Source organism: Strix aluco, chromosome 1 (assembly GCF_031877795.1).
Source record: "Strix aluco isolate bStrAlu1 chromosome 1, bStrAlu1.hap1, whole genome shotgun sequence".
NCBI lineage: Eukaryota > Metazoa > Chordata > Aves > Strigiformes > Strigidae > Strix > Strix aluco.
In genome coordinates, this window is record NC_133931.1 from 42,076,123 (window position 1) to 42,148,211 (window position 72,089).

General features: G+C 41.5%; 1 protein-coding gene across 1 annotated transcript; it reads left to right on the top strand.

The window, feature by feature from the left end:
- Nucleotides 1–12,748: 12,748 nt before the first annotated feature.
- On the top strand, nt 12,749–38,887 carry BPNT2 (3'(2'), 5'-bisphosphate nucleotidase 2). Its single transcript, XM_074818811.1, has 5 exons — nt 12,749–13,295; nt 28,406–28,565; nt 29,487–29,582; nt 31,426–31,587; nt 33,024–38,887. Exons 1-5 carry the CDS (start codon nt 12,909–12,911, stop codon nt 33,293–33,295), a joined length of 1,077 nt encoding a protein of 358 aa, XP_074674912.1. The 5' UTR covers nt 12,749–12,908; the 3' UTR covers nt 33,296–38,887.
- Nucleotides 38,888–72,089: the final 33,202 nt, after the last annotated feature.

Below are 72,089 nucleotides of genomic sequence, written 5' to 3' on the forward strand. Positions count from 1 at the left end.
TACTGTCACCAGCAGACTTTCTGCTTTTCTTGATTTTTGCAACACTCTTTCTCAGACTGCTATGCACAGCTTCAATGCACTTTGCCTGTGCTGGAGTGCTGGGCATTTCCTAAGCTGAAATGCCAGTGCACTGTGGTTCAGATTCTCCACAGCCTTGGAGTTCAGTTACCAGTGAAATCACATTTAACTCTCAAGCTGTTTATAATCCAAACAAAGGATTTCTCTGTACAGCATCCAAAACCAACAAGCTACAAGTGCTTAAGCTTTTTGCACCAAGATCAAATATAAAAAAAATCTCCCTCTTATTATTTCCTGTGGTTGCAGTCTTCTGCATACCATACAGCTTAGGCTGTATCTACAGAGCCTCTTTTTATGTATCACATAATTTTTACAAATAAAGCTTGATCTTCTAATCCTCTAGGGGTTCCACACAAATTCAGCCTTTTCCCTTCTAAACGTCTTAATTTTTTACTTATTCAGAAGACGTTTCTACACTTGACTTCTTAAGGACTCTTTCACTTCCTTGGAGATACAATTTTTTTGCAGAATAGCTCTCAAGCTCTGTACCTAACTGGCCTATTAACGAATTTGTGACTCAACAAGATAGTAAAGTCTATCCTTTCCCATTATCCTAAACCAGGTCTGACTGTACCTGTAAGATGACATAAGGTCTGAAGGAGCACGTTAAAATTTTGCAGTCAGGTGAGTGTTGATCTGATTTATAAGCACCGTGTCCATTAAAATTTGTTCCAAACATTTTGGCAAACCACTTTTGTATCAGATCAAGCAGCAGGTACCTATATCAGAACTCCCCAGACCACCCACAGGTCTTGTCAGGCGCCTTCTCATTCCCTTCCCCACTCCCTGACTCCTGAGCTCACGGGACCTGGCTGCAGCTGCTCTTCCGCAAATGCAGGCTTGGACTGTGCTCTTTCTGTCTGGAGCCTCACCATAGTCAGCTTTCTCTCTTTGTCACACTTTGCATCTGTCATTCGCCTCGGATGCCCTCTCTTGGACTGAGCTCTTCTGCTTTCCTTTAGGCCTTTTCCCGAATCACAGGTATTGCATTTAATAATCTTGGCATTGCCACTAAGCCAGAACCAAGCCCCATTACAGAGCCAGACTTGACGTAAGCAGCATTCCCAGGATGCAACTCAGTGCACTATGCTCACGAGAGCGAGCAGGCAGGAGGGCAAAGCTACATCTCCTGGCAATCAGACAGTGAGGAGCTTTGCTGCGTCGCTGCTGGCTGAACATCTCAGTATCAGCACGAAGCAGACCTGGAGCAACGCAGGATTCAGGGTCTGAACAGCACATACCCTGGGTCCATGAATGCCCATGACAACTATAGTTCTGGCAGTGTGACCTGCTGCAAGTTCCAGGAGCTGGATCCTATCCTGGTGAGGAACACAGACATAATTCTCACATGCACTGCAGATTATGGCCCCTTCCCAGATTTGGATTTGGATCCATTTCTTCTCCACTAAGGAAAAGGAAGCATCTGTAGCCAAGGAGCACACTGACGTGAGAAGAAAACCTTTGAGAAAAGCTGGGCTACAGGTACCTAGGGACTCTTCAGTTCCTACAGGACATCAAGAGAGATCCAGGATCAAGACCAGATAAGAAATTCACTCTGTGGGACCTTTCCTGACATAGTTATTTTCCCTTCTTCTCTTCTGTAGATGCAGCCAGGCCTTAGGCATTTAACCAACAGAGTGATCTAACACAACCACCATCACACCTCACCTTCAGCAGTGCCCAGGCCTGTTGTCTTCACCATGCACCAGACTGCAGCTGGTCCCATGCTTTTAACAACTGTTCCACTTAACCTGTACCACATACACTTTGGCATGGGTGCTGCTAGTTGACATTTTGTTGCCAACTATGAAAAACTGAGCTCCGGTGCCCAGAGACAGACGTAAAGGTATAGCCTGTCTGTTCCACAGGAGACCATGCTGGATAAAATTGAGCAAGATTTCACAAAGCCTGCCTCTCTCAGTGAGTTCCAAAATTGCCTCAAGAATGCATATTACTCCAGGTGGTGAATCCACAGCAGTGCGAGGGCAGGGAAGACACTGCAGTAGTGTTGAGAAGAAATGGAGAAGTGGATCTTCATGCTCTTATCAGTGGTGGGTTGTTCTATGGCAGCCATGGGAAGTCATGTGGTGAGTACACAATTTTTGTTTCTTACAAATAAACATAAAGTTGGTCTGGGAAGGTGAACAGATACCAGAAGTCATCTATGCCAGCAGTCATAGAGTCCTGTACGTCTCTTATTACTTCACTGTCGTCTTCTACACTACACATGCAGCCTCTACAGTGGGAGCTTTACAACGCAAAACCTCTAAGCACTCACTTCATGCTCTGGTTGAGTGGATAGTAAAAATAGAAACATTCATCCATTTTCTTTGCCCTGTTTAGTCCTCCTTCATGCTTCACACATCTTGTAGTTTTCTTCTTTTATTTTACATACTAATTTAAATAAAGCCCTTAAAAAATATCCTTGAGTTCAATACGTCTCTGCACAACCCTCCCAAGGCCCTGTGGAGCTGGCCAGGATATAGAAAAGAACTAGCTATAACTGGGACTGCTGCTGCAAACAAAATCAGGTGAGGTGGTGCTACAAACAAAATTGCCAGGCAGGAACAGGAAATATAAGGAGAAAAGAAAGGGAAAGAGGGAAGAACCCAATTGCACAAACCCCAAAACGACCATTCATAGTTCTCCATACACACACACACACACTGCACTAATCAAACGCTCTATGCAAGGGAAAGCTACTCCACACTACAAAACACTTTATACTCAATAGTAAGTACGGGCCTCCCTCATGGACTACCTTCCCAGCACTGACAGGCAAGTGAAGTGGCTGCAGCTGGTGCTGGCACTTGCACAGCAGGTTCCCCTCGGGTACTTTGGTCCCATCCGACAGCCATCTGCTCTTTCTTGGCCTCTCAGAAGCACAGACACAGCAGATCTTTTTCATGCACTGCAGATCAAACTCAGCTCTGACCCTGAGGGACTCTCCATCTTTTCCACAGACACACTGCAGCTGCAGACACAAAAACCAAACATTCCTGAAGGTTGCCTGTGAGTGGCTTCATAAACCATCAGGGTTAGGCAGGAGCCACAGAGAAACAACCAGCAACACAGCACTTCTGTTGCTGTCAACGGACCCTGTTAACCTGCTCGCATGGCTAGAGCTATGGAAGATGTGGGCATCGCCTGCTTTTCCACATGAGTCAGCACTGACATTGGCAAAGCAGCTGTGGTGATATACTACACTGTAAAGTACTGTTTACAAAAGTCTGCTAGCCTGGACAAGGATGGGAGCTCACTAGTTTATACATTCTTGCCCCAGACTCTACAAGTCAGAGACACCAAACTCCCTGTGCTCTGGCATGCTCCCCACATAGCCACAGCACAAAGAGGGGACTTGTGTATGGCCACATCTCTCCAGCACTGACTTCCCTGGCAACAGTCAGAGGTTACCAGTACCTACACAGCCTTCCTCAGTGTCTTCCCTGGGGATCCCCACCCGGTGCTCAGGACATCTCTGTTAATGCCTTTTCCCTACTGAACTTCATTTGTCAACCTGACGAACTCAAAGTACAACCCTTCTGCCAAGATCACCACCGCTCGTCTTATGAATGTTGCAGTGAACAGCGCAAACATCGCTCTTGGTAAGTTCAGAGAGGGAATCAGACAGCAATATTGCATGGCCTCTCTGCCATGCACAGCCATGCACAGCCTCTGCTAGATGAACCTAACTGAAACACATGTCACTCCCAGCACACTGCAACCCATTTGAGAAGTTCTGTCAAGCCCTTCCACAGCGACTATTTCTGTGGGAAGCTAAAGGGGAACATTACTTTCAGCACATCAGACTGTTGTTTGGGTCCTCAAGGTGAAGGCTGCCTTCACATAAAGCTGAGGTTGGTGCACCTTTTTTTCACTGTTAAGGATCACTTCACTATTAGAGATGGATGTAAATTTCCTGTCAATGTGGTTTTATTTGGGCAAAACAATTTTTTTCCAAACATATTGTATCGGGTCTGGCTGAGCCAGAATTGGTTTTCCCCTGTAGCAGCCCTCATGGTGCTGTGTTTTATGCTGGGAGCTGGCAGGGTGTTGATAGCACACTGGTGTTGTGGCTACTGCTGAGTAGTGCTTACACAGCACCAAGGCTCTTTCTGACATTTCCCCCCCCACAGTGGGACGGGGTGGGCAAGATCTTGGGAGGGGACACAACCAGGACAGCTGACCCGAACTGACCAAAGGGATATTCCATACCATATGACGTCTGCTCAGTATAAAGCTGGGAGAAAGGAGGAAGGGGGTGGGGTCACCCTTGGTCCTCCGAGGCAACCGCTACGCATATCAGAGCCCTGCTTCCTGAGAAGGCCCGACATCGCCTGTTAATGGGAAGTAGAGAATAAATCTGTTTTCTTTTTTTTGCTTCCGCGCGCGGACCTTTGCTTCGCTTTGCTTATATTAAAACTGCTGTTGTTTTACCCACAAGGGTTGTTTTGTTTTCCTATCTTATTTTCTTTCCCTTCTTTGCCCTATTGAGAAAAAAAGGGGAAGGGGGGGGAAGTGATAGAGCGACTTGGTGGGTACCTGGCATTTAGCCAAGGTCAAACCACCACAGTCTATTTTGGCGCCCAACGTGGGGCCGGGACAACGGCAGTTTTATATTAATTGTGCTATAGCTATAGCAGTTAGTAAGCGACAAGCTCTTGTGCTGGTCACGGGTTTGTTTATTGCTCTGCTTATCTTTATTTTGCTAAGCTCGGGAACATGCTGGAAGAAATTGGGAACATCATGAGTGGTTTTATTCTGCAAGCTCCCGAAGTACTTATTAATCCTTATGTTAGCTCTTTGATACTGTTCATTAATGCTATTCGCCTATTGTGGGCTGTGTGGAGCTCGTTAGGTTTTTGGTGTAAGAGAAAGCAAATTTTGGGTGAGAGAATACCAAAATGTGCCCTGAGGCGGCCTGTCCCTGGGTGGCAGGGGGAGTGGAAGGATTTGGGCAGATTCCTAGGACGGTTATCACCTCCTGTAGCCTGGGATCTTACCCCTGAACAGGCAAGCAACCCCGCAAAACTGACACAACACCTGATAGAAGGGTGCCTTGTCTATCCCGATGAAAATCAGCAACTCCTAGCGCTGTACTGGGGCCTGGCCTATGCTTATCGAGCTGCAGTTCAGTGCTCTCAAAGGACTGTGGTGGAAACGGGAACTCAAACAAAAACAATAACAGCAGAGATTGCCCCAGTAGTAAAAAAGAAACAGTGGACAAGGAGAACAACAGGTCCATACCCTCGATTAATAAGGGACGAAAAAGAGGAGGAAGAAGCGGGTCCTTCAGCAAAGGGGTCAGAAGAGGGAATAACAGAACTCAAACAGGAGGCAGAAACTACCCGGTCCCTGACATCATCAGAACTGCGAGATCTGCGGAAAGACTATAGCCGCCAGCCGGGTGAGCGGATTGCTGCCTGGCTGCTTCGATGCTGGGATAATGGGGCTGATGCTCAGCAGCTGGAAGGTAAGGAAGCCCAACAGCTGGGTTCCCTTGCTAGAGATCGAGGAATTGAAAGGGGAATTGGAAAAGAAACAGGAATTTGCAGTCTGTGGAGACGGCTCCTTTCAAGTGTTAAAGCAAGATATCCTTTCAAGGAAGATCTTACGGATAACTCCCCAGGGAAGTGGGCTACTGCGGATGAAGGTGTCCAGTACCTGAGAGAACTAGCAGTGCTGGAAGTCATCTATAGTGATCCAAATAATGATGAAGCCCCTAAAAATCCAGAGGATGTCCTGTGCACACGGGCCATGTGGAGGAAGGTGATTAAAGGTGCACCATCCTCGTATTCTGCGGGCTTGGCTGCGATGTACTATCCAGAAATGGATATGGGAGAAGGATTAAGATGTACGCCAACTGTGGAGGCAGTCTCTTCCTGGCTTCAGAACTTTGAAGAGAGTCTTGGAACCTCCTCATCTCTACGGGCGAGTGCCTTAGATGTCAGGAGCACCCCAAGAAATCGGTTCTCTTCCACCCCAGTCAGAGGGAAAGGGAAACCTAGGCGCATGACACGTGGCGAACTTTGGTTCTTCCTGCGTGACCAGGGGGAGGACATGAGGAAGTGGGATGGTCAACCCACCTTCAAATTGGAAGCTCGTGTACATGAATTGCGAGGAAAGACCCCTGCCAAGAAGACAACATCCAAGAAGGTTGTTAATGTAGCTGGCGTGAAACCGCAAGAAAGTAATCAGCGATCTCCCAGATACAGGAAGAATGAGATCACCTCCCTTGGCCCTGATGAAGGAGTTTCCGGCCTGGCACAGCAAGGGTCAGACAGTGAATACTCTGACCAAGAACAGGAATAGAGGGCCCCTGCCTCCAGCCAGGAGGAGGAAAGGGATGATCGGGTGTATTGGACAGTGTGGATTCGATGGCCTGGCACATCAAATCCACAGAAGTACCAGGCTTTAATCGATACCGGGGCACAGTGTACATTAATGCCATCAAGTTATAGAGGGGCAGAACCTATCTGGATCTCAGGAGTGACAGGCGGATGTCAAGAACTGTCAGTACTGGAGGCCGAGGTTAGCTTGACCGGGGATAAGTGGGAAAAACATCCCATTGTAACTGGCCCAGAAGCCCCTTGTATCTTGGGCATTGACTACCTCAAGAGGGGGTATTTCAAAGACCCAAAAGGATACCGATGGGCTTTTGGTGTGGCCAGTGTGAACACAGAGAAGGTCAAACAGTTGTCTAATCTGCCTGGCCTCTCAGGAGATCCTTTTGTTGTAGGACTGTTGCGAGTTAAAGAACAACAGGTGCCAATTGCCATGAGGACCGTGCACCGACGGCAGTATCGCACGAACCGAGACTCTCTGGCTCCCATCCAAGAACTGATCCGTCAACTGGAGACCCAAGGTGTCATCAGTAAGACACATTCGCCTTTTAATAGCCCAATATGGCCAGTGCGAAAGTCTGACGGAGGGTGGAGGTTGACAGTAGACTATCGTGGCCTGAACGAAGTGACGCCACCACTGAGTGCTGCTGTACCAGATATGTTAGAGCTCCAGTATGAGCTAGAGTCAAAGGCAGCCAAGTGGTACGCCACAATCGACATCGCCAATGCATTCTTTTCAATTCCTTTGGCAGAAGAGTGCAGGCCACAGTTTGCTTTCACGTGGAGGGGTGTCCAATATACCTGGAATCGACTACCCCAGGGGTGGAAGCACAGCCCCACTATTTGTCATGGACTAATTCAAACTGCACTGGAAAAGGGTGATGCCCCTGAACATCTACAGTACATCGATGACATCATTGTGTGGGGCAACAAGGCAGAAGAAGTGTTCAAGAAAGGACAAAAAGTAATTGAGATTCTTCTGAGAGCTGGGTTTGCCATAAAGAAAAGCAAGGTCAAGGGACCAGCACAGGAGATTCAGTTCTTGGGAATAAAATGGCAAGATGGACGCCGCCATGTGCCTATGGAGGTTGTCAACAAGATAGCAGCTATGTCTCCACCGACCAACAAGAAGGAAACACAAGCTTTCTTAGGACTTGTGGGATTTTGGAGGATGCACATTCCAGGTTACAGTCAGCTGGTGAGCCCTCTCTATCAAGTAACCCGAAAGAAGAACAATTTTGAGTGGGGTCTTGAGCAACAACAAGCCTTTGAGCACATCAAACAGGAGATAGCTCGGGCGGTAGCTCTTGGGCCTGTTCGGACAGGACCAGATGTGCAAAATGTACTTTACACATCAACTGGGGAGCATGGCCTCACATGGAGCCTCTGGCAGAAGGTAGCAGGTGAAACTCGGGGTCGACCATTAGGATTTTGGAGCCGGGGATATCGAGGATCAGAAGCCCACTACACTCCAACTGAAAAGGAGATTCTGGCAGCATATGAGGGGATTCGAGCCGCTTCCGAAGTTGTTGGTACAGAAGCACAGCTCCTCTTGGCACCGCGATTGCCTGTACTACATTGGATGTTCAAAGGAAACATCCCTTCTACACACCATGCAACCAGTGCTACCTGGAGTAAATGGGTAGCGTTAATCACGCAACGAGCTCGACTGGGAAAACCCAACCGTCCAGGAATCCTGGAAGAGATCATGGACTGGCCAGAAGGTAGAGATTTTGGAGCACTGCCTGAGGAGGTGGCTCGTGCCCAAGAAGCACCACCATATAACGAATTACCAGAAGATGAAAGGCGGTATGCTTTGTTTACTGATGGATCCTGTCGTGTGGTAGGAAACCATCGAAAGTGGAAAGCTGCTGTGTGGAGCCCCACAAGACAAGTCGTTGAGGCCACTGAAGGAGAGGGCGAGTCAAGTCAGTTTGCAGAAGTAAAAGCGATCCAACTAGCCCTAAAGATTGCTGAACGAGAAAAGTGGCCAGTACTGTATCTCTACACTGACTCCTGGATGGTGGCTAATGCTCTGTGGGGGTGGCTACAGGAGTGGAAGAAGACCAATTGGCAGCGCAGAGGTAAACCCATCTGGGCTGCTGCACTGTGGCAGGACATCGCTGCCCGAGTGGAAAACGTGGCTCTAAAGGTACGTCATGTAGATGCCCACGTGCCCAAAAGCCGTGCCACCGAAGAACATCAAAACAATGAGCAAGTAGACAAGGCTGCTAAAATTGAAGTAGCTCAGCTGGACCTGGACTGGGAGCGCAAGGGTGAGCTATTTGTAGCTCGATGGGCCCATGAAACATCCGGGCATCTCGGGAGAGATGCAACGTACAGATGGGCTCGTGATCGAGGGGTGGACCTGACCATGGAGGCCATCTCACAGGTCACTCATGAATGCGAAACATGTGCTGCAATCAAGCGAGCCACACGAGTAAAGTCTCCCTGGAACAGAGGGCGATGGCTGAGTTTTCGATATGGTGAGGCCTGGCAAATTGACTATATTGGACCATTGCCACGAACACGCCAAGGCAAGCGCTACATACTCACTATGGTGGAAGCAACTACTGGTTGGCTTGAGACGTACCCTGTAAATCATGCCACTGCCCGAAATACCATCTTAGGTCTTGAAAGGCAAATTTTATGGCGACATGGTACTCCTGAAAGAATCGAATCAGACAATGGAACCCATTTTCGAAATAATCTCATAAACTCCTGGGCAAAGAAACATGGCATTGAGTGGGTGTATCACATCCCTTATTACCCACAAGCGTCTGGAAAGATTGAAAGATACAATGGACTGTTGAAGACTATGTTGAGAGCATTGGACAATGGGGGATGGAAACACTGGGATATAAATTTAGCAGAAGCCACTTGGCTAATTAATACCAGAGGATCTGTTAACCGTCCTGGTCCTGCCCAAACAAAACCCCTTCATACTGTGGGAGGAGATAAGGTCCCTGTAGTACACACAGGGAAATGGCTGGGGAAGGCAGTATGGATTGCTCCTCCCTTGGGAAAAGGCAAGCCCACTCGTGGGATTGTTTTTGCTCAGGGACCTGGATGTACTTGGTGGGTAATGCGGGAGAATGGGGCTACTCAATGTGTGCCTCAAGGAGATTTAACCTTGGGGGGGAAATAATCTGTGAGCTGAGTTGTATGTTGCAGGAAGTGATGGAGGAAGTAGGAACGACGAAGAGTGAACCAGATACATGCGATGATGACCCAAACCTAGCCGGTGCTGGAGTCCAACAGTCAAACATACTGCTCCTGTCCTGAACATCCACCTTGACAGATGGCAGCCAAGTCACTGAACATCTAGAGGAGTGAAGAAAGCTTACGGAATGAATAAATGAGTGTTATGTGGGACCTGGGCATGACGTAAATGGTATGGAATAAGGGGTGGAGACTGTATCGGGTCTGGCTGAGCCAGAATTGGTTTTCCCCTGTAGCAGCCCTCATGGTGCTGTGTTTTATGCTGGGAGCTGGCAGGGTGTTGATAGCACACTGGTGTTGTGGCTACTGCTGAGTAGTGCTTACACAGCACCAAGGCTCTTTCTGACATTTCCCCCCCCACAGTGGGACGGGGTGGGCAAGATCTTGGGAGGGGACACAACCAGGACAGCTGACCCGAACTGACCAAAGGGATATTCCATACCATATGACGTCTGCTCAGTATAAAGCTGGGAGAAAGGAGGAAGGGGGTGGGGTCACCCTTGGTCCTCCGAGGCAACCGCTACGCATATCAGAGCCCTGCTTCCTGAGAAGGCCCGACATCGCCTGTTAATGGGAAGTAGAGAATAAATCTGTTTTCTTTTTTTTGCTTCCGCGCGCGGACCTTTGCTTCGCTTTGCTTATATTAAAACTGCTGTTGTTTTACCCACAAGGGTTGTTTTGTTTTCCTATCTTATTTTCTTTCCCTTCTTTGCCCTATTGAGAAAAAAAGGGGAAGGGGGGGGAAGTGATAGAGCGACTTGGTGGGTACCTGGCATTTAGCCAAGGTCAAACCACCACACATATCAAATTACTTGGCCCACAATTAGTTAAAGTGCCCAAAAGAATAATTTTATATTTTCAAAAGGAACGTTTCCATTAGATTTTTACCTCACCCCTCATGTAAAAGGATAAATCTTCTTTTGCTAAGAATGAACGGAAACAACATTTTTTTCTTCCAAGTTTATTTCATTTTGTGCCTACATTATGATCTCTGGAAACGCATCTTACAGGTTGAAGCCATAAAGAAAGCCTTGCCTAAAATCCCTTTATGCCATCTGCCAGGAGCACTTTGGAAAGATCTCTGTAGTGTTCTGGAGCACAGCTGAGTCAACAGCACCCTGGATAAACACAAGGAACCCGATCTAGAGATCTTGGGAAAACAGTATGGGAGGTGCCAGGCCGAGATCTTTAAAAATTATGTTGGTCATTAAAGAATGTTACAGATGCCAGCATATTGTCTATTGGTTATGTGATCGCATTCAGCAACAAACACTGTTTATTCTGAAACCTGGCACAGATGGTACATAGAGTATCACTGAAATAAAGAGCCCTCTGTGCACTATCCTCTTCACAGTTTACATTACTGTTAAATATTTACTGTCTATATTTACTGCAGGCATAGAAATGTTAGCAGCAAGTAATAAATCCATCATTTTTCCTATGCCTCTGTAAGGTTTTTGCAAACTTCAGTGGGACAAAAAGCCTAGTATTCTACTTTCTTTCCATTAAGTGAAAAAACAGTTCAGAAAGTTGCAGGTGTTCTTCCTTCTCCTGAGTTTACTCCACCAGTAGTTTAAAATTCCTGTTGACTGAACACACATAAACTGTTACTGATAGCATCAGGCATCACAACTGTTGACTACTTTGTCCAGCACTTTTCAAAAGGGGACACATTAGAAGCACTCCAGCACCAACCCTGTGTTGCTGCATAGCTTCTTACCATTAACTATTATTATATGAAATGCTGAATCATGAAATCGATATTAAGTGATCAGTGTATCCTTTCAAGCCCCTTTTCTGCCAGAGAAGCAACTGCATAGAAAAAAAAAATAAATTGTACCTTAAAAAGAATGGGAAGCTAGAAAACATGGACATTCCAATTGTTGCCTAATAGCATATAAAGTTAAATCCCAGCATAGCTATGAGTAAAATCCAACTCTTCTGAAGCCCATTTCAAATGGAATGCTTTCTCTTCCTACAGTCCTTTCATTTTCAGTCCCTGCACAGACACATACACTTCAGAGAGGGTGTGATCCTGCAGGACACTTGGTATGTAAACATGTAATTGAAGATGCCATTAAAATGGAAATGCAAAGGAGATGATATGACAGCTTCAGCTTGCAAGGCCAAACTTAATTTTGTGAAAACAAGGAAAGACCATTCTCGATTACACAAGTTTAACACTTTAAAAAAAAAAAAAAACAAACAAAACAAACAAAAAAAAAAACAAAAAACAAAAAAAACAACCCACAAGATCCCAGGAAAATAGTTATATATTGCATGAACCCTAGTAATTACTTCTTCCCAGAGTCACTACCAAGGTCTGTTTTTAAACCCTGTATAACAACAGATGAGAATATTGTTTGAGTAAAAGAACATGTAATTAATTCAAACAATGCTGAATTAATATAATTATTTTGGTTTTGGTATAACTTACTCAGAACTACTAGAGAAAATTAGAAAAGAGAACAGAAAAAAAAAATCGGTCTCTTCCTATTTCCACCCCAGATGTCCACCCTGCAGTTTCACACTCCCCCAAACCAACTGAGGTGCAAAGAAAAAGTATAAATTAAGACAGGTAGGCCTTTAGCACATCCTTGGCTGAGAAAACGGTTGGATTTGCTTCATTTTACTGAATAAACTGAATAACCTCGAGCCCCTTTCCTCAGCACAAGGTCCCAAAGCTCCCTAACCAGCATGGGAAAGAGATGATGCTCAGCACTGGTGCTCAGCACTGGTGCTCAGCACCGCTAACGGCACATCTTCAGAAATTAAGCGGCGAATTACGCAAACAGCCATTTCCAACAGAGCGCTCCTTCCCGGGCCGGCCTGCCCAGCGGTCTCCGGCTCCCCCCCACACCCTGCAGGCAGCGGGCGCTGACAGGCGCGGGCAGCTCCATCGGCCCCGGGGCGTGGAAGGAAAGGAATCAAAAAAACCACCACAAAGCACGCACTTCAGGAGAGCGTGGGCTAGCAGAGATGCCCACGGTAGGAGCCGCAGGAAGCCCCCCGCCACAGGAGGGGCCGCGCTGCCCCCCGCGCCGGACCCGCCGGGGGGGCGGCGGGACATGCTCAGTGCGAGCGGCGGGCCCCGCCTCCGCCTGACCCGGATACAGACGACGCTGCTGCCCCCGGGGAGCGTGGAGCCGGCCCGGCCCCGCCGCTGCCGCCACAGCCGAGGAAGCGGAGCGCCCCAGCGGCGCCATGGGGCTGTGGTGAGCGCCCGGCACCGCCGCCCGCCCCGCTCCGCCCTGCCCCACGGCCATGGCCCCCATGGGGATCCGCCTCTCGCCGCTCGGCATGGCCGTGTTCTGCCTGCTGGGGCTGGGCGTCCTCTACCACCTCTACTCCGGCTTCCTGGCCGGCCGCTTCGCCTTCTTCATGCTGAGCGAGCCGGCGGCCGGCGGGCCTGAGACCCCCCGCGGCTCCGCGCCCGCCGGCGCCGTGGACCTGCGGGAGCTGCTGGCCGTGTCCGTCCTGGCCGCCGTCAGGGGCGGGGAGGAGGTGAAGCGGGTCCGCGAGGGCAACGTCCTCAACGCCAAGGCGAAGGGGAAGACGCGGGAGGGAGCCGAGGAGCAGCTGACGAGCGGCGACCTCCTCTCCAACCGCAGGATGTTCTACCTGCTGAAGGGCGCCTTCCCCGCCGTGCAGGTGGGTGCCGGGTCCCCTCCCCTCAGGCGGGGGACCGGGGCCGGGACACCCCCACACCCCCCACCCCGGCGGGAAGCTCTAGGCCTCGGGTGCCGGTTACCGGCCGTGTGAGGAGGCCCCGAGGGCTCGGCCCTTCGCGGGGAGACACGTGTCGCCCCGCCGTTTTATAACCGCCGAGGGGAAGTGCTGCCCTCGTTTTGCATTTTTCCTTCCCCTCTTGCTGATCCTGTGGCAGTGCCGCCGCATACTTGTTGCCGTGGGTGCTGGGTTGCAGGGGAAAGGGTTGGGTCGCGGACCGGCGGAGCCATGCGAGGTGAAACAAGGCGTTTGAAATAATACGGGCGCGAGGGGGGAAAAACACCGAGTCTAACCATTGTGGATTATGTGCTCTCTGGTTAAGGATAAAGGTGATTTGATGGCACTAATTCTGCGTGTGTTTACGGCGCTGAGGTTAGCAATGCTGTTATTTTCTTAACTATCCTTCCTGTCAGTTGTCCTGCCCTAAGTTATAGGGAGAGCCGGGAACGGAGAGAAGGGATTGAGAATTTGAGGTTTAGGAACATAGTGTTACAATATCTGAGGTTTTAGCCCTCGTGGCTTTGGGACAGCAGATAAGCTAACAGCTGTATCACGCCCTGCATGGGAAAAATGAATTTACTTTTTTTTGAGGCATACACCCCTCTCTACTCTCATTTGCTTCCAAAATCTAGGTCTAACACTTCAGGTTGCACCTTTTTGCATTTTGTTGGCTTTTTTTCAACTTTCACTTTAGTAAATGGGAACTTCTCTTCAGTCTCCTGATGTTAAATGCCTTAGCTTTTTACAGTCATTTGAAACAGACAGAAAACCCTAAGTTTGATTTTGGAGATGGTGATTGCATGCTTTTCCAGGACAGGGTGAGAGAAAAAGTAGTGTGGTTTAGTTACTACTCAGTAAGTTTTCAGTGGCTGTTTTGGAAGTTCCTCAGGGTGATGTGTGGTTTTATGTTGTGGTTTGGTTTTTTTTTTTTTTAAAAAAAAAGTGTTGTAGAGAACCCATCGAATATTAAATCTAAAGGAAACACGAAATTCTTCAATATTTGAAATAAATTGGATACTTGATTAATCTTCCTCTACAGAAGGATTATAAAGGCTGTGTTCTGAAGATTGCTGGATTGTCTGTCAACGGCAAGCCACCTTCACAGGCCTTACATCAAAGGAAGAAAAAGTATTGTCCCCTATTCTCTTCTGCTATTCAGTGTCCTCACAGAGCTTGGCATTACAGCATACCTGTATCGCTGCCTGAAACCAGTACGCTTTCTCCCCTTCTACAGATGGAGTGACTTCATTAGTTTAGATATAATGGTTCTCCGTGCTTTCAGAGAAGGCTGGGGGTTTGGTTTGGACTTGCAGAGCTCAGTGAACTGTATTGCCTGTTCCGTGTCTGTGGTCACGTGTGTAAACTCTGCTCTGGTGCCTGGGATGCATAGCAGTGACAGTCTGGCTTGTGTGTCTTTCTCTCAGAGGGTGTTAACTTTGAACGTTTTTTAAAAACTTTGGTACTCCTTTTTATTTCCCTTACAGTTGACTTGTGCCACTAGTCTTTAAAAATAGATGTTACTTTCTAAAGCGCAGATGTGTTCTCAAACACAGTATGAAGACAAAAAAGTGCATGTACATCTGTGGAACTGTAAAACGTCAGGCATATGTGTCTTGTTCTCTTTTGATCTCTCTTTTCCTCTTAGATTGACTGAGCTTGAGCATTGACCATGTCTAGGAAGAGTCTGACAAATCTTTCAGCTGATCTAGAGTAAATCAATCTGACAGATCAGCTCTGGGATACTTAGTATTCTGAGTACATGAGCTGGATAATAACAGCTTATCTCATGCGGCCTTTAAAAAATATCCACTAAGCTGTATATACTGGTAAGACACACTGTCTCTTAAAGTCTATACAGTGATGAAGATGTATTCATAAACAGTTGTCCAAACCAAAATAAAAACTTTGTTTTACTGTATACGTGTGGCACTATACACTCCTCAGAAATCTGCAAGTCCTTCATGTGTACCTTCAGCACAAAACATCTAAAACTGCTACTGTTTCATAGAACAGACCTGCTGCAGTTTTGGTGTGACTATGAGAATTACAGAGGATTTCCTGAGACACCTTTCATGTGAGGCAGTATAAAACTGCATCTTGTAAGAAGCATTGTACTTTATACCTGTAGCCTTATCCCTGTGTATAGAGTGATGCTCCAGCATAAAAATCATTGCTGAAGTTGAGTAAAACTCCTCTTCTTGCTAAAGATGCTGCTAACAAAAGCTGTCAAAGAAAAACGGAAAGAATTCCAAGAGTAAAATTAGGCAAAATGCTGATTTACTTGTATTGTGGAGTCCTTGAGCCTAACAGGGGTACCTCAACATTTAAATTGGTGCCAAATGCTGCAGCCAAGAAAAAAATAAACCAGCACAAAACCTGGGTGCCAAAATATGCTTATAATGCAAAGGAAATGATCCATTAATTATCCTCTAAGAATAGCTATGGCTTTCCAGCGTTTAAAAATAACCAGGGGGAGAAGTCATTTGACTGAAATAAGCTTAAGTCAGTGAGCAGCCTTGAATTCCCTGTATTGTACTGCTGGACATAATAAGGGAAAGCATGCTAACAGTCCGTCTGAAGCAGATCTTCTCTTAAGGTGTGATTATTAAGAGAAGATGGAAGAGTTAGGCTTCTCATTTGCAGAAGCTGAAATAAATCTGGAAGGAGTCTTACAAGCCTGACAGTTGCGATTTATAAAAAAACTTCCAAAATCTAAAGAGAGTAAGAGGAAAAAAAAAACAACATAGTGTTTTCCTTTGTCCCTTAAATAAAGCTATCGTCTCTACAGAGGAACTGCTCTGCTTACATCACCTGCCCTTTTTGATATAAATAGATGCATTTGCATCAGTTCAAGACTTCTCACAGCTAGGTTAGGTAAGAGTGAAGAGGAGCAGATCAAAATCTGTAGTAGATTGCGTGGTGTTGAGTATTGTTGTTATATCCCTCAGAAATAGGTGTGAGAAAGATGAGGGAGGAAGGGGCAAGTCAGTTATTTCTAACTCCGATATTACCCAGTGTTGTTTGATTGCACTCAACATCCAGCAATCAATATTTGCACACATCTTCTATGAAGTATGTTTGTGCAGTTGATTATTTTAAAATACATTTAATGCTAAAATATATGCAGTGGTTTCTCTTGATAAAGTTGTCAACTGTGGTTACAGGCTTGAAGTGTTTACTGCTCCTATACTACCAGTGTGTTGTTGTCCTTCTCTGTCATGTTGAGACCGAGTTACAGCTCTGATCCAGATATAATCATCCTCTCTGCTCTTTTTCGGTTTTTTTAAATTTATCTTATTTGTCTTTTCTGGGTTACTTCACCGCTCTTCTGGTTGATTCTCCATGCAGCCCCATTTATTCCTTGTGCTAGCACAGTGATGCAATAAGAAGGACTGGGATGGGAATCAGGTGAGGGGGTTAAGGACATGCTTGAGCCAGCCCACCTGCTGGGAGGAGAGGGGACTGGGGAAACAGTGTTTCCAAATCCAGTTAGAGACTGGCCAGAAACACTCCCTTTGGTCGGTTGGGGTCAGCTGTCCCAGCGGGTCCCCTCACAACTTCTTGTGCACTCCCAGTCTACTCGCTGGTGGGGTGGTGTGAGAAGCAGAAAAGGACTCTGTGTAAGCACTGCTCAGCAGTGACTAAAACATCCCTGTGCTATCAACACTGTTTCCAGCACTAGTCCAAAACGTATCCCCATACTAGCTACTGTGAAGAAAATTAACTCTACCCCAGCCAAAACCAGGGCACGGTCTTGCAACTGCCCTGAATCTGAACATTCTTTTTCCGAGTTAAGACAGATGATAAATACCTCATTTCAAGTTTGTACATGATAATGCTGGAGTCGGGCGTCAGTATTTGAAATGGAAATTTAAGGACATGGCAGTTTTACTTTTAATGAGATTTGCTTCTAAGTTAATCCCACTGTTTGAAGATTAGTCTCCAAGCTCTCCTTTTTTTATCAAGATACCTGAAGTACTTCCTAGGTTTAAACCTGCTGTTTACAGGCTTCTGACCACAGTGCCGACTATCATACTTAGAAAAGTGGAATTTCATCTGAGATGGCAAGCTCTGCATCTGATACCAATTCTGTGTGAAAGATAGGTATGTTAAAGAAGTAGGTTTAAAAAACAAAGTGCTACTTAAACTTCAGAAGGATTTCAGTGCTTTGTTGAATAAGTTCAGTAATTTGTTTGTCTCTTCATATTGCGAGAATGGCATTCTCAGGTTTTAGGGTTTTTAGCAAAATGAACGTTCTTCTGACCTGGATGATCTTAGCAACTGCCAGTAGGTTTCTAAGTAAAGCTGGAAGTATAGATGGTAATCAGAAATCTCAGTAATAGATGTTGGCTGGAGATGCATCTCTTGACATGTGTTTTAATTGATACTAGATGACTTTGCTGGATTTGTGTGTGTGGCGGGGGTTTTTGGTAGTAGGGGAGGGGGGGCTACAGCAGGGGGAAGTGAGAAGCTTCTTCAAGTTTCCCTGGCTCCAAGTTAGACCCACCTCTGGCCAAGGCCGAGCCAATTAATGACAGTGTGATAATGTATTCAAGAAGGGGAACCTGTGAGGAGGACACCTATGAGAACACTGAGGTCAGTGGAAGAGAAGGAAGAGGGGGAGGTGCACTGGAGCAGAGGCTCCCCTGCAGCCTGGGGTGAGAGGGCAGGTTGTATCCCTGCAGCCCATGGAGGTCCACGGTGGTGCAGATGCCCACCTGCAGCTAGGGGAGGACTCCATGCCCGAGCACATGACTGCACCTGAAGGAGGCCAGGACTCTGAGGGAAGGAGCCCCTGCTGTTGTAGTTCGGTGCTGGGAGGACTGCAGCGTGTGTGAGGGATCCACACTGGAGCATCTCAAGAAGGATATATCCCATGGGAAGGACACGTCAGAGAAAGTTTGTGAAGGACTGTCTCCTGTGAGAGGGATACTATGCTGGAGCAGGGGAAGAGTGGAAGGAGTCCTCCCACTGAGGAGGAAGAAGCAGCAGGACTGACTGTAACCCCAACTCCCTGCCCTCTGTGCTAAGCCCAGGAAGAAGACGGGGGTGGGGGGAGGTGTTTTTAAGATGTGGCAATACTTCTCACTGTCCTACTCTGTTTGCTAAATGTTGTTGTTAGTGTTTGAATTAAATTGATGTTCTGAGTCTGTATTTTGCCTGTGACCAGAGTGGAAGAGTCATCTCTCCCTGTCCTTATCTTGATTTTTTTTGTATTTTTTCTCCTTCCCATTCCTGAGGGGGAAGGGGGGGGCAAGCTGCTGTGAGGTGTTCGGTTGCCTACTGGGCTCAAACCATGACAACGGATTGTGTTGGTTCTCTCTACATGACATGAAATTAAAGCCGTAACTTTATGGTAATGAGTTCTGTGATTATCTTTGCAGATGTAATTACAAGTAGTTCATTTGGCTTGTGTGTATATGGGGGATGTTTAATCTGTCATCTGATCATCTGGAGATTTGAGTTTCTTGGTAGTATAGCTGCTCACAAACAGAAAAAGTTTTCTTGGTGTTCTTTATTGTATTGATAGACTTCTAATCTGGCTTTATTTGGATGTTTTCTTAAAATGAGAAGGAGTGTTACAAATCTCATGACAAGCTAGTCATCCCTTTATCTTTGCTAGACTTGCATTTCTGTAGAACTGTAATGGAGAATTTTGCGATCTACTGAAACGACTTGTGTGAGCTAATGATCGAGTGGCTTTTACTGGTTTTAAATTCTAGTTGTTTGTACAGATCACTGGTGGAAACTGAATTCTGTGATCCATGAAGATTCCTTCTGTTGTGTTTTTGTTGTTTTCACCAACTTCTGTTCATCATAAGCCAGTAGAAGCAGAGTTGTCATCTGATACATCTTTACCATTTATGAAAACCCCTTTGTTTCAGTCTGCTTCCTGCTGGCTTAATGACCAAAGCCAGGTAACAAGTTTTACTAAGCACTAACCAAGCTTTTTGACGTTTAGGCTTGTCCATATTCTCCTTGGCACATCCTGTCGTCTTGCTCCTGCAAGTGTGTACCTTTTGTCGTTAAAATAAATGGAGATATGGTTGATGGTAGAGGAGATCTTCTGTCTGGACTGCTGTGCCTTGAAAAATGCATGCCTCCTTTATCTCTATCTATTATAGAGGTATTTGCTGTTTTCATTTCAAATGAATGATAACATGAGACCAGCGGTTTTTATCCCTTTTATTATTTTATATATTAGAATATTTTTGTAGCTTACCCGTTTATATGCAAATATACTTTATAATTTTATTAAACTTTATTGCCTTTTAACAAGCTATTTTTTTAGAGAATGGTGTGATTCATCAAGGTCCTCTCCTTTCATAATAAAACCTATCCTGCTAAAACTCTTTGTAAAGTGGACCCTAGCAAAAGGAACCTTCTTGAAAGGCATGAAGATCACCTGTAAAAGCTCCTTTTCCCTTTCTAATATGTGTGGTAATCTAAGGAGGAAAAGAATCCTTTCAAAAGGAAGCAGCTGGTTTTAAAAATGTCAGTGTATTGAATAAAACTAGAATTTTTCACTATGTTGGCAAGGCTGCTATTCAAATTGTTTGCATTCTTTTCAGTGTCAAGTAACATAAGCTTTCAGGAAGCAGCTTTTGTTCATAGTGAAAACTGCTGCTTGCTGCCCCCAGATTCAAAAATTGAAAGGGAGGGATCATGAGTCGTCCTGACTGCAGGTGAGCTAAGTCTTCGTGTGAATGCAAGTCCTTCCTTCTGTAGCAGATTCTGGAGCCCTGTTTCCTAAGCAGGATAAGTTAGATACTTTTCTTGGTTATTGGAAATACTGCTTTGACCGCATCTTGCTCTCCTGGAGAGTGCTCTCTTGTGCATATTTATACGTCCTAACTTGTTGAGTGGGTGTTTATGTTCAGAGGTTTTGGCATCTGATTCTTTCACACAGTTTGTGTGTGTACAGATACTGTGAGAAGATGAGACAGCTTTTGCCTCTGATACATTTGAGGGAAAAAACAGAGAGAAGCTGAGCAAATAGAGGTAAAACAGTCTGACTTGTAGTGTAGTGGGCGTAAGGGCACGTCACTCTTCAGAGCAGTGCAACAGCAGTGGTTGGAGGGGCGCGGTGTGAGGCTTGGCCCAAAAATGGGGGAAAACCCAAAGGCTGCTGGTTAAACTGTTCTCCCAAGTTGTGACATCTCTCAAGCATAGTCAAATGTTATCAAATAACAACAAATCAAATACAGTCCCATGCAGCCACCTAGAAGGACAATATGCCTTTCAAGGTGTGTAGTTGTAGGCATCCTCTTACTGGCTGCTCTGGACATTAGTCCAGAGGGTACCTATAGTTATAAAATATCTTCCACTGTTCGCAGGGGACATCTCTCAGCCAGTAAGAAGGTATCAGAATCATTGCTGGTTTATTGTTTGTAAATGTTTGCATTTACTTACTTCTGTCCCTCCACTCCTTTCCTCAGTCTCCTGTCACATGAATACAAGTAACGAAGTTAAGTTTGAATCTTGGCTATGGATAGCGCTTACATTGCATAATCACTGGTGAAGTGGCTGTGTGTGTCATTCAGAGTTAGTGCCCTAACAAAACAGAACAAAATCAGACATCTATTAATGTTTTACTAACATTCCCCTGTATATGCCATTTTGTCTGGGCCTCCAGGCTTTTAATTTTCATGTTCCCATTCAAATCAATAGACTTATCCATTGAATCATAGAATCATGGAATAATTTCTGTTGGAAGGGACCTCTAAAGGTCATCTAGTGCAGCCCCCCTGCCATGGGCAGGGACATCTTCAACTAGATCAGGTTGCTCAGAGCCCCATCCAACCTGACCTTGAACTTTTCCAGGGATGGGGCATCTACCATCTCTCTGGGCAACCTGTTCCAGTCTCTGTTCTTGAAATGTAATACATGGAATACTCTTATATTCTGACTAACAAATATTATCTTTTGTTGTTACCTAAACTTGGGGGGGGTTGTTTTGTTTTGGTTTGGTTTTTTTTCCCTTGAATAGCTTAATTAATATTCTTTATAATACGTATGGGATAGTATTTGTGTTGTTCTTGTTTTGTTTTCTATTCTAATAAAATGGCACTGAGCTTTGGATTTTAGAGGACTTAATTGTCAGATGGGGATATTGATGCTCTCAGGAATAAAGAGCTGTGCTACCTCATCTTTTTTCAAGATATTGGGTTATTTCTGAATAAGGATATGGAGGAGAGGGAGTAATACATTTAAATAAAATTAACATACCTCAAAACACTTTCTAAGAAAAGCATTGCATTTTCATGTACTGACGTTTACTTAAAAAAATCATGTATTTGAACAGAAACTTCTATTTAATTTTTTTAACATATATTTTTTCAGTTTAATTTATCTTTAATGGGTGAATTCAGAGGCAAAACTACAGCTGTGTCCTACTCTTTCAAACCGGGAAAAAGCCTGAGTTTGTTCACCTTGCCACAGACAGCTAGCTGGTATTCAAGTAGGTTTGTTGGGTGATGAGCTGCCACACAGACATCATGAAGTGCTGGTAGGGAGTAGCCCAGCACAGGACAGAGAGCCACTGTGAGGTTCCCTGAAGTCTTTATGTGGTTGGGACTGTTGGCTCTTTGTTCAGAGCACTGCATTTATCCACATGGGTTTGTAGTACCCTCCTGAGTTGCTTGCCATGTCCCTGAGCAGATCTGTTCCAATCACCAACATGCCAGAGGAGAATGTTTTCTGTGCAAGGGGTTTCTGAAGGCTGGGAGCACTTGGGTGTTTAGGAAGGCACACCGTGGTCTGATCCTGGTGTTGCCATTGGATCTCTGCTGCTGGCTCCCATGAGCAGCATCCCTCGTCCATTACAGAATTCCTGCACATCACAAACTCATTTTGAGGAAGCTCTGTGCTGGTGAGATGCAGCTGGACTGCCTCATTTATGAAATAATTTTTTTGTTGACCTTCCAGCAGTAGTGCGTTCACCACTTCACATATATTTTATTAAATCTCTCTGATGCAGTTGTTCTTTGTGAGAAGGTCTTTACCTTCAAGCATAACTGGGGAAGATTGCTGAAATGTAGTTAAGCTCCATGTCAGTGGGCAGCTTACAGAACTTCTTGAGATGGGCTTTTACAGTTTATGGCTCTCAGGTGGCTAACCCCAAATAGCTGTTCATTTCTGTCTTCTGCTTGCTGTCTCAAGTTCTTGCATGATGGCTTGCTATCTAAATCTGACTCTTAAGAGTAGGTAAAGTTATCTACATGATAGCAAGTATGCAAACTTTATAATTATTTACACTAACTTAGCAGTTTAATTGACTCGGAGTGTCTTGCTGGAACAAGCGCCGTTTGAAACATTTGGCATTGTGATTGTCTTTCTACCATAGCTACTCCTAATTTCTGAGTGAAGACTTGGGAATGCAGTCAAATACATATCCATATTGCTTCAGAAAAGCTCTGCAGGCTTCAGCAAATGAGAATGACAAGTAGGAAGGCAGCATCATGTTAACACAAAGGCATGTTTTCTGGGTATATTCTGATGCATTTTAAAAAAAAAAAAAGGGGGGGTGGGCCGCAGGGAAGGTTCCCATTGTTAAGGGTTGGTGATCCTCTCTCAGGCAACTATGTCTTGTAAAACCTATAATGTAGCTTCCTAACAATAAATAAATTTAATAACTGCATGCAGTGGAATGGCTATGAATATCTACATGGACTATAACTTGTGGAATATTCAGCAAAGGCTACAGAGTAAATGGTCATGTGAATGGAAGAACTAGTGATTTTATTTTTTAATTTTCTCCAGATGGCTCTGCAACCTCATTGCTTTTTTTTTTTTCCTTTTTTCATTTACCTTCCTTCGTTTACCCTTTTTTCTCCTTTTTGCTTTTTTTTTTTTTTTTTTTTTTCCTGGCAGACTAATCATGGCTGTTGAGAGAGACTCCTCACAAGCATTATAAATGCTGCAGTGTCATGGCCACCGCTACAAAATTTGAACTAGTAGGAGGTCTTTCTCTGAAAACAATACGTTTCAGATAGTTTTAGTCTTATTACTGTAACAACAGGTTTAACAAGATGTTCATCCTTTTGAAGATTGGTTCCAACCCTTCAACTTTTTAGAGGCCTCCTCCTTCTGTTGAGGAAATGTTTTTTTATGGTGGTGCATAATATGCTGTAGTGAAACTTAAACTGCCCAGGGGCTGTGTTGAGGCTGCCAAGTCTGTGGGACTAGTCATCTTGACTTTGCAGGGCTGTTTTCCCTAGGGGAAAAGAGAATCGTCAGGTTTATTATGCAGTGACAGATGTTTAATTTGTAAATGTCACGGCAACTTCAAGGACTTTGTGTTTGGCATACAATGCTTCAAATACATACTGGTTTTACGTGAGAAGACAGCTATGATGTATGGCTGGAGTTGCTGCAGTTCTGCTTGCTTTCTGGTTTTGAGTTCTCTTGGAGAAGATGGCCCTTAACCTTTTGCTAATAATCTGTTACAGCTGAGGTGTGTGATGTCTTTTCTTGTCATGATGTGAATTATGTAAATATTCTGCTGATACAAAGTCTGTAACATTCAAACATAGTCTGATCATTTCTTTATTTTCACTGTCTTTCAATGTCACTTCCCTACAACATCTGTAATAACAAGTTCTTTTAGTCAGAGGGGATTTATCCACTTTAGCGGTCAGAAATCTGAATCTGAGCTCGCAGTCTCTACATCATCTGTAGCAAGTAAAGTTAAATCAGTAGTTCTAGGTTGTAGACGCATTGCATCCCATGTGCGCCTACTATTTTGCCTTGACTGGACATCAGAGCTAGTCAGTTTGGCATGCCTTTAGAATTATATTAGAGGAAGCCACCTTTAAAGTTACTAAGAAAAAAAATGCTTTTGTTCCTTATATTCTGAAATGTCCTAAAAGTCCAGATTGGTATAACACTCAACTTCAGACATATAACCTACACATCTAAGCCATAGCATCATCATCCTACTGAGTCATTAGTGGAGTGATGCGTTTCTGAAGGATTTACACAGGCTGAAGCTTGAAAGGCACAGTAGCAATGATTTTCTTTTTATTGGCAGTAGGAACGTAGAAATACTGTCATAGAATCATAGAATGGTTTGGGTTGGAAGAGACCTTAAAGATCAGTTCGCTTCAACTCCCCTGCCATGTGCAGGGACATCTTCCACTAGGTCAGATTGATGAAAGCCCCATACAAGCTGGTCTTGAACACTTCCAGGGAGGGGGCAGCCACAGCCTCTCTGAGCAACCTGTTCCAGTGCCTCACCACCCTCACAGAAAAGAATTTCTTCCTTCTAGCTAATCTAAATCTGCTCTCTTTCAGTGTAAAACCATTACTCCTTGTCCTATCATTACACTCCCTGATAGAGTCCCTCCCTGTCTTTCCTGTAGGCCCCCTAACGCCAGCTCTCTTAGCCTGTCCTCACAGGAGAGGTGCTCCAGCCCCCTGATCATCTTTGTGGCCTCCTCTGGACCCACTGGAGCAGGTCCATGTCCGTCTTATGTTGAGAGCCCCAGAGCTGGACACAGTACTCCAGGTGGGGTCTCATGAGAGTGGAGTAGAGGGGGAGAATCACCTCCCTTGACCTGCTGGCCACACTTCTCTTGATGCAGCCCAGGATACAGTTGGCTTTCTGGGCTGCGAGTGTATATTGCTGGCTCATAGTCAGTTTTCCATCCACTACTATTCCCAAATCATCCTCTGCAGGGCTTCTCTCAATCCACTCTTCACTCAGCCTGTATTTGTGCTTGGGATTGCCTCGACCCATGTGCTGGATCTTTAACTTGACCATGTTGAATTTCATGAGGCTTGCATGGGCCCACTTCTCATGCCTGTTATGGTCCCTCTGATGGCATCCCTTCCCTTCAGCCTGTCAACCACACCACACAGCTTGGTGCCATCTGCGAATTTGCTGAGGGTGCACTCAATCCCACTGTCCAAGTCACCAACAAAGATGTTAAACACCGCTGGTCCCAACACTGATCCCTGAGGAACATCACTTGTCACTGGTCTACAGGTGGATGTCGAGCCATTGACCACAACTCTCTGACTGCGACCATCCAGCCTGTTCCTTATCCACTGAGCGGTCCATCCATCAAATCCATGTCTCTCCAATTTAGAGACAAGGATGTTGTGCAGGATAACGTCAAATGCTTTGCACAAGTCCAGGTAGGTGACGTCAGTTACTTTTCCCTTATCCACCAGGGCTGTAACCCTGTCGTAGAAGGCCACCAAATTTGTCAGGCACGATTTGCCCCTAGTGAAGCCATGTTGGCTGTCACCAGTCTCCTCCTTATTTTCCATGTGCATTTGGATAGTTTGCAGGAGGATCCACTCCATGATCTTGCTGGGCACAGAGGTGAGACTGACTGCCTGTAGTTCCCTGGGTCTTCTTTATTTCCCTTTTTAAAAATGGGGGTTATGTTTCCCTTTTTCCAGTCAGTGGGAACTTCACCAGACTGCCACAACTTTTCAAATATGATGGATAATGCCTTAGTCACTTCATCCGCTAGTTCCCTCAGAACCCATGGATGCATCTCATCAGGTCCCAGGGACTTGTGCACCTTCAGGTTCCTTAGATGGTCTCAAACCTGATCTTTTCCTACAGCGGGCAGTTTATTCTCCCAGTCCCTGCCTCTGCCTTCTGCGACTTGGGTGGTGTAGCTGGTGAAGACTGAGGCAAAGGAGTCATTGAGTACCTCAGCCTTCTCCATATCCCAGGTGACCAAGTCTCCCTTTTCCTTCCAGAGAGAACCCTCATTTTCCCTAGTCTTCCCTAGTCCTAGTCACCAACGTACCTGTAAAAGCTTTTTTTGTTGCTCTTGATGTCCCTGGTCAGATTTAATTCTATCTGGGCTTTAGCTTTCCTAATGTGATCCCTGGCTGCTTGAACAGCTTCTCTGTACTCCTCCCAGGCTACCTGTCCCTGCTTCCACTCTCTGTAGGCTTCCTTTTTACATTTGAGCTTGTCCAGGAGCTCCTTGTTCATCCATGGAGGCCTCCTGGTGGTCTTACCTGACTTCCTCCATTGGGATGCATCATTCCTGAGCTTGGAGAAAGTGATCCTTGAATATTAACTAGCTTTCTTGGGCCTCTCTTGCCTCCAGGGCTTTATCCCATGTTACTCTACCAAGCAGATCCCTGAAGAGGCCAAAGTCTGCTCTCCTAAAGTCCAGGGTAGCGAGCTTGCTGTGTGCCCTTGCCACCTTAAGGTTCTTGAACTCTACCATATCATGTTCACTGCAGCCAAGACTGCCCTTGAGCTTCACACTCCCCACCAGCCCCTTCTTGTTGGTGAGAACAAGGGCCAGCACAGCACCTCTCCTCACTGGCTCCTCTGTCACTTGGAGAAGGAGGTTATCATCAGTGTATTCCAGGAATCTCCTGGGTTGCTTGTGCCCTGCAGTGTTGTCTCTCCAACAGATATCAGGGTGGTTGAAGTTCCCTGTAAGGACCAGGACTTGTGAATGTGAGGCTGCTCTTACCTGTCTATAGAGGGCCTCATCCTCTCAGTCTTCCTATAGGAAGGTTGGGTGGCCTGTAGCAGATCCCCCACTGTAATGTGTCTTATCCCTGCCCTCCCTTTAATCCTGACCCATAAGCTCTCAGTCAGCTCCTCATTCATCACCAGGCAGAGCTCCACGCACTCCAGCTGGTCACTGACATAGACGGCAACACTCCCTCCTCGTCTCCCTTGTCTGTCCTTCCTAAAGAGCCTATATCCTTCCATTCCAACACTCCAGTCATAGGAGCCATCCCAGCACATCTCTGTGATGTCAGTAAGATCATAACCCTGAAGGTGTGCCCATGGGTCTAGCTCCTCTTGTTTATTCCCCATGCTACATGTATTTGCATAGAGGCATTTAAGTTGGGCCCCTGATGAAGTTGACTTACTGGCTGGAATTCCTTTGTGCTGCTCTTCAGGTGCTCTCCTGCTGACCTGTGACCCCTCTAGTCTCCTATTATAACTGCAGTGCTAAAAGTAAACGGGATGAATTTGTCTAAATTCCTGTTAGCACTACTTATGTCCAGTTGCATTACAGCTCTCCTATAAACCATGTTTGCACTGGTAGTAAGCTGGTATGGATAGGTTAAGATGGATTGGTCCATATTTCCCCAGTAGTTCTTCCTGACAGGTTATGTGATGTTATGTGACACGAGAGATCATTAAGTATGGTGTTTTGTGATAACTGCATCTCTTGTGATCCAAAAATATCTTGCTACTGCAGTCACAATGACATTGTATTGGGTTTTGAAGAATGTTCTTCCATTCAGCAGACTGGGACTGTGTGCTCTGCTACTGGACCAAACCCTGTTCGGCACACTAAAATGAACCCTGGTCCAGAATAAAATTCATTGTTAGCCAGCAAGTGACAATAAGCTTAAATGTGACCTTTGCTGTTTATAAATGTTCTTCATGGGCCTTCTTAGGTCCTTACCTCAACCTACCCTAAAGACAGATATGGAATGTTATTGTTTATAAAATAACATTCATCTGACAGTTGTGTAATGGTTACATCCAGTTGAGCTTCTTAAATTGCTAGTTGTAACTCAGTGCCAGAAGCAGGAATGTATACTAGGATTCCTACTCCCCAAGTCATACCACAATCTGCACAGTATTTGTTGATAAAATATCTGTACGTTATCTGCATCTACTGATCTGTATAAATAGAATGTTAGACCCCTACTGTATCTGTATACCGTGTGATTCTCCAAAGTCGAATGTTCTGCTTGTAGTCTTCAAAGCAACTGCACTTAACTTTTGATTTTTTTAAAGAAATGCAATTCATACTGTGAGAATGTTCAGTAGAAAGAACTGCAGCCAACGAAACAGTGTCCAGCTGTGGTGAGGTTCACAGTGAAATTCTGGGTTGTGGTTTTCCATTGTTTGTTGCATGATGGTAATAGCTTGTGAGTTGCTGAAGAATGACTAATTCATGCACTTTTAGCTGGAGGTGAAGGGAGAAAGAGAAGATGTGAGCAAACCTGTAATTTCCCCTGAGTGCTACAGTTACTGTATCTGATAAGTTAATACAACTACTTTTGTTGTCTTATCATAGATAAACTCTGAAGAACGTGTTGATACAGCTGATCAGGAGACAGTCTCTTGGGATCGCAGTATTCCTGAAGACATAAAACAAAAAATACAGCCTAAAGAGGTTCCAGCAGAAAGTGTTACTGTCTGGATCGATCCATTAGATGCTACACAAGAATACACAGGTAGCTGATTCTTGTTGACAAATCATGTGTGTAATTCTGATGTCTGCCTTTTATACTGGAGACAAAATAGTAAGTATTTAAAATGGCATCTCTTATTAAAGTGTGTTATGTCAAAGCTAGTGTAATTGAACAAATTGCATAATGAAATCTGTAGTTATCAAGCTGCAGCATTTACTTCTATATATTTCAACTCTGAAATTACTTTGATATTCCTTGCTACTAAGTATTTGCTAAAATAAATGGTAACTGTCATTTATGGATTCTGCTGGAATTACACATTTCTGTATTTCAGTTATTATCTGGCAACACTAAATATCTCAGAATATTTTTTGTTTATATAAATGGAATAATAGTAAATATTCTATTCAACTTGATATAAAAAAATTAAGAGTTTTTCAAAAAAGCATGCATAATTCAGAAATGTTTTAAGATGTCACATAAGCAGTTCAACACAATCCAACTAAAATTCTTGCTGATAAGTACTGCAGAACAAACAGAAAAATGGGGATTATTTGCGAATGTTCCATTGACACAATTGCCTTTTCCAGTGAATGTTCTTTGGTATTTCATTTATCAGCTTTGAACCAATAGAGGACAGGAAGTGGGACAGAGAAGGGAGAATATAGGGACACAGATTTCCATGAAAATACATGCTGCGTGAGACACAGCTGTTAGCATTAGATCTGGTAGGAGTATAGGTTACATCTGCTGAACAGGAAAACTTGCTGGAAAACTGAAAGGTCTTTAAAGTTTTTTGAAAACTGCTAGGTTATTTGAAGGTACGACAAAATTACATAAATGTAGGAGGCAGAATGTAGACTAGTGTTCAAAGAACAACATTTATGTTACGTCAGGTCTGCTTTCTTCTTGTGTTCTTGGCATCTGGCTGTAAACTTGCTCACTTTCTCATTTTGCCCACAGAGGATCTTCGACAGTATGTCACAACAATGGTTTGTGTGGCTGTAAATGGTAAACCAGTAATAGGAGTGATACACAAGCCGTTCTCAGCATATACAGGTACCTTCATATATTTCTTCACATGTTTCCAGCCTCTTCAGTCATAGTGTTAATTAAAATTTGATGTTTGAGAGAACACCTGTAGGTATAAATGAGAAAATAGTACCTGGGGCAAGAGAGCGCTGCTGCAGACCTCAGAATTAGAGCTGCAGATGTGTTTTGTGCTATAAAACTGTGAAGGAAAATGCTGCCCTTGTTTAACATAAAAATGATGCATTTAAAACAAGCTAACTGAAAATATGTTTAAGAATTAAGATGCCTTCAATTGGAGTGCTTATAGCAAACCAAAGAAAGTGAAACCTGCACATACCGACCAGTCATATGCAGGCTGTTAGTCTTCAACCTTTGCTCATTCAGCAGAAGAACTTGGGCCTGTGATATTATACCCAGGAGCTGGTGTTTATTCAGTGTGAATAACAAAGATTGATTAAAGATTTTAATGGTAACTGTTTTGTATGTAACAGGCAAGACTGTCTAGCATAGCCTTAGTGATTATTTGACATGCTTTTAATGCCACAACCCTGCACTAATTAATGCTTTACATATCAGTGAGGACGGCTGCAGGTTTGGCAACATGTATGCACTTCTGAAAGCTTCAAAGTAGTTTTAGTATTCATGTTTTACATTCTATATGTTTGAAACAAGAATTTCTGTTCTCATTTTCCCTTAGGCAATACTGACCTCTAGAGTTGTGAAGTTATGCAGTAGCTCTGGCACAAACTAAGACTGAATACATGTGGTTTTTTGTTCTCTTTTTTTGCCTACTGAATGCTCAGTATTTTGTGTTAAATATTTTACTGTCTTTAAATATGAACTTAATTTCCAGTCATTTAAGTATGTGCTATATTCCCACATGCTTTAAGAATCTTGGGGGTTTTTGGAACATCTTTTTCTAAGTATCAACATCTATCTGAAGAAATTTTTTTTTTTGGCACTGTAATTTAGATAATTTATCTTCTTTAATAATAGCAAAGTGTGAAATGTTCAGACATGGCATCAGATGAGATGCAATGAATTCTGTCATTCTATGTGAAGAGTATTCATTTCACAATCTGGAAATACCAATATGTTGTGAGTAGGATTGTTCCTAATACTACCACACAAATACAAAGCAATAAGGGGCAGTTGGCATTGTTATTACACATAACTCGGTCTGTTGCCATACAGTCTGGCCCTCTACTGAGATGAAATTGCTGGTTAGTCTGCTAAGCAAATGTCAAATTAATGGTTAGGGGATGCCACCTACTAAGCTGGGCTTTGAACCTCATGATGAAAAAAGTGAGAGGTTGTGTGTCCTAAATCCAGTCCACCGAAACGCACATCGAATGTTTTTCCTTAGCATTAGTATCCTCCTAAGCTGTTTCCTTTCTTAACATTAATATCCTTCTGAACAAAACAATTTGCTATCTGCTTTGAAGGGTAGTGGGGCTTTTTGTTCTTATAAAAAGGTTGTTTGAGGAAACACTGAATCTATTTCTGACTCGGAGCCATCGTTTTGACTTCAGTGGCTTTCCAGTTGCAAGATCTAAATATTACTGCTTGGGATTTTTCCCTCTTACTCTGTTTTTGGGAAGTATCACACAAGAATAGTCAGGCATGGAATAACGCTATATGCACAAAAGTCTGTGTGAGTGTGGAGGTGGTTTCTCTTTGTCTTCCGCTTGTGTGCATATGTGGGCATGCACCCTTTCCTTCTGTCAGCCCTAACTTTCTCTTTTACAGTAGGGAGGGACATTAAGTCAGAGGCATCAATTCCATTTTCTTGGATAAGTATCCTTTTATCTTTACACTTAACAGAGATTGTTTTTTGTAAATCTTAGCAGAATTTGTGTTTCTTTTGTAGCCTGGGCAATGGTGGATGGCGGGTCAAACGTAAAAGCTCGTTCCTCCTACAATGAGAAGACTCCGAGGATTATTGTATCCCGCTCCCATGCAGGAAAAGTTGAGCAGGTTGCACGGCAGACATTTGGAAATAAGACTGTGATAATCCCCGCTGGTGGAGCAGGTCTGGTTCCTTAAGCATCCTATCTATTTTATTGCTTCCAAATTATTTAATGGGATAGCTGTTATTAGACAAAAGGATATAACTGTGGCATCTCCTCTTTTTCATCTTAACTTTTGTTCTTCACATCCCTAAAAGCAAACACTTCACTATAGGGACACAGTTCTTCCTGTGTATAGAAACCTACCTGCAAACTTAGTTCAGGCTTCAGGCTATTCACAAGTTAATGAATCTAAGCCTGGACCAGCAAAGTCATTGAGATCCTTTCACTGAAGACTCTGATGCGTATTTACTGAGGCTTCTGCCTCTATGGAGGAAAACGGATTGTGTGACCACATAGAGAATCTGTTGCTTGTTAGTTAACTAGTAGTACGTTTAATAAAACAATTTTTAAAGAAAAAGCCATTAAAGTTTGGTAATATTCTTTGCATTTATGTCAAAAGAGAAAACTAGTGTCACTAAAGGCCATTTTCATCTGCTTCATATTCAGTCCAGAGAGGTTTTAGCTTACTTTTTGTAACCGTACACAATATCCTTGTGCATGTTACTGACAGAATGCAAATATGTGAGGCACTAGTGTAAAGCAATAGCTGTTTTAAAGGCTTAGAAGTGCCATGCAAAATTTGAATTTTATGGAAATGTATCTGTCTGTGTCTTTAATATGGAAAGCCAGAGTTTCCTTACAGATTGTGTAGTCAAGAAGATCTTGCATAGGTTCTTGACAATGAATCTAAACGAGTTTTCTTATGATAAAGGAAGTGAAAGCGTAACTGGTTATAGCAGATCTTCTCCAGGGCTTATAAGAAGATAAAGAAAGGAACAGTTTAATGAAACGGGGATATTGGTGGAACAGTTGAAAAATTGAAAAAAATTCCATAAAAGAAAGAATACTATTTTGAGCAATGACTGTATACTGCATAATGTATGATAAAAGGAGTATGCCCTGGGCTGAGTTGCTTTATTAAAGAGTGGTATATGCATCTTCCTTCTATTGTAATAAAAAGCCAGGAAGAAAAGGGTAGATGTCAGCATAATACAGAGATAGAGAAATAAGTGAGTGAATGTAAGAGCAAAACTATATTCAAGTTTCTGGTCTTGTTCTTTTAATGTATCTCTAGATAAGTCTATGTGGCATATTGGTAAAGGCTGTCTAAAATTAACGAGTCTCAAATACCTAAGACTTTCATTGGAGTGCAGTGGAAAAATCTTGTCTGTGTGTGATGGGGGGTGTTCCTTTTTCAAATTCTCTCTACAGGACAGAGGGCAGACAAGGTTTATTACTGTGTTCTCCATTGTACTGAGAGGCATGATACAATGAATGACATCACTTTCCAAAGTATTACATGTACATATTATTAACTCTTACTAGTAGATTCATCCTTTGTGATGAACAGGAAAACTTGCTTTAACTTTTTTTTATTACTTCTACCCATTTCTAGGATATAAAGTGTTGGCCCTCCTTGACGTAGCTGAAAAGAATCAAGAAGAAGCTGACGTGTATATCCATGTCACCTACATTAAGAAGTGGGACATATGTGCTGGAAATGCAGTGTTGAGAGCATTGGGTGGCCATATGACTACTCTGACTGGTGAAGAAATTAGTTACACTGGCTCAGATGGCAATGAGGGAGGACTTATAGCCAGTATCAACATGAACCATAAAGCACTAATTGAAAAACTTCCAGATCTGGAAAAAACATCACACAAATAAACTTTACTGATGGAGAAGTACAGGTCGTGCTTTTGTAGCCTCCAGATGCTCTGTCTGAAGAAGCAGGTGTGAAAACCTGCTGGGAAAGATGCATGGCAAAGCAAAGCAGTTTGGTGTGGGTTTGGGGACTATATTGTGCATTGGGTTTCTTCAGTGGTGGTATTTAAAAAAGAATAAAATAATAATAATCAGAAGTAGGAAGGGGACTGATTGCCTCACACCTGTTCCCATGTTTTATTTTTTTCAGACTGTTTTCATGCAGTTCTTATACTCAAGGTGCATATACAGTATATATTGGTGAACATAAACATAGGTGAACTAAAGAAAAATCCAAATTTATTCATAAAATAACCTAAGTAGTTCTCACAGGAATTTCTTGGAACCTTGTACATCTAGTTACTGTAGTTGTAGCAACTTCATAATGAATTAGGTAGGAAAAAAGGTTGATTTGTATAGACATCTGATAACTCTGTGAACAATTTAGCAGGAAACATGACCCTGTGTTCTGTATCCCCTGAACTGAAAGCACAAGAATGTTGACACAAATCTATATGCAGCAACAGTTTATCTTTGACCGTGTGGCACTCCTGCTTTTTAAGAGAAAAGAAGAAATGTTCTGTACTATTTTGACTTTTTTCCTGAAGGTGTAAACCAGTTTAGTTCAGATGGGTTGTGAATATTGGTGTTTTATTAATCAGTGTAATTATTCCCATATATGTTTTTAAAAGAAGGCAACATTTACTTGTATAGTTTTTAACAGTTACTACCTGTCCTTGATTTCTGCGTACAGTGTTGAAGATGCATGCTAGATTTTTCTCTGATGTAGGACTTGTTCATCATTTGGTGTTTGTGCCTATAGAAGCAGCCTCTTCCTTCAGTACTTGTTTTTTTGTTTTTTCCATTACACAGAGTCATTTGGAATGAGTTTTAACAGAAATAGTAAGTTGATTGGTTGTTTCCATTTACAACATGAGATATAAACCAGCAATTTTTCTACAACCCCAGAAATAACTTTCTGTCTTTTTAGGTTAAGGCACACTCTTTCCTGCAGAAAACTCTTGAGCCATCCCAAACAGCTTGTGGTTACTTGGTTTATGGAAATTTGCATAGAGAGAGACCATTTGAACTTGAATCTGTTTAAGCAAGTTTGGAGAACATGTGGCACGTGAAATACAGCAGGGTCTGCAAAACTTTACTGACAAATGTTGTCAATCCTGTATACACAGAACAGAACATGGGCCCTTTGATACCAAACGACAATTTGTTGTGCCTCTAAAATATGTGGACTTCTATCTGCAAAAATGTAACCATCTCTAGTGTTGTTCTCTGCATCCCTCTGAAGGGTTTCAGAAGGTTAAAATATACCTGTTATTTGAATTAGCAGTAGATAAACTTCCCATCTCTCCTCAAGAAAGCTAAAATTCTTAGTTTATACAGATGTTTTCTCAGTATAAGCTTAGGCTGTTTAAACCAAATTCTTAATTACTTTCATTTTAACTTCTTTTATCATACTGTTCTGATTAAAAAGAGGTTTTTCTCCTTATGTCAGTCGTGGAGTATGTCTAGATACCTCTTAACTTCTAGCTAAAGTTCACACTTCCAAAAGACCTCCTCAGATGTTGCATAACTATAGATACAATAATTTATTTTGTAAACTTACTGGTGAAGTAGACTGAAGCTTAGTCCTACTAGCCTCTTGGTACGGGTAGTTTTTTTAGAGAAATGTTTTTCCAAAATTGACACTATTGCTGCTGTTTGAAAATAGCTTTTACACATGTAGATAATACACAAAGCAACTTCAAATTTTTAAATTTAATAAACTACTATATGTTACAAGTGAATATGCCCCTTTTAAAAAGGGTCTGATCTATTTTGAAAAACTTGAGCTTCCAAACCTCCGCGAAGAATAAAAATCCAGATATTTATCAAGGCTTTAGTAATATTTTACAAGACAACTGCAGGTTTTTTTCGTTCAGGCTGATTTAAATGACTTAAAGCCTAATAAAAAAGCAGTTCTTCGTTTATTAGTTAGAGAACATGGATTAAAATTTAAATATGAGAAATAGCCATAGTTAGCCTAGTATAAAAACTTGATTGTGTCACAAAGGTTGAATGCACAATATTTACATAGGCAATCAAGATAGTCTATGGCAGGTCATGGTTTTAGATTCAGGTTGAAATCGTGTAAACTTACCTTGTGAAAATGTGAGTGCTTTTATTTTGGGTACGATTCTATCACTTGCATAAACTGTGATCAGACTTAGCTTCTGTATGAGAAATTAAAAGTAAAATAATATTGCATATCATACAAGGGCTTACTTGCATCTTAGTTGCAGGTATAGAGCAGTAAACAGAAGTATTTGCCTAAATTATGTTTCCTTAGGAAGTTAGGATACAAAGAACAGCTTCAGCTCTCCTTTTCTTCCTCCCATATGCTAGCTAAAATATCTAGTCTTCCATTAGGAGGACATATGCTTGTTTAGACCTGTTTATATCCTAAATTGCTTTGTTGCAATGGATCACAGTGTTCAGTACCTTTCACAGTGGGCCCTGTTGGCCCGATCTTACTTCTTGTGAAAATGAAGAAAAGGTGAGAGTAAGGTGCCCAGTTAATTACTTCTGTGCAGCTGGAGCTCATACGGCTTTCCCGCAGCTAAGGCCTAAAGTTATGCTTGGAGTCTCCCAGTCTAGTTCAAACAGGAGCTGCTTTGATATAAGAATAGGTAGGAACCTGGTGAATTATCAGTTTCTGATGTCATTTTACAATAAAAGCAGGCCAGCAAGTATTCAGAGTATTCAAAACTGCTTGCTTAGTGCACATGTGTCAGTGCACTTTAATATTTGTTTATATAGTGTTAACACTCAGTATATCCCCTTTCTTTGACTATGTTTACACTCTGTTCTAAAACATTTTGCTGTTCTGACTTAAATATTTGTTTGTCTCAGCTGTGTGGATGTGATTTAAGCTTATGCCCAGAGTGGTATGAAATCATACCATTCCCATGTCTCACTGCTGGGCTAGAACATTGTTCTTTACAGTCTAGCCTTTTCCACATAAAACTGTCATACCATTTTTAGGGATGCTACTTAAAACAATTGCATGGTATAGGTGGGTCCTACAAAAGTGTGTCTTTTCTAAAAATTTTAATTAAAAAAAACATGGTATCATTTTAGCTCCAAACAAGGGGATTAAGAGAATGTGTTGTTTTAGCATTGGTTTTCCAATGGTGGATTTTTTGAGTGGCTATTATGATTAAGGTAATCGCAAGTGAAATTATTCTAAAGCCATTTGTATTTTCTCTTTTTCATTCTGCTAAAACAAGTGGATGGTATCATAGATGATACCTTGTGCTGTACCAGGAGTCTTAACTTTCATTCCTTGAATGAATGTTTTCTAAATAAACAGACACAGAAATAAAAGGGTTGAATATTGTACTTAACTGGTTTTGAGTTTAACCTATTTGATAGACTTTTACAGATGGACTTATAGAAGAGCTGATTGTTCTGATCTATGGGGCACATAATAATAAAAAAAAAAAAATTAGCAGAGATGGCTTACTGGGATGGTGAATTAACCATGTAGGTGAAGCTGCGAAGTCATCTAGTGATGTTTCATATATTTGCTTTTACTTCGTGGTCATTAGAGTGGACAGAATTTTCTAATTGGCTTCAGGTGTGAAGAGATTTTTTTTTTTAAATGGCCAGTGGTTGGAGATCAGGGGCATGGAGGGGAGTGGGCACTGGAGTTCATCTCTGCTTTTTTATTTATAAACAACTGTACTCCAACATCTTTGTAGCATCCTTTTACTTGTTGGAGATGTACAACAGCAGTGCAATACTGTATACTTCTGGTTTAATAGTGTAAAGAAGGAGTCTTGTGTCCCCCAAGAACAGTGCAATGAGAAGTGACAGTGTTGTGCTGGGCCTTGTCTGTGTTAATCCAGCTGAGGCTGGCTGCATGTTGTTCCAGTTGCAGTTTCTCTGATGGCAAAACTGCTTTTGTAGGCTACTGCCTTCCTAGTTACACCCAACCCCTTTGTGGATCTGTTTTCTAAAACTAGAGGAGAGGAAAGAAGCAGGTGGCTGTGCTGGAGAAATTGTAAGAGAAAGCACTTATTTCCATTTCTTCATTTAAATTACATTGATAGTTTCATTTCTCTTGTCCTTCAGGGTTAGATAACCATACAGTTAAGATTTAATGGACCACAGATAAAGGCCTGTGTGATTTTAAGCAGGATGAGGGTGGGGGAGACTGCCTCTAACCAAGGAGAGTCTGTATGGATGGCTTCCCATCAGGCCGTTCATGCTGAGCCTTTTTTCAGTGCTTTGTTGTAAAGATTTTGGCCCTTTTACACAAACAATTACAGATTTGACTTTGCCAAAATGTCATTCATAGTCTATATTCTGACCTGCTATCCTCAACGATAAAACTGCGGTATATCCACTTCATTGTAACGTAACTCACTGAGACGAGACTGCGGTAACTGAGGACTCAAAGATTGCTTGACTCTTGAACCAAACCTTCTGTATGGCAGCTCTTATAATGCAGTGCTAGCATCTGCTGCGAGTGTCTTCCCACCCCACAAGCAGGTAGTGCCTCTCAAGGGTCCTATCGAGAAGCTGTTGAAGCCTTATACTTCCTGATTTTCAGATGCCACAGCCTTTCAGCCTTTCTGAGAGGGGTTTGGATGTGCTCATCCAATTTCCTTCTGAGGCTCCCTCTGGAGCCAGCAATTAGCAGCCACTTTTCCCTCTTTGTTCCTCAATTTTTTGTTTCTTCCTGATCTTTGCTCCTTAGTCCATGTGGACAAGAAAAATGAGAGATCAGAGGTGGAAACAGTCCCAGAAAAAGAGAACCACAACAACAGACTATCCAGTTTATCCTCAGGCTTAATATTTGGGACCAAGGTCTAAGGTGTTGATCCTACCAGAAGTGTGATAGATGCCAACAAAATAAAGTCATCTGGGAGAGATTCATGTGATTGGTGGTACTGGACATGCAGAAAAGATGCAAATGGACTAAGGAGAAGTTAAATTGTCCTAAAAAGGAGAAGAAAACAGCTTTTCAGTGTAATGTTATAAGTATTCAGCATTTCTGTTCCTCTGGGTGCAGAGCTGCACTGCTTATGAAAGAGGCTCCACTGGCCCTCTGTGAAAGGCCTGATTTTGCTGGTCAGTAGCAGCGTTCCCACTGAATTCAGTGTGAGCAGAAGCAAGCCAGATAAAACAGAAACAGTAAATTAAGCTAAGTTCTGAAGAGTTCAGCTTCTGCCAGTAGAGCAAACAACCTGGGTTGCATTTAAACTCACTTCTGGCAGCTTCACCATGTTACTAGAGCATTTGGAAACATCACCCCAGTGTCTCAAGGTTCTAAGTCTTTCAGATTTTTTTTACAGTCTACAACTGATAGAGCCCATGTTCAGATAATAATGTTTTCAACCCCAATTGTTCCTTATTTGTAATTCATATTTCTCCTCCCCAAAAGACCAGCAACACTGGCATTTTTGCTGTTGTCCCACCAAATTGTATTAGCATTTTCCAGTTGTGTGCCAAATTGAAATAACAATTATATAAATAAACTCTCTGAAAATAGTGGTGAGGGTGTTTTCCTATGTCTTGTCTTTCTGTTGGGTATTTATTGTTTCTTTGTGCACCAGATATTTTTTTTTTCTTTTTCTGGTAATGCATGTCAGGCTGCTTCAGCCATGCTATGTCCATCATGCGTGCATGACTTTCTGCCTGAGGGATTATCATTGTAGACAGGTCCAGCCAAGTTTATGATAAATATAATTCAAGATCTCCACTGGTTTTGCTTTCATATGTGTGTTTTATTGTGAAAGTTGGTGGATTTGTGTGATGGAAAATGAGTGCTTAGAAATCCCCCATATAGTATTGTTCCTTGGATCTGAAGAAGTTTTTCTTCCAACATAATCTCCAGGACTCTTCCTAATTATGTTACTTCATTCTGCTTGAGTCTGTTGTTTCCATGAGAATAGTATTAGTAGAGCAGTAACTGTACTAGCCCTGTCATGGAGTAAGTTGAAAGATACTTTAATGTTCCATGTCATTATGGCATTTTGGACTCTTCTTGGGTGCAGCTTCAAATATGGTTGTCACCCCTACCAATATATGCAAGACTGGATGTACAGTGAAGCCATGAATCATCCTGGCAGTGGTGGCCTTGGTGTGCTTTGCTGATTCTCATCTTTCCTCAGGTACGAACCAAAATTGCCAGGCAGCCTCTGTGCCAGCACAGGCCAGTCAGTATTCACAAAAGCTACATTTTAGCGTGCCTAAACTGGTGCTCTGGCACTAACACTGATTTATACATACTACTAAACACTTTCAGACTCCAAAATGGGTGACTGCATGTGGACTGCTCATTGAGAAGTGTCCCAGGATCATGTGGACTACTGAACCGTGCCTGGGAAATTGTTTGGGATGGAGCTGGTTTACTTAGGCCAAAAACATGCTGAGGATCATGCTGTAGTACTGACTGGTGAGGTGTGGAGTCCAGGATCATTCTGGACTGTATAGCTGACTTGTATGGACATAGGCAATATATGCCACAGGAGCTGTATGTGGATGTTTTGAAAATCTTTGTTGATCATATGTGATCTAACCAGATAATCAGTGTGGAGTATTTGGCAGTAATTTGGAGAGAGAAGTATCTGTTATGTTGCTCTGAAGAGCATTCTGGGGAAGGAACAACCCAGAGGAGCAGGGATTCTGCATACTTGTGCATGCGTGAGAAAATGGATATTTGCATTTATCAGTGACATTGACATTTTCCCAACTGCCTCCAATGACACTGTGCAGCAACCTGGACAGCCCAAGTGACAGGCTTGTCTGAGGAAAGCTTAGAATGTGTCTAGTTGCTGTTTCATGTGACTAATTGCTGGACTAGCTGATTCCTATGGCCAGTTTGGGAACTTTGCTGCACTGAAAATACTGTCTTTTCAAGTACACTGGTTAAGAAAACAGCAAAATTGCACTTTACTGTGCGTTGTGTTAAGCCATGCAAAGGGCAAAAGCACAAGTATGGTGACACTTGGACAACAAAGGAAACTGCAGAAGTTGAGTAAGTATGTTAACGGTTGGTAGCTGGCTTGTTAAAAACAATTATATCCTTTGGGAGGCCTGAGGGATTGAGTTGTAGGCTAACATCTACTCTGTGCTGTCAGCCATTTACGTGAGGCTCTCAAGCTTGCATTTCTCCCACTTGAGCTGTCACTGCAGTATGACATAAGAGTTGGGTTGCTAGTGGTGCTTCTTCCAGACTCTGAGTGCTGCTATGCTATTCTGGTATCACACCAAAGACTCGATCCGTGCTTGGACCTGGAAAAGACACCCACTGGCCAACACTGGTCCCAGTGGCAGCCTCCAGTCTCATCTCTGACCAGGGCTCAGCTTTGTCTGAGCCACAGAACCTGCCCTGGGGGCAGTGTTTTTGCAGATTTCCTTATTCAGAACAGTGTGATAGGTAACAGGTGTAACACTGTGTAGAAAAGCTAAAGAGCCTGCAGTGGCATCCTGCTCCCCAAAAACATAAACCAGATTTATGGCTCCCTTTCATCTGTTGCATCAGCTCCTCACATATACTGTGTTCTACACCTTCTGGTTTTCATTTTCTTCTTTCAGGAGGTCATGTTGTCCTTATGCTACTCATAAATGCAAGCTAAAATCAATAAAAATGCTGTAAGTTCAGTTCAAGTTGTGCATACCTAAGAGCCATTTGCACATTTCTTTCTCTGTACAATAGTAAGACTGTCCTGAGTAGACTTCTCATCTATTGACACACAGACATCCCACACAATAGTCTAATGTCTGAGGGTTTTTCAGTCATGGTCTCTAACTCCAAATGTCAGTTCAGTTGTAGTGCTACAATAATTAACTCTGGTTTTCAGGGTTACACTGCATGGCACTGTTTTAACTTGGTCTGGACCCTCACTCAGTTGCTTAACGGCATTCTAGGAGTCTCTGTCAGCCAAAGAGAATTTCTCATCCCCAGGGAAAGGGTTGGACTGCAGAGGATGGAAGTTTGACCTGGTGCCACAGGTGGATGCAGAATCGGGTCAGATGAACTGGAGCAGGTGCCCATCACCTCTGCTGTGGGCCTGGACTTGGTGACCCTTTACTGGTCGCACATCTTAAGTAAAATGACTCCAAATTACAGGAATTCTTCCAAATTAAGTGGTATGACCTAAATGAAAAGCACAACAAACATTGTGCTAATCTATAGTAATTCTGTTAGGACAATGGACTGATGTGAAACTACACAGATTTGGCTTTTACATTTTAAAACTATGCATTTTTCTTCCAAATGATATGCTTACTGTAGAGCTAAGAATGCATCAAATTTGCACTCCTCTCATCTGAACTCCATCCAGGCTGGGTGGGTCTGGTGTCTTTGTGTTTGCAGAGAGCAAATAACTGCACACTCTATTTCTGCAAGGGGATAGTGTTCAACCAAAATAAATAAAGGGGATCAAATACATATGAATTCTGTACTAGGGAAAAGTCACGTGTTTTAACCTGCTTCCCATAATTTTCTGAAATCTTAGTACCTGAATCTGTTGGAAATATTTGCATCAACAGCAAAGATTTTCAATTATTTTAGCAAAAGAAAAGTATCTCTTGCATGTAATGTTTTCTACAGGGCTGAACTGACACAGATCTGCTGGCCATTCTGATAAGATCTTAATCTTCTCTTACAGGAATAGTTTTTTGCAGATGTAACAATGGCTTTTGGAACCTAAATTGCACTCCATCCTAATAGATTTAGAGTAAGAAAACTATGTATGCCAGAATAACTCAGCACTGACAGTTGGAGCTCCTAATAATAAAGGATTTGGGGGGGGCGGGGGGGCTGAGCAGAGGCCAGTAGAGGGCTCTGTCTTTTCATGAATGCCATGAAGAGCCAGGAAGATTTTGGGGACTGTGAATTTACATGCCTGTTTCATTCTTTACCGAGGACAGTCTTTTACCCATTTTACTCAGTTGTAGAGCATGTTTTTAGTGAAGAGGGCACCCACAGAGTTCTAGGGTCTGATCCAGAGATCTGCACTGAATTGTTACTGTGCAGCTTGACAGCCTGTTAATTCTAATGAACACTTTCTCTTGTGCTTTTAATTTGACTTAATATTTCAGTAAAAGTACACGTTTTTGTACAGTGGATTTAAGCTACCAGCAATATACTTTCTGTTAAGTAGCACTTTTCAGTGTCCTTAAAATTTATCCTATGAATTCACAGACATCCATAACTAGAGCTTGAAAGTCATCGTGTGAATTTCCCATGAAGATGTCTGTGTGCATGCTCATTTCCTAGAAGTTTTGCTTTTGTAAGTTATGAGAGTAAGGTCAGTTGTGACAACTGTACATCCAAGCTTTGTGTGCTTTTAAGTACAGAACAACTCGACCTGCCACTTCAAGTTAATTGCTCATGTCTGATATTGTTAGAGGAACGACTCCTCCATTCAACAACTTCTACGTTTCAGTCTCAAGGAAATAATACCTTTATTCTCACCCACAATAAGCATGACTTGATGACCCTCTGTAAACAACAACTGCCTCTCTTTTTTGTTTTTGGCCTTCTTTCTTAAAATCTCGGTGTTCCACCACCAGACAAATTTTTGTCAGTTTAGTTTAACAAATAAAAAAACCTATTCTGTTGCTTAAGCAATTGAAACACCCAATCTTACTACCATTAAAATACCAAGACATGGTTTTCTAGCTAAGATAAATTGCAGTATATTTTGATATCATTTGAACTTCCTTCCAGCTAGCAAAAAAAAAGGCTTCTGTTTTGGCCTTTCTTGCACATGAGAACTATCGTACCCATCTTTATCTGAAAAGTTTTGTCTTGCAGAAGTGTGCTGATGCCTTTTGAAGCACCTCCATCATACCTTTGTAGGCTCTTTCTGGCCACAGTGCCAGCAAGAACAGAGAGTGGACTGATATTTTATCAGCTACAACTGAAATTGTTTGGAGTTTTTTCTTAGTCCTGTCACCAGCATTTGTTGTCCTTTGTGTTTATTTCTCACATGGAAAAAAAAGTTATTTTCTCTTTCAGCCTTTTGCAGGAAGCTTGCAGTGCTTTTCTCCACAACTGCCTTCCAGCACAGTATTAACAACATAAAATTGTAATATTATTGCTTTCTTTGCATTGCCTTTTATTCACACCGCATAGACTTCTAGTGACTCTCACCTTCCTGCCTGTGGAACAGAGGAAAAGAGCCATGTCCCCCATGCTCCAGCTGCACAAAGCAAGTGTGTGCTGCTCTCTGCCTCTGCAGACCCTCACTTACTCAAACCTGAGGTAAGACAGAAGAGCTTTGAAGAACATCCTTTTGCTCCAACCTAAACTTCAGTCTTCAGCTGCAGGGATCATTTCTTTCATGGTGAAAGCTAACATAAATGGGTCCCTGCCTGCCAGAGGTTCGGTACGGATACCAGAAATTCTAACAACAACAAACAGCTGGAGAAAAATAGGCATCCTAATTTTAAAGAGAGCACTGACAGTGAGGGAAATAGATTAGGACTTTTATGGGTTTACATAAAATTTGAGAGTTGTCATTTTTGTGTGCAAGTAATTCCTTCTGTTAATTATATATGTGGTTGCATATTTAAGTACAATACTTAAAAAAAAAAAAAAAAAAAAAAAAGAAAACTTAAGTTCCTTAGCTACTTTAGGAGATGAAAGAGAATTTAAAAAAAAAAAAAAAAGCTAGTGTTATGTTTAAAAAAATTTTTTAAAATAAAGCATTTTCTGTTTGTTTGGACAGCCGTCCTCAATATAAATTGAAATGCTTTGAATGAATGAATCTTCCTTTGTGTTCATCACAGGCACTTTCTGCAATGTTGACTGTCTGAATCAGGACTAGGCTGAGTGTTGCTGTGTGTCTGTCTTCTGACTGCGGGGGTGGGCTGGGGGTGGTGGTGGTTCATTGTTCTGTGCACTAATTGGGATCATCAGAGGAAAATCCTTACTGAGTAACACCCTCTGGATTTTTCTTTCCATGTGTAACACTTTCACCTGTGGAAATTGCATTACGGCAAATAAAGCCCTACAGAAATAATCTCCCCAGTGAGGAGCCTGTAAGGATGATGCCTGTTGCTGCCTCCAGTATGACACCATTTCTGTTGGCAAGAGAGGAGCAGTTTTCCTCAGGCCACATCTGCTGAGTCACTTGAAAAAGGAAAATAACAGTTACCACCCATTTTTGAAACTCTGCATCTGAGATTCAGCCTTCTTATTAAAATTGCAGTCAAGGGGGAAAAAGTACATGAATAATTCCTAAATTCTATCACCCTGATCACTTGTGGGAATGCCATTTTCATTTCTGTGGCTTGAGTCACACGTCCAGGAGCCTAGGAGGAGAAGGAGAGGGACACAGGAGGATCTAACTGGAAATGAAATTGAGATTACTTTATATCATAGAATCATAGAATAGTTTGTGCTGGAAGGAATCTTTAAAGATCACCTGTTCCAATCCCCCTGCAAGGAGCAGGGACATCTTCAATGAGATCAGGTTGCTCAGAGCCCCATCCAACCTGACCTTGAATGTTTCAAGGGATGGGGCATCTGCCATCTCTCTGGGCAACCTTTTCCAGTGTCTCACCACCCTCGTGGTAAAAAATGTCTTCCTTATATCTAGTCTGAATCTACCCTTTTCTAGTTTAAAACTATTACCCCTGTCCTATCACTACGGGCCCTACTAAAAAGTCTGTCCCCATCTTTCTTATAAGCCCTATTTAAGTATTGAAAGGATGCAGTAAGGTTTCCCCAGAGCCTTCTCTTCTCCAGGTTGAACAACCCCAACTCTCTCAGCCCTTCCTCAGAGGAGAGGTGTTCCATCCCTCTGATCATTTTGTGGCCCTCCTCTAGACCTGCTTCAACAGGTCTATGTCTTTCCTGGGCTGAGGACTCCAGAGCTGGATGCAGTACTCCAGGTGGGGTCTCACCAGAGCATAGTAGAAAGACAGAATCACCTCTCTTGACCTGCTGGCCATGCTTCTCTTGATGCAGCCCAGGGTACAGTTGGCTTTCTGAGCTGCAAGCATACTTTGTTGGCTCATGTCCCATTCTTCACCCATCATTAATCCAGAGTCCTTCTCTGCAGGGCTGCTCTCAATCCCTTCGTCCTCCAGCCTGTCTTGGTACCAGGGGTTGCCCCGACCCAGCTGCAGGACCTTTCACTTGGTCTTGTTGAACCTCAGGTTCACATGGGCCCCCTTCTTCAACTTGTCAAGGTCCCTCTGGATGGCATCCCATACCTCTGACATGTCAACCACACCACTCAGCTTGGTGTCATCTGCAAACTTGCTGAAGGTGCACTCAATCCCATTGATGAAGACATTAAACAATACTGGTCCCAGTATGGACTCCTGAGGGACACCACTTGTCACTGATGTCCATCTGGACCTTGAGTCACTGATCACTACTCTCTGTATGTGACCACCCAACCAATTCCTCATCCATCAAATGGTCCACCCATCAAATCCATTTCTCTCCAATTTAGAGAGAAGGATCTTGTGGGAGGTTGTGTCAAAGGCCTTACAGAAGTCCAGATACATGACATTTGTAGCTCTTCCCCGTCCACTGATGTAGTTACTCCATCATAGATCACTCAGATCAAATATTTAGACCGCAAATTTCTTATCAAAATGACATGAAAAATTATGGTGATGACATATTGACAGCCAATAAGAAAATTTCTATCACTGGTATTTCATAAAACTTATTTTTAATTCAAACCAGAAAAATGACATAGCTGAGCTACTTAGGTTTTGGTTTGGTTTGTTTTTTTTTTCTTTAACTAACATCCATTAACACAGAAATCAATTAAAAATACAAAGTTCATTCTTGTATGCTTCAATATTTCAGTATCATATTGTGTATATAATAGACAAAGCACAGGGAGTTTACTTGAAATTAGAATGAACAATTAATGTTTCAAAGATGTTTGCAGCCTTGGAGGACCCACTCATCTGTATTTGTCTGCCCTGCCCTAGGTTTTGAGTGATCCTATTGAAAAATAGGACAAATAATATAAAATAAAGATTTTTCAGGTTCATCAGTGCAGTCTTTGCAGCATCTCTAGAAATGTTTTTCTCTTCCTGGAAAAATCTTATATTTCTCTATATTAAATATTAAAATTCTTGACAATAACAGACTATTCCCTTTTTCAGCCATCAAGAGGTTTGGGGTCTTTTTACTTTTTCAAAGGCAAAGATCTGAGCAATATTACAAATTCTGTGCCTTTTGCGAATGCTCCTGCCTTCAACAAGTATGGAACAAAAATGGACAAGGGACTACCTGAGATCAATGTGATCATGTGCTTCTTGTTTTAAGCAGTACATTGCACTAATCCTTTAAAATGGCTGCCCAGCTAATAAATAAAATATAGAGACTCAGCACTTGGTGCTGGCAATCTTCTGCCCAACAGTAAAGACAGAGAGACTTGAGCTTCTCCTCTGTCACTGTTACGGTGCCCTTAGTTATGGAGTGGATGGAACATCTCAGGTCTGAGGCACTTGAGATGATGTATTACATCAATTTCCCACTGCCTCAATATAGCCTTTTTTCCCCAAAAATAATTGAGCACTAGCCAAAGGGCATAACTATATTGAATTAGGTAGAAATTCAGGTCATCCTCTGTGTAAGGACATGAGGTGGGCTCAGACTCTGTTTCCTACTTGTGCCCCTAAGTGGAAACCCTCACTGTTTATGCAGATGACTGTAGTTTTGTCTCATAAGTTTTTCATGTATTGAAGACTCTCCAAAGTATTTTTTGATGGGGACTGAGTTAAATCTAGACTGTGATATTCAGCTGATTGCTACAGTGGAAGGGTTTGTGAGTCTTCAGTGAGAACTGCAAATACTTGAACCCTTTGAAAATCCTTCAAATGTGGGAATGGGTTCCCACAGAAGTCCTTCAAAAGAAAATTCAGGATGGGAATTTAAAGAAAAACTAAATCATGAAGTTCCAGGTTTTGTCCCAGAGGTATGTCTGGTTTTGGCAAGAGTAATTTCTGAGTTTCCCTTCTTTGTGTGTGTGGTGTTTTACTCCCTGCCGGGGTCCGAGACCACACGGCCGCTGCCCCTCCCCCACAAAGGGAGTGAAATACAAAGCCCCGAGGCTGAGATAAGGAGAGGTTTAATACAACAGTGCAACAGCAACACAACAAACAACAGCAATAATAATAACAGTAACAGTAATAACAATGAACAGAGCAAGATATGTACCGATACAGCAGTGAGAGCAGAGAGATCACATAACACACACATTCACCGATTCTCCCATGCTCCCGCGCTTGGGCGCCAGGAGGTGACGTCAGCATGGTGTGGAATAACCCGGCTAGAGCTTCCCCCCACTGCTGGGGAAACTTAACCCTATCCTAGCTAAACCAGGACAGTGTGGATGGTAGAATAGGTATATTTCTGAGCATTTTTATCAATAAAGCTGTTAGACATCTGAAACTTCAGAGACAATGTTGCTTTTCTATTTTGTCTGAGAGCCCTTGGGGACTCCAAATACTTTGCACATAAAAAGGAAAGGGAACAAGTCTGTGGAACAATTGCTATGATGGTGAAAGTAGGTTTGAAGACAAAATCAGTTTTCAATTTCTCTCTCGTGAGGCATTAAACGATTTATATCTGATCTAAAAATCAAAAACTTTCCAAACTGCCACTTGCTCTCTTTTCTTCTAAGTTCATGATATGTGCGTGCATCCTAGTAAGCAGAAAGTTGTGCTGGGAGAGGATTAACTGGAAAAGGATTGGGCTGATATTAGGTGAACTTGAACAGTCTCAGCTCCTTCTTCCTGTGCTATAGACAGTAGAAGTGGAGGCAGGAGTGCATTTATCTAAAAGTACAGCATGTCCTCCACTTTGCACCAAAAGGACTAAATTGCAGGGAATTAGCAGCTCTTCCTGTTCACAGATATGTACCTGGAGTCTGGGACTGACTTGACTTGTGTGCTCAGAGAGCAATTGGTTCTCCCCCACCTACATGTTGATTTAGAAAATTTTGAATTACATTTAGAAAATTCCCTTTAGAGCACAGTGTAATGGCAACTTTAAAAATGAGCATGAATTTATACCTGTGTCAATCTTACTAAGCCCACTGTCTCATTGCCAAAAAGGCAAAACACATGTCAGGTGTATCATGGCCAGTAGATCAAGGGAAATTATTACTGTCCTTGGTGACAGTGAGACCATACCCAAACACTTTGCCCAGGATTGCCCCCCCACCTTCCTGTAAGAAAGCTGCAGTGAAACTGGAGAGTCTCCAGTAGGAGACTGCTAAGAAGGTCAAGGTCCTGGAGCACACAATGTACCAGGGAAGTCTGAGGGGGAGGGTGGGCTCATTTAGTATGGAGAAGAGAAGGCTAAGGGGCAATTTAATAGCAGCTTGAAGTGTAGCTACAAAGATACTAGGGTTACACTTTTCTTGGCAGTGACAGATGATGTTTGCAAAGACTTCTTCACTATGAGGGTAGTATGTGTTGGGAGAGGTTGTGGAGTCTCCACACTTGAATTTTTCAAGATCTGGCTAGACAAAGCCACAGGCAACCAGATATAGAGCTGGTGACAATCATGCTCAATGCAAATCGTGGGTCAGATTAGCAGAGGATGGCTGTGCCAGTAGACACCTGCAGCTTAATGCAAAGCAAAAGGAGGTCTGAATTAAAACTTCACAGGAGACCTGAATTGCAGGATTTTTTAGTGACTTTTCATTGGGTTACTATTTCCCTTGTTTGCTGGGGTTTTTTTTAATGTAAATTTCTCATCAGTTATTTAAACAGTGCCTATACATGTGCAGTATACATGAACTTCAGCCTTTTACAGAAATAAGCCCTTTACCAGCAGTCTCTGTATAACTGAGTTACTTCCATAAACTGTAGCTAAGCCAAGACAAGAAGGGCAAACAAATTATTAAAAAGGAGAACAGGCAAAACTGGGACTACTTCCAAATTCAGCTGTTTCTTAGCGGAAAAGAATGGAATTTAATAGACCTTTCTGTGCTATGCAGAGTATATGTCCCCAGCAGAATAGCTCCAGTTGTGCAGGCACAGGCTTAAGAAGGAAAATGTGGTTTTGTACCTCCAGTTGAGTGGCTGGAGGGCTAACTTTCATTGGGGTATTTGCTTTGTTTATTCTTTCTCCATTTCTATGAGACAGATGTAACAGATAAAACCTTCAGGAAAATGCTTTCAGAAATAACCCCAAAGGCTTCAAGTCAACTCCTAGTCACTTAGAGAAAAGGATGGCTTCAGACTTCTCCTTTTCCTTTCACTTATTACATCTCCTTCCCTCCATCCCTTACCCTAACCTTGGCTCCAGGTGCTGCTCTGCTGTGGATTCAGCTGTCACTGCCACAGCAGACCAAACCCACCTGACAACATCTACTGCTGCTGCTGCCCTTCTCTGCCTTCTTGCTGCCTCGAGCACTTGCCTGACCCTGTGCAGAGCTGTTTAAGCTCTCTAAGGCAACACAATAACTCATATGACAAAAAATAGGGGAAAGTTTCAGGTCAGGGCCAAGCAGGCACTTGGAAGGAGGATGCAGGAGGCAGCAACTGAATTGCTCTTGCTTGCCACGAAACTGCCTGTGCAACTCTGACCCGCTGTTGCTTTGTGCTCGTAGCTCCTGAAATGCAATTGTATGGTCATATTATTTTTCTGTTTCTACTGAAGTGAAGAAACAATGTATAGCTCTTCTGGCACCTATGTTATGTCAGTCTTGGAAAATGTTTTGCTTTCATATTGCTTGACACAAGAGTTCAATATACTAACAATTAGAAAATGACCATAGATCATCTTTATAGCTTCATAACTAGTCTCATAAAAAGACTTATGCTTGTGTGAGGAGGGTTCTGCAACCCTCACACAGTGCTGCTCTTTAAAAATCCCAGGCTGGCTGGCTGGCTGCTCCTCGAAGATGTTGTTCTGTTGTTTCTAGTTTTGGATTGTGATCTGGCAGCATCGGCATCCAAAGGATCAGAGAAAGGTGCTTGGACTGCTCCTCTCTCAGCTTAAGTTGTAACATTGACATGATCCTGGGTACTGAGGAAAGGTTAAATTCTGATTTTCATAGAGAAGTCAGAATATGAATGCAATGGGTTACAATTCTAGAGATTAAAATTCCTGCCTCTACTTTGCCTGTGACTTTGGGCAGGTTTTCTACCCAGTACAACCAGTAGTAGTTTCCCATACACATCTCCCAACTCTACCAGAATCAGGGTGCCCACATTGTGTCAGAATACTTTCTACATTTTACTATTGTTGATGTGTTCAAATCCTTCAAATCCTGTGACAGTCAATTTTAAGTACTAGTTTTAAATCCATCCATGTACTCTCAGTGTGCAGAGTATCCCCCCGACCAACTACTTGTAGATCAGTCCAAAAAGGATCTTTACCATAGAACGACTATCCAGCAATCTCCCAAAATAACCACCTTTCAGTTAAGAGATCATTAAAACAGAGTATTTCTGGTGCCCCAGGTTTGTTCATTTCTCATTAGGGTGTACAAAGGTGTGCACTGTATTTTCTCAATCTCGTTTCCTACCATGCAGTGTTAAAAATCAAGCCTCTTCTCCTCTCCTTTCACACCAGTTAATGATTTCTTTAGCCAGGAATGGCAGCTGCCTCCCCTGTTGCAATGGCAATGCAAATCTCTAACCAGTCCATTCCGGGTTCTCAGGATATTGTTCCACCTGTTCAGGATTGGTAACTGCACCATGTTCTTCTCCATCTGCCTCAGATCTGTGCCCACGTGGGCTTAAACAAGAAAGGAAAATTGTGAGCAACAGCAGCTGGAACAGCACATCTCGTTTTGTAAATACTATGTCTAGTTCAGATAAGACAAAAAAACCCCAACACAAAATGGAAGATGTAGAAGAGTAAGACACTAAGAAATGGTCTATAGAGCAACAAAATCATTCTGTATGTCACTGTAATAAAGGCAATAAAATTTCAGAGATTCACTGGTCAATAGTTTCAAAACTGATGCAGCTCCATTTTTGATTATGTACTTACTTGTATCATTAAAAATACCAATATATTATGTTTCCTGAGATACAGTAATAATTAACTTTTAGGATATGGTCATATGCATTGTCTGGAGACATAAAATACTTTCAGATTAATAAGAGAAATTTGATTTAATAAATTACAGAGAATCTGCCTCCCAAAAAGAATTGCAGTCAGAGTCAGAAAATAACAATGAAATTAAAATACTATTTTTAATATTTAAAATAAATAAATAGAGGTTATGCAAATGCATCGTTGAATTACCTGAAATTTAACAAAGTCTTCTAGCAGCAACATAAAATAAGCAGACAGTGGTTGCCAATGTGTATGTTTGGAGTCATGTTTAATTAAAATATTTTTAGTCATCAAGTTTTATTCTGCCATCTGTCTGTGGGTTACTGGAGAAGAGTTAGTTGTTTGAATGATTGAACTGTGACTCTCTGACCCTGGAAAACATGTAATCCTGGGATCTGGTTTCCTTATAGGAAGTTGCACACCTGGATGGACCTCCTATTAAACACTTTGGTGTAGACCCTGGAAAACGCTCTCTGGGGCTGCCTCCCTTTTTTTTTTTACCTATAGCTTTGACACAGAGCTGAGCCAAGGAGTGTATCTGCCGCACAAAGCAGAGAGCCCTGAGCAGCTGTCCCACCACGCCAGTCCAGATGTCCCACCACGTCATCACAGCAACATGCCACAGTGGGAGGTTGCACGGATGTACTCGATTGGGCGCCGCAGCAGTGGCATACAGGTATGGCAGTGCCCAAATCGACAAGCCCCACAATGGCAATAATGCCCCTTTCAGACCCACATGTGCCTGGATGCAAGGCTGGGGGTGCTGAAGACACCCACCTGCAGTGCAAACCCTCCTACCCACCATTCTTCCTCCTCCACACAGCTGTGAGCCAGAAGTCTGGAAGTACAGGAATAGGAAGATTTTTAAAAAACTGCCTTGAAGTGCAATATATAGTGACAGAAATAATTTTGAAACAGGAGGAAGATGGGAATAAAAACAAATGACTGTAATGAAATTATGAATACCATTGAAACTGTTCATGATAATCATTCCTAATTTCTTTTTTTTCCTCATTAAAATAAAAACTAAGCAGAAGTACAAACCTCCTCCATTCCTTGTTATATTGCTGCATGACTGGTGAGCTATCAAACTCTGCCACAGAGGGGAAGTAGAGTATCGTCATAAATCCGTGGTAATGTACTGCTTGGCTTCAGAAGAACTTCCCTAGCCTTCTACTGGGATGTCAGGATTATAATTTAAAATGAAGAATGTTATTTTAGAAGGTACTGATTAACTGTTAGGCAGGTGCCTTTTCACTGAAAGGGCTGATGAGGAGCATAAAAGTTTAATGTCAGTGGAACAGAAGAATCATTAATATCTAAGGAGCATTTATTTGTATCAGTCATTCACAAGAACAAACTTACAAATGTGACTGCATTATTGCATGATGTTTTTTATAGTCAGACCTTTGATCAAGTATTTTCTAGAACAGTCATCTATGGAGATGAACGTGACCCAGATGAAGCTCCTTCCATACAGATCTTCTTTTAAAGAAATCTCTGAGGTATTGGGGGAACCCGAAAGTTCCTGTGGCTTGGACCTTGCATAAAGGGGATGTATCAGTATTGGGTACTAAGTTCGTGCAAGCTTGTTGCTTTTGCTTTCTAATGTTTGTGCATGCATGCTTCAGAGAGATTGAAAAACATCTGGGATGTTAACAGTCTGGAAGGCTGCAAAGTGCTTGCATGGAGCTGTTTTGCCTTTTGCAAAGAAGAGACTACAAATGCATATATGGCAAGAGGAGTGAATAATAGAGATAAAATTGCATAAATTATTTCAAGCAGTCCCTGCTACAAGGAAGCTTAATTTGGAACCTAGGTCCTACTAACGCCATCAGATTTACTGACGCCATCAGATTAATATTCTTATTCTTTTAGAATTGCAAGTGTATCGACACGGAAAGCTAATAATAACCCAGCTGCCTCTGTAGGGACCATAGTGTTCTCTCAGATAAACATAACAAAATCAGTGCTGCAGCCCAAAGAAAATCTCACGTGGAAAACTGTCGTCGGTGAAGTAAGTGGGAGGAACTGGTTTTTGCACAGATGTTAACATGGCAGGACACTGTCCTCTGATTCAGGCATGCTGCTTAGGGGTTTGCTAATAGGCAGCAAAAGCTTTCCTTGAAACTTCTGTTTTATAATTTGCTGTCTGGTGAAGGCTAATACGAAAAGCCCAAATGTTGATCTGGGTAAGGCATTAATTACTTTGGTGCTTCTTCCTGGCTCACAACAAATTGTGGTGAGCTCTGAGAGCCCGGGGAGCAAGAAATTCATCTTAAAAGAAAGAAAGAAGTTAGAACACAGCATCTGCAATAGTGAGCCAGCAGATGGACTGTACTCCAGCCCTCGAGCCTCTCGGGGCTGTAGCACCCCTGTTCCTGGTTTGATCTGGATTCTCCTCCCAGCCAGGAAACATGACAGGGTCTGGTGGTAGATCTGAGCACCTGGTCAGAATTGAGGTCTTCCATCTCAGATGCAAGAAGCATGATCTGTTCCTATAATCCCCATAGTAGTTTAAGAGTGATTCGTCACTGTAGCATTCAGTGAAAACCTATGGGCATCTTAGCTGCTGACCCATAAGCCTCAGGGATATTAAATTAACCTTTTTTTGCTGTCATTACCTGGCTCTCTTTCCACTGCTGTAATGAGTACATTTACCCCATGTTCACATCTCTCTCAAGGAAGGGTGTTTCCCAGGATGATGTGTATTACTTCAGTAGGCTGCACCATAGCACTGATGTTGCGGCTCCCTTTTTGAGTGTGGAAATTGGTCCTCCATGACAACATGAAGATCAGCAAAAAAGTTTTGCTGCCAAGATAGGGTGCTCGTCACTGGGGCCTGTGCCACTTGCATCACCGGTGCGCATACCCACACCTGCACCATGCAAGCCCAGCCTGCCTCTGCCAGCCCTCCAGTTACTTCCAGGAGTTTCTGGGAGTATATTTCATTCCCCATGTAACCTTGTAAGTGAACCAGACTAAACTGTCCTTACAGCTTCCCTGCTGCTGACAGCTGCATGTTGCCCATCTGCCCATATTTCAGAAAAATTCTGTAGAATAATGACTGCCTGCTAGAAGAGAAAGGGAAAAACCTTTGTCATCCATACTCTTCAGAGAAGATTCATGGGAACCTTTGTGCCAGGAAATATGCCCTATTCAGCCAGAGAAATTTATGTTCAGCTTATTTACTGTCCTGGAGGAGATGGATTAAGACAAGGTATCTCCATCCCAAAGCTTCTTTTCTTTTGCTAGGGTACAGAAGAAAACTCATGAAAATACAAGTATTTACTGTTGGAAAGGCTTCCAGAGGCACACCTAGAATTTTTATATCAGAAATGCTAAATACTTTCATAACGACTGTTTGTAACTGAAAGGCAACCACAGGCTTCTGTAGTGATCAACAGCCACTTTCTTCATTATTTAGAAGCCTATCTGTAGTAGTATACCAGATACATGGTCCACCTAGAAGCCCACCTGTGACTATTAGTTCCTGCTTTGGCATCAGGCTCAAATGACAGTGGAGATATTATAAGGTTCCTCTCATTCTCCATGACTTTTTTTTATTGTCTGATATATATCCTGCAGAAAACCTGGAACTTACTTTATAATCACAAGGCCAAAGGCCAGTCTTCTGTGAAAAGAAAGTCCTGTCTCATTGACACCCTTCAACCTGTCCTTGCTCTAACCTCTTTCATTATGGTTTCATTCAACAGGTGCCCACTTTGTATGTGTGAGCGTGGATGGCTTCATGGTACAGGCAGGAATAGTAGCCCCCTTTTTACGTTCATTCCTTTCTGTTATAATTTTCAAGATGCCATGAGTGCTCCCCTTGGATGACTTTCCCCTCTCCTCACTTTCTGTGGAGTCAGAGATATATCAGTGGGCTTGGAATTAACATTTTGGGTTTGTGATATCTTCCTCCTTCCTGCTGCTTGACCAACCTCTCATCTTTTTCTTCAATTAGGAAAGATTGCTCTGACAAAGCAATTGTCCACTCAGCTGGAGTGAGGCCAATCTCTCATCACTTCATCAATCCTTGATTGCTTCCTGCCCAAACTCTAACACAGAAGTTTGTACAAGAATTCGAAAACTGATTACAAAATCTCACAAACCTTCAGAAAGAGAAACTCAGTTTTGATTTTTCACCAGAAAACAGTTACAGTGAAAATTATTTTTAAAAGAGAATTAAGTCATAGTGTGGTAAAGTTTTTGTTTGTTTTGTAGGGTTTTTTTTTGGAGTGGTGGTGGTGGTGTTTGTTTTAAAAGGAGAGCTTTTATTCAAGAGTCCCAAACACTTTAACTTTACTACTTTAGTCAGATTGGTTTAATTTTTCTTAATGGCTCTGTCTCGGCAAGCTGCTAGCAGAACATTTGTATAAAAATAAAATGTAAAATCAACTCTTTGTACAGTACTGGAAATCCCGTGCACTTCCTAAAGTAAAATTGCTACAGAGACAGAAGTTTTAAATCACTATGATTCCAAAAAATAGCATATATCAGTATTTATTAATACTGAAAATGTTGAAATACAGATGATAATGTTTTTTCTTACTCTTCTTAGCTTCTTTATGATTCTAATTCAAAGCAGGAAAAGCTTTGTATTCCTGTGTGTCACAGTAATTGAGTTTCTGGTTCTCTTCCTCATCACCCATTTATAGCAGAAAAGGTGACCGAGCATCCGGGTCTCAGGTGGATCTGTTCCTAGCCAAGGGTGACAAGTGTGCCTTACAACGGAGCAATGCAGAAATGCCATACCATGTGAGACTGTGGCATCCCAGTTGGAAATCAAAATCCTTGACATCTAATCTACCTTCCATAAATAATATTATTACTCCTCTTCAGGTTAGACACATCAGAAAGGTGACTTCACTTTGTTACAAGGCAAAAGAATGGCTCTGGGGCTGGAAAAAATAAGATTTTATATGTATTTTTTACTTCATAAAAGTATTACTAATTCATATAGCTGTTTATTTCAGTATTACCTGTCACCTTTGCCCAGAGGCTGGATTAATGCAGTGATTTTAAACAGACAAATTTGTGTGTATGTTTGGTAAAGATGTCAAAATATTATGAAGCTTGCTGTAGGCTCCAACAGTGATACAATGGTGTACCTGCTCATATTACATCTCATAGTACTTCAGCCCTCGAGCACTTCAGCACTTCCTTTTCATTTGTGAAACAGTTTTAGAAGGCTGAGCAATAATTAGTAGTTTCTGCTCCTTTGGTAGCACAGGTTTTGGTTCAGTGTTAAGCAAAACCTGTCTAGTAATCGCACTATTTCCTGTAAGGGTCAACATGCTGTCTATCTGTAAGAATACCCCTTCTCTCTTTTCCACATTTACAGAGGAAAACCCTTGGACTCAGAAAGGGAAAACAGTGCAGTGAATTGTTCAGTTTAAGGTACGTAACTGACAACACTCCTCAGAACTACTTCTCTTAATATGCTGTTAGCTCCCCACAGCCCTTTCTTAAGCAGTGTTATAAGCAGCCACAGGGTTTGACAAAACACACTTTTATCTGCCCACTGTGTCAGATATTCTATTTCACAAATAACATTTCAGCTGATAATGATCTTTTCTCTGTCAGTTGGAGTCACCAATAAGGAACAATGCTGGGAGAACAAAAAGGGTACGTTCAATAAAATACTACATATATTTAATTTCTCGAAAAAAAGTAAAAAATTATCTCTGTCATTGTCATTGCTGCTACAAATTTTCAGTAAGAACTGGTGCTGTTTATTTTTCAGACCTTGACTGTCACCTTTTTCTTGGTTGTGAGGATTTTGGCATCAGCTCAAAGTCCATGGGTGACAAATCTTTTACTGGAGCAGTCCAGAGTTGTGCAACTCCCTGTTCCCTACAATTTAGCTTCTCTTTTCTCCATTCTATCCATGTTTTAATGAACATTTTCACTTCTGAAGTATTGCTATTTTTTTATTTGCATATCTTTCTGTATGTTGGGGTATTTTTAAAAGATGAAAAGCTATGGACTTTTATGTGTGGCATTCAACATTTTTGAAGAAAAGTGGTCTTTTATACTCTTGGAGGAAACTTATGAACTGAAAAGTAATTAGTGGTTGTTGAGGAGGACAGTAACATGCCAGTAAAGTTTCACTAATGAGGCTAACCAGTAAGCAGTGCAAAAGATCAAATGGATTAATTCAGTAAAGAATGGGACAAGAAAAAATGTTGCCAATATAATGCCTCTTGCACTTGCGATCAGCATGAAGAGCTGCAGGAAGGTCTCTGTGATGGGTGCTCACCCCAGGCTGCTCAGCAGGACTTCCCCATAGCATGAAGAAAGAGCAAGGTTTTCCTGCTGACATCTAAGGGTGTAGGGCCCCTGACCAATTGTGTAGGATTTCTAAGAAAATGGGAGAAACCCTTCTCCTTACCCCTCCTGCAAAGACCTACTGCTATAGTTTAGCTGAGGCTGCTCTTTAAAGGGACTTTCCCCTAGTGACCTGTAGGTGAATAGATGCTGCTTCAGAGCTGGAGATCCCAGCTTTCATGAGGAGACCGCTGCTCTATAAATTACAACAGGCAGGACCTGAACACTTGTAAGGATGGACATAAGGGGGAATATATAACGTCATGTGTTGGAACATACATCTAAGGATGAAATAACACCCTTTTTCCTCTGTCTCAGGCTGATGAAGGCTAGCAGAATAGCCTATGGTAAGCTTCAGTCCCCAGATATAAAGTATCAGTTCAGTGATTTTCAAATAAATGCCAAAAGCAAACAAACAAACAAACAAAAAAAACACCTGAAAAGGCACCCCTCTAGCCTTTACCAGATCAGATACAATTACAGTGCCCAGTCCAAAATGAATCCCAACATGCTTTTAAGTCCATGTCGAGTCATTTAAAAATTGAATTAAAGAAAATGTGCATGAGTCAGAACATTATTGTTATTAATATTGGTATTTTATCACTGTTATTTTTCTCTCTTTAGCAACAACAGGATTTGAGAAGTATTTCAAACAGACATTTGAAATCCTGTTCTTTAAACATTCACCAATATTGTCATTTGCCTGGAAGCATCAATGCCAAAAAAGTTTCCATGGGAACAGTATGTGGTTCTGTCATCCCTTTAACCTCTATAATCCCAGGGGCGGAAGACTGAACCAGAGTTCTGAACTCTCCCAATTATACTTTTACTAATGGTTTTCAGTCCAGAGGGGAACATATTCAATAGGGGGAAAAGGTGATTCAGATATGTTAGTAATATATGAAGCGTCATTAAGAGCACTACCCTCTTCTACCAAAAATAGCCAAGTAGCCACATTACTCAGATTAAGAAGCCATTTGGAAAAAATATGAATCCCCTAAAATAAACCTGACTTGTGTTCCCAACATGAGCTGCTGTAATTACTCTTCATCTTGATTAATTACTGATTAATTACTCTCAGTTAACATTAAGAAAGAACATTTGCATCCCCTCTTTTCTTCTGTTTTATTTAAATCTGAAGCTTTAAAGAAAGTTTCTGTTTAAGTCCACAGTACTTTGAATATTTATTACAGAAACTGTGTACAATGCAATAAATGCTCCTGGCCTAATTCTGCTATTTAGCAAGCATGTGTGAAACCTGAAAACAGAAAAAAACTCAGTTTGAAGGTAAAAGCCTCAGTATCAGACTCCATGTCTGATACAAGAGGCATAATAGTTTTGGTTTTAATAGCTATAAGGAGATTTAATGCATTATTAAACCTCAGTCACTTCAATAATCTCTTATATTTTCTATAGAAATCTTGAAAGAAAACATGGTAAGAAATGGGTAAGGACATAATTTCATCCTTAATTTCACAGAATCACAGAATTGTCTAGGTTGGAAAAGACCCTGAATATCATCCTGTCCAACCATCAACCCAACATTAACAGTTCCCAACTATATATTGTTATATATATATATTCCCAACTATATATTCCCAACAAATCCCAATTTGTAAATGTCTTGACTATAATACACATGTGCAAAGTAAAAACTTCATGAGGAGGAAGAGAGCCATTGCGTGTATTGTAAAAACTCTGGTAAAAAGCCATGTCACTATATAATATAATTAAAAAATCTCGTGTCAATTGCAAAACCAAAATGAGCATTTGGAAATCTCACTCTGTTTCCATCATGGTAGCACTCGCAAACTGTGTTCTGTGCTCTCTGGACAATTTTGGAAAGTCCGAGTTGCTTATTATTTTCTTTCTTCTGAAAGGATGCCAAATACGTATCCTCTGAGCTGGAAGGAGCTAATCATGCTATATTTAGTTAGTCCCGGATGAAAGGACAGTTCAGAAGTGTGGAAAGATATATATCTCGAAACAGTGGAAAAAAAAAGAGAATTTTCAAGTGGTCCACAGTCTTTTCTTGTTCTTTCTACATCTCTAGTCAATTACTACGTCAATATTTTTTGTAATTTAAATACTGCAACAAATGTCCAATCTTTCTGCTCTCTTATGCTTTTCCACAGAGTCTTCTATGGAACTGATATTATTTTGTACCAAATTATTCCCAGCCATCTTACAGGAAAGTGCACTGGAAGGAAATATGTATTAAGACATGCTAGGAAAAGAATTACTGGGGCCCAGACACAAAAGATGTCACAGAGCATGGGGACCGCAGACAAAGTGGTTTGAGCACAAAAGATGACATGAATAAAATAGACCAAAGCAGGTCAATTTTAGCTGAAGAAATGCAGAACCATTTATGACTCAGGCTTGATCAGCTCTAGTAGAGACATTAGGAATAATCAGATCTGAATGAATTCTTGACTCATAGATGGTCCAAAGAATTGCTTGGACGTGAAGGTTGAGATTAGGCTGATAGTATTTCTCCCACATTATCTTCAGCTTTATTACAATCCTGCTTCAGCAGTCTGCCCTGCTTTCCTGGGTGAACTCATTCAGCTTGTTAAAAGATCAATGTGCTCTGGGGCATGGGCACCTGTTAGGGGAAAATGATTTTGTGCAAAACATCCCCGGTTCTGTCAGAGCCTAAGAACTAGTATCAACAAGGCCTGTACATGTGTACATATATGTGCATATATATACACACACACATACGCATATATAATCCTGAACATGAAGATATACAAAGTAGGAACTTAAATTTAGAATGTTCCTATTTATGGATCTCTCTGATAGAAATGAGTCAGTATATGCCTTATGGCAGATGCGCAGAGAGTCCAGGGCATCTACATGTGTTTGACTAACCTCACGTGTGCTGCACAAATAACTTAAACATACACAGAATGCACAGGACCTAGTGGCACACATTGGGGATATTGCTCTTGGATTTCTTGATATCCATCAGCTTAGTCAGGGACTCTGACCCAGTGATACTACAGGAAGTCCAGGAATCCCAAATAAATCATTAAAGTTCCCATTCTTCCCGGACAAAATTTCCAGATGAAAAAAACTTGACCACATCCAAGGAGAATTCACCCAGATGGTGACCCTACTACTTTTTAACTGCCGTCATGTTACTCTACAGTGCAAAAAGGTCTCTCCTGAGCCCCTGGTCACCTAACACATTTCTGGCATGTCAGGATGTCCTCCCATGGCTTCACAACACCTACCTGGAACTATTTTGCATCCCATCACCTTAGATATCAGAGTTGTTGTAGCACGGAGCTTCCTGACAGCTGCAGCCCTCTCTGAATCTTGCCACCTTATGCTCCACCTTATTCTGTAGGGATCCTGGAGGCTGGGAGTACTCCTATGGGCATATATCTTCCACAACATTTATTAGAAGAAGTAGCGTAATTCTCATTATTTGGGAACTGGAAAATAAAACACTGCTCTCTCCTATTATTTCATGCAGTAGATTTTGAAACTCTGCAATCAGAAAGAAGAAAAGCTAAAATCTAAAAATTGTGTTCTTTTTTTTGGTCTTACTTTGCACTAAGTGAATGCATATCATTTGGAGAGAGAATGCATGAATTTTCTTGGAGTGCTGATGATTATATTTCCTACAATAGTCTCCAGTAGAGAAAATCGTAAGCAGAAGCAAATAAATACCAGGGCAATGCACAATAGCTCTTTTTATGACCAAAGAATAAAGTGAAGACAAAACTTTTTCCAAGAGCAATAATCATTATGATACCTGAATAGCAAGTTTCCTAGGACTAAATTCTAAAACTCTTGGAAAGTTACCACACTCATTCACATATTACACAGCTCCTGTAAACTGCTTTCATTCTGTTTTGGTCTGCTTCTTCCATGCTTTTAGAAGTAATTCTGAAAATTAAAGAGATTTCAGCCTGCTGTAACAACTAACAATACTGGCATGTTTTAATGGTTTGTCTTATTTGGCCCTTTAAGTATGTATCCTTGCACAAACGATCCTAAAATATGATTAGTTAAGAACAACAATCTTATTAGTCTCTATTAATGACATTATGTGTTTCCATTCCTTGTCACTGATTTTATTAAATCTTTGTGGATAAGCATTAGCAGTGGTGAGTCCTCTGACTGAAACAGCCTGGGAAAGTGGTTCTCACACTGTCCTACTTTTATATCATCTTTATAATGGGAAAAAGCATACTAAGAGGAAAAATCTGGGAGGCTAGGGGAGGACAAAGGGATCTGTTTGATGTCAAGCCTATTACTGCAGTGAAATCCTGCTACTGATATCAGTGACCTCCTGCATGGGCTGATTTGTAGGCCTGTTTTGATCTCCCAATATAAGCACCATTGGAACAAAATACTTGCAAGACTGATGGTGATCAAGCATAAGGGAAGATACAAACATTGTATTAGGCTTCCCTAAATTATGCTGACAATCACTCTGACCAATACCAGGACCAAGAAAATAAATTTTTAATCCCCATTTCCTTCCTCTTTCCCCAACTGAATTTGGCAATAATTTGGCTTATCTCAGGAATCGACTGTGCACTCAAAACTGGAAAAGTGGCCACTTTAATTTCACAGTGGCAGTCAAGTGCCTGTCTCTACAGCAGGAGCTGGCAATTTTTCTCAAAATTGTGGGAGTATTTTGGAAACAAGTTTTATGCCTTCCTTTTGAGAACGAGCTGTCAAGATGCAATGGAATGTTTATGAACATTGTTTTAAACTTTAAGTAGATTTATTAAATTATTTCAGTTCAGAGTAGATTTTCCTGTGTTCTGTGTATTCCCTTATGCTTGATCACCATCAGTCTTGCAAGTATTTTGTTCCAATGGTGCTTATATTGGGAGATCAAAACAGGCCTACAAATCAGCCCATGCAGGAGGTCACTGGTATCAGTAGCAGGATTTCACTGCAGTAATAGGCTTGACATCAAACAGATCCCTTTGTCCTCCCCTACAGTTTCTGTCTTCTATGTTTGTAGCTCATATACAAATCTAATACTATACAAATAATAATACAAATCAAATATGAATACTCTGTACTACACTGCAAATTGCAATCATTTCTGGGTGAACATGGGGATATATTTTCAAAGAAATGGGCAGGAGGTTGACATGAGGAATAGAAGTGAATAAAGCTTTTGGGCTCAACCTTGACATTCAAAGCCACTTTCTTTACTCTTCACTGTTCTGATGCAGCAATATGGAACGTAAATATAATACAGGAAAAATATGGTAAGAAGTAAAGTTCGTTGCAATTTTGAAAGTATCAGTCAAGGGATGAGAATAAATGAGAAATGTCTTTGTTGTTCTGTTTTTTCATTTGAGTCAAGAGGTTGGTGTATCTTTAGAGAAGCAGGACACAATACAGGTTTCATTATATGACTTCTAAACAATTAAAATACTGTATTATAGTCAGTAGCTTCAAAAGGCTACTCATATCTGAGTTCAAAATGGGTTCCTGCATCCCAGTTGCACTCTCTGCAGACATCTATCTGCACAGACATTTACTTCTCATGAAAAATGTATGATCTGTATTGTGAGAATAAATGAAGATAAGTGAAGCAAAAAAGTTCCATTTTCAGCTAATTGCTGTCTGTCAGACAGCACACTATTTCAGCTCTCAATTGTCCTTTGGTCTTTGATTCATATTTTTTCAAACACCCTACGTTTCAGTGTGCAGATTCAGTCTGTCTCAGATGAACTGCACTATGGCTCTTGCCCACAAAAGTTTTGCTGAAGTCAACAGGACTTTGTGACACTAAGAAAGCAGTACTGAGTGATGCTATTGTAGCTTCTTGAATATAGCATGGATTAAACTGGCTCAGGTGACGGGGTAACTTGTTCAACCTGCCCATCCAGCCTCTCTTTGAGAGGTGTCACCCTGACACTCTCATGGTTCAACAAGAGGTCTGGCAGCTCCAGAGCTTTCCAATGTCACTGTCACTGAAGCAAAACAAGCCAAAATCATTGCTAGTTTACTTTAGACAGACTCTTACAGGAACGTAATCAGCCACCCCAGAGGAGAAGTGGAAATCATGGAGGTGAACCATTTCAGCCTTTCAGCTTTCACATTGTGAGCTTATGTCCACAGATGCTGTTAGGAGATAAGTTTGCAACAAGGACTTCAAGCTTGTGCACAAGAAAACTTAATGTCTCACTGCAGGATAAGTTTATATATAATTTGCTTATTTGCATCTTCTTTTTTAATTGAATAGGACATGGCATTCTATTCAGCTCAGAATCCTGTTTTATTAAATTTATCTTTATTTAGTTTGCAGTAGTATCAAGAACCTTGGAAAACTAGAGGTAAAACATTGCAACATACAATGCTCACAAACATTGTGAGCCAAGGTATTTTGCTTTGATCACGCCAAGACCAGGCTGATTTAGTCCCATAGGATAAGCACCTTACTGATCCTTGTATTGCAGGGATACATACAGCTGTGGATAGCCTTTTCAAATAAGCCTGAAGTTTTACCACGTTTCAACAGCTTCATTTTGGCTTTTCATTTCAGCAGTTAGCAGAGAAGTAGCAACTCTTGCTTTTCTTAAGTCAGCCAGAAAATCTGTGCTCTAGCTTTTCCCAACACAGGGGAAATTCTCCAGTGGCAAATGTAGACTATTGCCCATCATTTTACACTGTAAATATGTGAAGTGTTCCCTGTTGATACAGATGTTGGGTAACGTTGTATGTAAAGACATATACCTGCCTAAATCATAGGTGAACCTACATCCATTTCCTATGTTTTCCATTCTTGTGTAAAACACTGGTGATTTTGTGGACCAAACATTCATCTGGGATCAACTTGTGCCATTGTACTGCAGGTTGTCTTTGTACACTTTACGATACAAACGTAGCCATAATACTAGTAGGCATCTCAATATCCACATCTTGAAGTTGTGCCTCTATTGTATAGGGAAAGACAATGTGCCAGGATGTGCCCAGTGACTGGCAAGGAGAGAGTCCGTGGGGTGCAGAGAAAGTGCTCTCATCATTAGGTTACTGACACACGGTTAGGTTTAAGACTCAGTCACAAACCTTCTCTTAAGGTGTTTTTTTACCCAGAGCCCACACAGTTATTTCTTTTATTACCTAGTATTGTTTGAGGGATAAAGAGTTTCACGTGCCAGGTATTATGCCAGACCAGGACAGCTCTTTGTTTAAAAAGAGAATCCAGGCACCCTGCCCTAACCTTTAATTGTTGTTCAAAGAAGAAAGCCCTAGGGTATGACTTTCCAATGATCACTGCTGCTAGTCAAAGTTGTTGATTTAGGAGCATCAGTAAATTATTTTGGTCACACCCAGTCTTCAGTTATCTCCTCTCCTCTGTCCTCTCCCTGAGGGCTGCTTAGTCCTACACACAATTTACCCCCTCCCTTTTTTTCTCTGGCCTTTGTTCATTCTAGAGGATAAGGTCACATCTGAGTACCAAAGCTGCCTTCTGCATGGCTCTATTTAAACACCCCAGGCACAGCATATAACAAGACATAATTGACAGTGTTCAGTGGAGCAGTAGATCCATTCATTTGGCACATCATACGTATACCACTGCTTTCATTTCAAACAATGCACTTATTGCATTGCACATGCATAAGTAGGAGACTGCCATAGTTAAAAAACGTGAACATTACACTTTGCATATGTTGCTGTTCTATTAAGGCACTGGCTATGAATTTCAAGACATTATCAGTTCCTGTATGTGCATAAATATCTGAAGATACAGAGGAATTACTGTGATATATCTTTTTTCTACTGTAGTATAACTGTAGCAACTGTAGCAACTTTGTAAAGAAGCAGTTAGCTACCAGAGATGATTTACAATGCAGTAGCCTTCATTTGTATCTGCTTTCCAGATGGGAAATTCAAAAGTATTTATCCCAGATTATTATGAGCAAATAAATGGGAGAAGACTTGCTAGGCTGATCTCTGTTCAATATCCAGAAATTTCTATAGCTGAATCTGCTTGGTCTAGAAATCAGTATAGAAATATTGTGGGGTAGTTTTACTGAACCGGCTAGTTTGAAAGTAAAGGAAATTAGTAGAGTATAATGGAACTGTTTCAAAGCATCAAAAATGTTTACCTTTTATCTAGTTGAACTATAATTCTATTATTTTAATATAATATCTTGTACAATGTTAGTCTGTGAGGTATATGATCTTCTCTACACAGACTTACTGAATGGTCCCTAAAAACATTATTACCTAATCTGAAGAAGCTATTTCTAATATTTTAAATTGATGTAAATTATATTTGCAAATGAATTTTGTGGTATTTTAATGGAATTGCTTAAAACAGCATATACTTTATGTTATATTTAATTTTTAGTAATGTTACACATAATATTGTTACTTATCACGAATGGCATAAATAGTAATAGAGTCCATATGAGACAGTCTGCATTTCTCTGCAGCAATGACTAATGATATTCCGGGGTACTGACAAGATATGTCACTCTGGAATTTATTCTGAAAAATATTTGATATTTTGCTGAATATCATATGTAGAATACCCCAATTACATTAACTGACACTATGTTATAATTGTACCAATCCAATACTCATTTGGGTGATTCATTAAAGACAACTGAAACCAAGAAAGTAATTCTGATGAAAAAAACTTATGCTTCTAAATACACAGTGTGCTACACAATTACAAAGAAAGCATTTTTAAAACATTTCAGAACTTTTTGAAATACCGTACATATCTTCTAAGCCTTAGTAAAGTGCCTAAGAGGATAAGTCTCAAAAAGAATAATCCTGTGTAGCAATTATTGAAAAATAATCTATTAATTTTGTTGAGATTATAAACAAATTGCTTCCCTTCCATAGAATGCAGTGAAGGCAAATCAGAAATCAAAAATCTTTCCAGTATTTACAAATCCAGGTATATGTGGCTGTGACATTATCAGATGTAGTTATTAAAATGCACAGAAAACAGAGCCAGTTGTTAACCAATCTAAAATAAAAATGGTAGAGATTTCTCTGCAAAATTTTGAAATAACAAGCGCAATTTTGAAAGAGCAAACGAAATATTTATTGCTATTTTTTTAGCTTTTGTAGACTTAAAACATTACTTTTTAAAACTGATGTAACAAAAAATTTAAAATGAAATCTCAAAATGTTTGTGTTTTTCAAAGAAAAGACATTACTTTGCTCTCTCTGTAGCATATTTTTGTTAAAATTGTTTGGGAATTTGATAAATATTAATGAATAGTTCTGATCATCCAAAGACATACTTTCTGGTGAAATAAACTTAGTGAATAAAATAAATCAGCTATAATAGAATACCTCTCCCTATACTGATCCAAATTTTGCTCTTCTGGATTCCTCATTCCTCAGGAGTTATGACTTTGAGACAGAAGCTTATTCTGTGTCTAGGAAAGATGTAATACATGCCCCTCTTCCAAACTGTTTATATTTACAATGTATACATGATGAGCATTTTTCTGAAGTGAAATCTTCTTACCAGTATTGTTTTGATGCTTTTTATTTGAACACTAATCACTTAATGTTTCCATGGCAGCAAAGTGATGGCGACTCTCTGAGCTGTGTTAAAATTCCAATGCCTGGAAAAATAAATCATCCCTACTCAGAGATATCGCATTGTTATCTCTTAACTAGTTCTGCCAGAGTTTTCACCTTTTTTTTTCCATCTTTTGTTACTCAGATATGGTTTGACATGCCTTCTTGGTTTGTGAATTTTGACAGGTTGATAGACACTTGCATGGTAATCAGTGCAAATTTCACTAGGACCTCTCAGCATACTGGTGCTTACTTTTATTATTAGCATCTATTTTATGCTAGTGTCCTGGGTTCAGCTAAGATAGAGTTAATTTTCATAAGAAGCTGGGAGGGGACACAGTCAGGATAGCTGACCCAACTAGCCAAAGAGCTATTCGATACCACAGGACATTATGCTCAGTATATAAACTGGTGGAGATGGCTGGGTGGTGCAGGGATTGCATCTTGGAAACAGGCTGGGCATCAGGTTCTGGGTGGTGAGCAATTGTATTGTACATCACTCGCTTCATATATTCTTTTATTAGTATTATTGTTATTATTACTTCCTCTATCCTTGTGTTGTTCTGTTGAACTGCCCTTATCTCAGATCACAAATTTAACCTTTTTCCTCCCCATCCCACGGGTGCAGGGACAGGGGAAGGGGTGAGTGGCTGCGGGGTGCTTAGCTGCCGGCTGGGCCTAAACCACGACACCTAGAGATATGATATGATCAGGAGGTTGCTGGAGTCATTAGTCATCTACACAATTTCAGTGGACTTCAGAGAAGTCATATAATGAAGATACTCTGATTTTTAGTTTTTTTAATTACTTTAAGATTTTGTTTGAAAAAAAAAAAAAGTATTTGTATGTTTTAAGGTATTTTTAACAGCCATGGTTTTAAAACCAAAATACCAGCATATAAAAGAGAAAACGATCTAAAGCACAGAAATCATAGTAAAATCATAAGTGATGAACTAGGCTGTCCTTCATGAGCTATTCAGGTAACGTGTGGTAAGGACACTCAGTGGTACTGCTTCTAATTGCTTTGCTGGTTACGAAGGAATACAGTCAAAAGATTTTCCTGTTGTAAATATGCTGCTGAAGCAAAACCAAATATACAGTATTAAAAGAGAGAACAATGCATGACAATCAAATGTTAAATTAGTTTATGTCCCAGTCAGGACAACTTAAAAAACATGTGATTGCAACATGGAGGAGAATGGAGCCTGAGGTGGTTAATACACCTTTGATGTGAAAATTGATTTGCTGTAGTGTGAATGCTAAAGTTAGATGAACCAAGAAAAAGTTATCCTCTTGAGCAAGGGTTTGAGATTATAAAATATTAGTAGAACAAGAACAGATTTTGAGGCTAAAGCTTCAGTTTTATTCCTCTTGCCTCTTATATTCGTAGAGGCTGCTGAACAGAAGTATTTAAATGACTGGTTCAGGAGTCTAAATACCTGTGTAAACGAATTACTAAAATCTTTGAGTAAATTCATCCTACTCAGCCATTTAGCTGCAGGAACTGTAATTTTTTCTTGAAAATACTAATGCCCCTACCCATATCTTTCTGTCCCTGACTCCAAAATTGTAGCAGTCATCATGATTTGTCCCTAACAGTAATAAGGGGCCATGACAGATTTTTGTCTAGTTTCATTCTTCCTAACTGTCTTTCAGTTATCTTTTAATTTTAGTATATAGAGGTAGAGAACCTCCTGCAGAGATCAGTACCCACATCAGAATGTCAGCTGCTCAGCTGATTGACGCTGCTCCCATGGACAAAGTTTGCTGTGACCCATGCTGTGCCCTTCCAGATGTGTGGGAGCCCCACAGCTCCTCCCATGTCCCCAGCAAACACAGCTGGAGCTTGGGGTGGGAAAACCCCATGCTTCGTTCCGCAAATTCCTGGTGACCGGCAACTTACTGAGATAACTGACACGCCAGGCACAGACTGGGATGTTTCAGTAAGGAGCTTTCAAACATCATTTGGAGCAGAGCCCATGCCTCTGTTTATTTTTGGACCATTTTGCATCCAGACTGCACAGGCTTGTTCCACGACTGCGAACTTGTTCTTCTCCCATAGGTTCTTTTCACCACATATAGTTTTCTAACTATCATATTGGACTAATGTACCACAGACTGCACTGATCATTTCACAGTTCAAAAGTCTACTGCAGGTTAAGAAACAAAATGCTATCTTTTGAATTTAAAGGAAAGTGTTTTAAATTTCTTCTATTGTGTGTTAATCATAGGTCAACTTATTTCTGCTAACCTGATGGAGACAGACTGGAAAAGTACATTACAAACAATAAATAAATATAATTGGTCAGTGCAAGCACACAGAAACATACAAGCAAACAAAAACCATGGCCAGGTTATCAAACCTACAGTGGCAGTAGCAGCTCAAACCCCTAAATCTCTGCCAGACTCCAAGATAGGATAGTGATACAGTGCATGATTGATCTACAACACACTGTAAAACAAATTTGTCTCCATTAGCTCTACCATTCCCGCGAGTGCAGTTTCTCTTTGCCTAAAACTTTTGGGCTGAGGCTAATTACATTGTAACGTGAATGTTTTGTAGACAACCCTGATGGGATGAGGGGAACGCTGGGCAGGTCTGGATACCCTGTTCCAATAGTGTCCCTCCCCTGGGACCATCCCTAACAGGCTCAGCATAAGAGCCTAACTTGCCTGACCCCTAGTATGGCATGTAATAGAGAAATATGGCCAGTGCCAACTCAGTCTCAGGCCCAGTGGCCAAGGCCAAAGCCTAGGAAGACCTGGTCCAGGCCAGACCATTTCCTTGGAGGATCCCACCCTGCAGCAGAGTGTGCCTGCTCTTTGGGCAGTAGATTTCATCTGGACTCAAAAAGATGCAGAATTGAAACTGGGCTATCCAACAACTGGCTTGTCATAGAGGAGGGAAGGAGATGACCTGAGGCCATGGTTCAGAGAAAAACCAACCTACTATCTGCTCTTGGCACCCCTGGGACACCTCCAGTAGGCAGAACCTGAGATCTGATGTCAGCTGCAAATGGGGTGACTAGTTAAATGACATGACTAAGTTAGTGATGTGACCGGGTAGCTAATGATGTGACTATCTCATCCCCGCTACTGCTTGTTAGTCATATGTAATTTTCTTTTTGTTAACTTGATGGAGAAATATTGGAGATGTAAATTTCAATCAGCAAATGAAAATAAGCCATCAGTGGGAATGCACTGAATACTGTGGGACCAACTTTTCTGACCTGTAGGAAAAGTGATAGGGGACATCAGCCTTTCCTACAAAATCATCGAGTGGTCCAGTATATCTGAGGGTATCTAGGAAAATATATAGGCCATGAATTCCCTAATTTTTTTCCCTTGATGATGCCCTTTTTGTGTCACCTCTCTCAAGGAACAGTCCAACATTAGGGGGGATTCATTAAGGACAGATGAATGCAACCTCAGCGCTTGATTCAAGATCTGAAGAAATCCTCAAAGTCCTCACAGAGATCTCAAAATAATTACACTGTTTCAATATTTTCTCATGGATGACATCTCCCGTTTTAGCTGACATTTTGCTTTTTTTCTGCTAGAGAATGTTTTAAAAGAATGCAAGGGCACTGATAAAAGTACATAAAAGAGCAAGGACATTCAACATTAGTGACAAATATCCAGGCTGACACTCCATTATTAACACTTGCCTTTTTGTCCCTACTTTAATGTTGTCAGGAGCAACGTGGGAATGATGGAGGGATTTCAACCCTGACTAGGTTTATTTGTGCTTCTGACCTTCAAATGTGTTTTCATTTGACAGAAAGTAAATATTTTCTAAAGAGTTAATGGGGAAAATATTTTAAAATTAAAAATGGCAACTGAAATTTTACTTTTAAATGCTATCAAGACACAGGCCATGAATATGAAAGGGTTAATCAAGACTTCCACTTTTCCTAAATGTAGTGATCTGAAAAATAAGGGATCAAAGCAGGCTAAGTTTCACATTTCTGAAAACTGCATTCCAAAATCTGCCAGGTTGAAAGAACATGTTACCAGCACATACTTTCCTGCATAGGAATTTGATCAGTCTCTTGAAATTCTTATTAAGTCCTAGTGATGGCAAGTTGTGACCATTTGTCTGCTAAGTAGTTTATATTTTTCAAAGGAAGCTATCCCTTGAGATAAAGCAGTTGCTGCTATTAAAAGTAATTTGTATTTCTTTTTTAGACAAAGAAAGAAGATGAAAATGTGGGGGTTTATTCTAAGATTTTGTGCTACATAAACTCATACTTGAGCAGCACAAGTTAACTGGCTAGTATCTAGGATTAAAACACACTGATACATTCAATGTTTTCCTTTCTATGCTGTCCTTGCTTTTCCACTCCATACTTCCATCAGTTTCCCAGTATTTTGGAGGTCCCATTTATTTGTATAAATGAAATAAATGCACCTCAGAGAGCCCTCCAAGAGTTGAGGTTGCAGACATCAACTCTGAAACTTGAAAATTGAACTGAATCATATGTGATATGTTCAGTAATGAAATATATTTACAATGTTTTACACAGTTACTGGGGTTTAAAAGTTTGAAAAATGTAGTATTTTGAATACTTACACTTTAAAAATGAACATACAGATGAGTTGGTTGTGATTCAGAAAAAGCTATGTTTAGAACAAGAGTCTGATGGAGAAACATTTTCTATTTGCTAGATTTGAGAGAGGCAGTAGACAAGCCTCCCTAGATGGTAATTTATATCTGGTTTTATCTGGGTTGAGTAAATGTTCACCTTTGTTCTTCAACAAATTTAAATAAAAGCTGTCAGTAAATAAAAAGGTCATGATTGCCTTCCA

Coding starts and splice junctions, on each gene's coding strand:
- BPNT2 (XM_074818811.1), top strand. CDS start 12,909: ATGGCCCCCATGGGGATCCGCCTCTCGCCGCTCGGCATGGCCGTGTTC. Junction 29,583..31,425: donor GCCGTTCTCAGCATATACAG/GTACCTTCATAT, acceptor TTTCTTTTGTAG/CCTGGGCAATGGTGGATGGC. Junction 31,588..33,023: donor AATCCCCGCTGGTGGAGCAG/GTCTGGTTCCTT, acceptor ACCCATTTCTAG/GATATAAAGTGTTGGCCCTC.